The 60,948-nt window shown below is 43.7% G+C and overlaps 1 protein-coding gene and 1 pseudogene across 2 annotated transcripts; both read left to right on the forward strand.

Annotated features, from left to right (window-relative positions):
- The first annotated feature begins 15,028 nt into the window (after positions 1-15,028).
- On the forward strand, positions 15,029-23,968 carry LOC149320957 (galectin-1-like). Its single transcript, XM_089488904.1, has 4 exons — positions 15,029-15,407; positions 17,607-17,683; positions 21,274-21,445; positions 22,969-23,968. The coding sequence occupies exons 1-4, from the start codon at positions 15,399-15,401 to the stop codon at positions 23,113-23,115; spliced, it is 405 nt and encodes a 134-aa protein (XP_089345030.1). The 5' UTR covers positions 15,029-15,398; the 3' UTR covers positions 23,116-23,968.
- A 25,208-nt stretch (positions 23,969-49,176) lies between these two features.
- On the forward strand, positions 49,177-60,509 carry LOC149320958 (E3 ubiquitin-protein ligase TRIM7-like; annotated as a pseudogene). Its single transcript, XR_016282181.1, has 7 exons — positions 49,177-49,756; positions 50,493-50,588; positions 52,207-52,437; positions 53,666-53,688; positions 56,525-56,640; positions 58,335-58,367; positions 60,360-60,509. The product of XR_016282181.1 is annotated as an E3 ubiquitin-protein ligase TRIM7-like (transcript).
- Positions 60,510-60,948: the final 439 nt, after the last annotated feature.

A 60,948-nucleotide genomic window follows, 5' to 3' on the forward strand; every position in this document is an offset into this window, starting at 1 on the left:
ATCTTCACTGTAACAATTGCTGAGATCTTGCATTGTTTCTTTGTAGCTCCACTAAAACAATTTCCCACCGCCTACCTTCTTTTCACATATATGAAATAATGCTGCTGGTTGAGTCACCCTTATCTAGAATTCCAAAATTCTAAATATTCCAAAAACCAAAACTTTTTTCATGGGTGGCTAAGACTGACACCTTCACTTTCTGATGGTTCTGTGCACACACACTTTGTCGCATGCATATTATTTTACAATATTATATACAGCTTCCTTCAGGCTATGCATATAAGGTGCATATGGACCAAAAATTAATTTTATGTTTTGACTTGGGTCCCCTCTCCTAGATATCTCATTATGTTTGTTGTTGTTAACTCCCCTCCAGTCAGCCTCATCTTAATGGAGACCCTATGAATGAGATGTCTCCAAGCCCCCCATCCTCTATCTCTCTGCTCAGGTCCTGCAAGCTCAGCCCATGGTCTCCCTAAGTAAGCCCATCCATCTCTTTCTGCTTCCCTCCACCTTTCCCAGCATCATCTGTTCTAATCAGCCGTGCCTTCTCACGATGTGGCCAAAGGACAGTTTTGTCATCTTAGTTTCCAGGGAGAGATCACTCGACAGTGGAAACCACACCCTCAGATTGTGGTGGAGTCTCCTTACTTGGAGATCTTTAAACAGAGGCTTGGTGGCCATATGTCAGGGATGCTTTCAGAGTTCTTGCAATGCAGGGGTTGTACTGGGTGGCCCTTGTGGTTTCTTCCAACTCTATGATTCTATGTTCAAGAGCCCACTTGTTTGTCTTTTTGGCCATCCACGGTATCTTCAGCACTATTCTCCAGAACCACATCTCAAATGAGTTTATTTGCTTTCTATCAGCTTTCTTCACTGTCCAGCTCTTGTACCTGTACGTAGTGATGAGGAATACAATTGAGTTTTATGGTCCTCACTTCTGTTTTTGGATTTCAGAATGCCTGTTTTTGCATATACAGTTGGTCCTTCTCTTATGCAGAGATCTGTTTTGGACCCCCCACATAAGGGAAATACCATGGATGCTTGAGCCCCATTGTTTCCAATGAGATTCGTATATGTGGTGCACACACCATCACTGCTTCTGTCACACTTCAGTATAAGCTGAACGCCACATATGCTGTGCCTGCTTATGGCATAGGCGTACTGTACATACATAAAACTATTTCAGTTTCCACATGGTTTAGGTTGAATGGTTCCCAGTTGGAAAGGGGTCAGGCAAGGGTGCATTTTATCACCCTATTTGTTCAATGTGTATGTAGAAACTATCATAAGCAGAGTAGGTTTAGATGCAGAAGAAAGAGAAGTAAAGGTAGAAGGAAGAAATATTAACAATCTAAGATATGAAGACGATACCATACTACTAACAGAAAACATTTCAGACTTGGAACAATTGCTGAGGAAGGTAAAAGAAGAAAGTTTAAAGGTAGGCTTAATGCTGATCATAAAGAAAACAAAAATAATGACAAACTACATAAATTCAACCTAAACAATGAGGAAATTGAAATCAAAACTACAGGAAAAGAGATTTCACCTCAACTTCAGGAGGAACTTCCTGAGGGTAATTGCTGTTTGACAGTGGAAGACACTCCCTTGGAGAGTGGTGACGTCTCCTTGTTTGGAGGTTTTTAAACAGAGGCTGGATGGCCACCTGTTGGGGGTGCTTTGATTCTGTGTTCCTGGAGTTGGACTCCATGGCCATGGGGTGTCTTCCAACTCTATGATAAGACATAACTCTAAGAATGTCCTGTGCTGATGCAGCACACACGGTCGTGATGAAAGAAATGGTAGTAGTGTTTTCTCCCATCTGCCACCCTTCTTGTTTTTGGTTTGTTTGTTTGTTTGTTTGTTTGTGGGTCAGTAGCATCCATAGAGCCTATGTGCCACAATGGTTTCAGTTTTGCTGTTTTTGAAACCAGGATTCGCATCCCAGTTCTACTGGGGAAATGCACAGAGTGACCTTGGGGAAGTCACACACTCTCAGCTTCAGGAGAAACCCATAGTAAACCTCTTCTGACATTGCAACCATCATCCCAAGTATACTGCACTAGCGGTTACTGTCCTGGACTTGGATGGGAGAGCAGACACCGCAGAGTGAGGTTTGCCCGTCTTCTCTCAATGGTTATTACATCCAATATGACAATAGATCCAGACATTGCTGTTTTGGGGTCCACCTGTCCTCTGTCCAATGGGAAGTGCCCTCCCTCCCCCTGTTGCTGAATGGCAGAACTCATTAAAAGTTGTGCAATGTATCCACAAACTTGTCAGTAACCAAACTACTTTTACAGTATTGGACAGGTTTCTTTTTGGTTTAAAAGTCAAATGCATCCATTACTATGTAAACTCGGCAGTGTGCTTCCTCTGTCAGTTGGGAATCATGGAGGCACAGCACATAGCCTTCTGGATTGACTACTAAAGACCCAGGGAGACTAACCTGTTGTTTGATAGTCCCTCATAACAGGTGAATGCTCCCAGCGTCTGATGCAGTCTTCAAACTGGAGGAACCTACATTTTTTTTTACCCACACCTCCAGATTCCCATGCCAGCATGGGTTTTCTCAGGCAGCTAAACATTGCCGCTCCAGGTTTCAACCTCTTAAGGCCAGATTCTATGGGGCCATGGAGACCTTCCATAGGGATCCTCTGGCTGCCAACAAGCCCCCTTTCTTTGAGAAACTCCAGGAAATGTGGATCTCTGAGGGATGGCCCTCTTGGAGGGAGAGAAGATCTGCTGGCAAGTACCGTGCTTTTCTGTGGGGCTCTATAGCCATAAGTTCCTTAAGTTCTAGCCATGTGCTAAGTGCACTTTACTTTTGCTGTAACTTTTAGGTGCCAGGTGCAGGAGGAGGGAGGAAGAGTCAGCCTCCTCCTCAGAGTCACCAGAGGCAGGGGCTATAGAGGAGGAATATACTCCACGGGGAGCCCCAACACCATGGTAAGAAGCCTTGCATTTAGAATTAATGTTTGATTCCAATAAAGAGATTATTCTCCCACTCAACCCTGAAAACTACAGAGGTATGAAATTGGTAGTTTGGAAGGTGTGCACTGAAGCTGAAGAACACATCCTGGTGTGCCAGTATAGATGAATTGTGATGGGTGCTAACTGCAATAATGAATACTGGCATTGAATATAGCAGGAATCCCTTGACTCAGTGCTGTACACCACCTCAAAAGCATGAACATGAAACTAATATAGAAATCCTTATGAGTAGGATGTAGATTTAATTGTTTCATACGATGGGCATGTGGCGTGCAGCAGCAAGTATGGATTGATATGAAAACTCTTTCTGAACATTTATGTCTTCCCACAGAACAAGCTTCAGTGGAAGGCCCAGTACTGGGACCAGTGACTCCCATCCCCTCCAGTGATGTGCATGTATTATTCGGAAACTATTTCCTTGCATTTTTAGTTAATACAGCTTCCTACTATCTTGCTGCCAAATTCCCAAATACGTGTTGTATTTCTCCTCTGTTCTGTTACAGGGAATCTTATCCTTGAGAGGTTGTACCAGATGGCCATTGGCGCTGAACCAGGCTCAGAGACTGTATGCCCCCTGACAGGGCCAATGAATTTGCTGCTATGGTCTACATTATGAAAATGCCTAATTTATGTTGAAAATGTGCTCTCTTTTTTTATATTTTGAAAAAATAGTTTTACTACTGTGCCTTAAAATATAATACATTTTTAAGTATAGTGGTGTAGTATTGTTCATTTCAGTTAGCAAAACATTGCACATCACACACTGGTACAAACAAAATTCTATTTTACAACTTCAGTATAGGAAATAAGTGAGGTAAAAAACTGCATGCACAGGACAGTGAGGTAGGCAAGGCTAGGGGGGAATGAATAGTAGACACCGCCTTTGCATTCTTTTCTTTTAAGGTAATAATGGGACACGTTTCCTAATTTTCCTTGCAGGCTTGCTATTGCTGCTGGGCACCCCTCCTTTGTTTTTAGTACTGGCAGCAGTGGAGGACTGCTCCAACGCTCCTGCAACAGCAGTGGAAGCACTTGTAGAGGGGACAGCATTAGAGGTGTGTTGTGCACTTACTTTTCTCCTCTTCACTCGCCCCACTCCCCCCAGGTGACACTCTTGGGTGGTGATGAGTGCAATCATATCTTTCATGAACTGAGCGTGCTCTTTTAGATAGTTATCCATCTCATCAAATTGCCTTCTATACTTCGCGTTTTCCTCTGCCATTATTGCTAACAGTGACTCCATGATTTGACGGTCCGTTTCCAATTCACGCTCATCCAATTCCTTCAGCTTTCTTGCTTGCTCTCTTAATTGTTCCAGGAGAGTGCTCATCTGCCTAGAAGACTGGTCCATGAGCTTCTCGACAGTATCTGCAGCAGTACTCCTCTCCTTCCTTCCACAAAACATTGCAAGCTGCTCAGGCGGGGTCAGTGTAGCCCTTGGGTTTGCAAGAGTAGAAACTGCAAAATACGAAACAGAAGTGTCATGGAGAAGAAAGAGAAGTTTTGTTCTGTGATAGGGAATGGCAGCCATGCAAAAGCAATCATGATTATTTTTTTTCCCCAAAAAAAGTTACAAACTATAGTATGGGCTCTTGCAAAAGAAACTTAGGGGGGGCAATAGTGGGCCATGTGTGTCTGCTGGAGATAATGTGATGGGGAATTGATAATGTGAGGTAAGTATGTTAAAGTAAAATCTGAAACATAAGCATTAGATATTGCACAATGGCTGTTATTACAAGATGCTTCCCCAATGGGAATAGTTCTTCAGAGGCCTCCATGGAGTCTGAGGTGATGCCCATCGACGATAACTGCTGTGAAGTCCCAGGAGAAAAGTAGATCGCTCCCGTTGCCTTTATAAGCCCTTTGGCTGCCACGCTGGCATCACCAGCAAAAAATTGTTTTAGCTCATAGAAAAAGGGCATGGAGACTGCTCCACTGCCGCTTCTGGAAAGTGTTTGATTAACCTTCTTAAACTTGTAAAGATTTACTTTTCGTTCTACACTCCTCTGCAGTCCTATCATAACCTTTGGCCCTCATCTGCTCTGCTATACAGAAGGCACTCTGTATCCACAGACTTGCCACCCATGTATTCCAGCATCCATGGATGGAAAGCCCAAGGGGGGGGGCAGCCGAGGAGGAAGGAGGAGTAGGCTGTGAGGAAAAGGAAGAGAAGGAGGGAGGAGGAAGAGAGGTGATGGAGGCAAGGGAGAAGGAAGATGAGAAGGGACAGCAGCAGTGTGGGGAGAGGAGGAAAGAAGAGCGGAGGTGAGGGGGACATACATCTGTTACTGTAAAAGTACATTCATGCGCTTCTCTTGCCACTAGAGAATGATGGCAGTGGCGCCACATGTTCTGTACCACACTGAATACTGGAGGATCTGGGTGATCAATCCGCTGCTTGAGAATCCCTCGCAGCAGGTTGGTGCTCCCGAGTGCCTAATGTGGTCCTCCAGCTAGAGAAACATTTTTTAAAGTGTGCCTCCCATTTCCGACAATGGGTTTGCCTGTACAGGTGAGCAATGCCATACAAACCTTAAAACCCTTAAGGCAAAGTTTTTTGTGGCCATGAAAACATATGATGGGGAATCTCCACAACACTAGAGGCCACCCTTCTACAAATAGGTAAAGACTCTCTGGGAGATGGCAGGACATCCCTCTTGGAGGGACCGCAGACCTCCAGATAGGAATATTACTGCTGCATGTTGTTGCTTTTTTACTCACCAGCCTTAAAGAGAGTGTTCATAATGTTCCCCATTGTACTCACTATATTTGCTTCCCTTCAGGAGTTTGTTGCTGGGCATGGCAGGGAAATAACCTCAAGTCCTCCTCATCATCATCCCAGCAGGGAGAAGGTGAAGAGAAAGAGGTGAATCAAAGACTCACAGAGTTGGAAGAGACCATGAGGGCCATCCAGTACATCGCCCTGCCATGCAGGGACTCTCAATCAAAGCAGACCCAACAGATGGCCATCCAGCCTCTCTTTAAAGACTTACAAAAGAAGGAGTTTCCACAACTCTCCAAGAGAGTGTGTTCCACTGTTGAACAGCCCTTACTGTCAGGAAGCTCCTTCTAATTCTCTTTTCCTGTATCTTGCATCCATTGTTCCGTGTTCTAGTCTCTGGAGCAGCAGAAAACAAGCTTGTTACATCTTCAATGTGATACCCCTTCAAATACTTAAACAGGGCTATCATATCACCCCTTAACCATCTCTTCTCCAAGCTAAACATCCCTAAATCTTTCCTCATAGAGCATGGTTTCCAGACCCTTCACCATTTTGGTCATCCTCCTTTGGACACGCTCCAGTGTCTCAACATCCTTTTTGAATGGTGGTGCCCAGAATTGGACACAGGATTCCAGGTGGGGCCTGACCAGAGCAGAGTACAGTGGCACTATTACTTCTCTTTATCTAGACACTATACTTTTATTGATGCAGCCTAAAATTGCATTGGCCTTTTTAGCTGCTGCATCACACTGCTGACTCATGTTCAATTTGTGGTCTACTTGGACTCCTAGATCCCTTTCACATGTAGTCTCGTTCACATTTTATCACTGGTTTCTTCTCCTTTGACAGGGCATCATATAAAAGCCAATCTGCATGCCATAGAAGCGAAGGTTAGTGCCTTGGAGGAAGCTGTGGCAGCACATAATGTTTAAATTGGTTTTTGCTATCAATTCATATCGTTTATATAAAGATGAAGCTATATCTTTCTATGTGTTTGATCACTACAATTTGTTTCAAGTACTTAATTATTTTTATTTTGTGAAATCTTGTAGCACCTTTGAGACTAACTGAAAGAAAGAAGTTGGCAACATGAGCTTTCCTAAGTCTACTTCCTCAGGTGCATTTGAAGAAATGTATCTGAGGAATACATCTGAGGTAGTACACTTAAGTCTAGGAAAGCTCACGCTGCCAACTTCTTTCTTTCAGTTAGTCTCAAAGGTGCTACAAAATCTCTCTACATACTGATTCTACAGACCAACACAGCTATGCTGTATCTTTCAATTCTGTTTTTGTATTGGTATTTTTATCTTTGTACTGAAACAATCACAAAGCAACTGCACTTTTGATTAAAAACAACTTATTTGAAACAGCAGTGGTATTCTCATTTCCAAAAGGTGCTTCTTGTTAAACTGACAGAAAAGCAAAGATTGAAGTCCTTTAAACTGTCTCAATATATGTAAGTTGTTTCTAAAGAAAGGGACTTATTTTGTTGTTGAGGCAGTAAAAGGTGAAGCATCAACTTATAAGGACAGTGTTCCTCTATGTGTGCTAAACCAAAAGAAAGAAAAATAATGCTATTCTTTCATTAAAACAAAAGGAGGGGATTTGCCAATGCCAAGTGTATGGGACAACATCACTGGTTTCTTTATTTTCATTATTGACCTTATATCTGTAGTTAATGCTCTTATTCCAATGCTAAGCATTTCCTGAAGTACCTGGCATATCCACTGCCCCACTCTCTGCATTTGAAATGCAGACTAGTTACTCCTTGGAAGAATTCTTTTGGGATTCATTTGAGAGTCTTCTCTCAGGTCCCACCCCCGCCTTGGATACAATTTGAATTATGGTATTTATAAATAAAGAATAATAATAATAATAGTAGTAGTAGTAGTATAGAATCATAGAATAATAGAGTTGGAAGAGACCACAAGGAGCATCCTGTCCAATCCCCTGCCATGCAGGAAATCTCAATAAAAGCACCCCCGAGAGATGGCCATCCAGCCTCTATTTAAAGACCTCTAAGGAAGGAGACCCCACTATTGCTGCTGCATACATGTGTTTAACATTTCTAATTCCCTTCTTGATGCTTCCTCCTCCACCAATATTTTTCCTAGAATTAAATCCCCTGTTTGTTATGTTGAGAAGCTGGAACATGTCCAAAGGAGGGTCCAAAATGGTGACGAGTCTGGAAACCATGCCTTATGAGGAGAGACTTAGGGAGCTGGGTATGTTTAGCCTGGACAAGATATAGTTGAGAGGTGATATGATAGCCCTGTTTTAGTATTTGAAGGGGTGTCACATTGAGGAGGGAACAAGCTTGTTTTCTGCTGCTCCAGAGAATAGGACCCAGAGCAATGGATGCGAACCACAGGAAAAGAGATTCCAACTCAACATTAGGAGGAACTTCCTGACAGTAAGGGCTGTTCGACAGTGGAAAACACTTCCTTGGAGAGTGGTAGAATCTCCTTATTCAGAGGTTTTTAAACAGAGGCTGGATAACCATCTGCCGGGGAGGGGGGGGGGTGCTTTGATTGTGAGTTCCTGCATGGCAGAATGAGGATGGATTGGATGGCCCTTGAGGCCCCTTCCAACTCTATGATTCCAATTGGTCTTCCTATTTCCTTTCTGTTTCCTCTTGTTTTGATAGATACTAAAGTAAGGTGTTCACCTGGTTGACAGACTGCAGCATTATTTTCTTCTGTTGCATCGGAAACGCTTTTCCTTTTCCTCCTGCACCTGGTTTAACATTATGCGTTCAGCAGGGGTTAGTTGGCCTTAGGATTTGCCAAAGCAGCAAATGCAAGGGGAAACCAGTGTAGATCAATACATTAATATTGTGTGGTTTGCTGCAAAAGGTTTTCATTTTTCAAATAAGGGGAGGAGGAATATATCTGAAATAGGAAAATCCTGGAACCATGCAGCCATTCCTGCAAAACGCAGAAAAGGCAAAGTACCATATATAAAGTCTTACTGTTATAACCAACACTGGGTGGCCACAACTGCTTAGTTGTGATCTGCACATGAACATAGGGGTACCTGTTTGAAAAGGGAGATAGGTAAGGATAGACCACTTTGCTGCCACAGTTTATTCTCTTACCATTAACTTTATCAGTGTGCGCCACTGGTTGAGAACTGGAGGAACCATTTCTTTGTCCCAGACGGGCTGTATCGATTACATTAGCAGGAAATGCAAAATCAGTGTCCTGAGTGTCTTGTCCCAAAGGGCAAAAACTCAACATAAAGCTGTCTTCCCCTTCCAGATCTTCCTCTAGGTCTAGGATATGGAAAAATCAACATAGAAAAGCATTTATTTATCACAAAGTCACTGGAACATGTTAAATAATGAAATAACACTCAGTGCGCTCCACAGTGAATTATAGCGATATGAACAATTTAAAACCCATGAGGTTGACACTGATGTGCATCTTTGGTCAACTTGCATACAGTGGTATGGTATCAGTGTTACATAGGTTACATACCAACTCAGTCATTAGCATTGCATTGCATGGTGTTAGCTGTGTATCAGCTACACTTGTCCCTCCCCGCTTGCAGCTTTGATTATTCATGGATTTGATTAATATGTTCTCTCTAGGTACTGGGGGTACTCCTGAACTCAGCTTTGAACCTGGAGGCCCAGGTCTCTGCAGTAACCAGGAGTGCTTTTGCACATTAAAAACTTGCCAACTGTGCCCATTTCTTGAGACGCCATATCTGGCCATGGTGGTACAAGCCTTGGTTACATCCCATTTGGAATACCGTAATACGCTCTACTTGGGGCTGTCTTTGAAGAGTATTTGCAAATTTCAGCTGGTCCAAAGAAGTGCAGCCAGGCTGCTAACGGGGCAGTTTACAGAGATCACACAACGCCCCTTTTGAAAGAGCTCCAATGGCTGCCAGTTTGTTTCTGAGCATAATCCAAAGTGCTGGTGATGACCTATAAAGCCCTATATGGCTCAAGTCCAAGCTATTAGGCAGATTGTATCTCCCTATAAGAGCCAGCCAAGGCTCGGAGTTCCTGAGCGTTCCCACCACCATCACAAACACAGTTGGTGGGGACGCAAGGGAGGGCCTTCTCAGTGGCTGCCCCTGGACTCTGGAGCTCCCTGCCCAGGGAGGCCAGGATGGCCCCTTCCTTGATGACCTTCTGTCAACAGACAAAACCTTCCTCTTCAGACAGGCATTCAAAACAGAAAGCTTTTAAAGAATGGCCTTGGGTGCTATGCAGTGGGCCCTTATTATCCATTGGGGTTTGGTTCCAGGACACCCTCCATAACAAAATCCATGTATGCTTAAATCCCATTCAATTTAATTGTATAACAAAATGGTGTCCCTTGTATAAAATGGAAAATCAAGGTTTGCTATTTGGAATTTATGTTTTTGCAAGCTGTGGATTAAAAAAAAATCAGTGGATAAGGAGGGCCAACTATTGTTTTAATGTATTTTAAACATTTTATCTTCTTAAAGTATTTGATATTTTGGCATGTAATTTGTTCTAATTATTGTAGTAATTTAATTCTGTTTTAATGTAGTATTTTTGTATATTTTTAATTGCATTGTTTTTTAATGTTGCAAGCTGCCCAGAGTCCCAGTTCTGGGAAAAGGGCATGATAAATATAATAATAATAATAGGATTCTTTGCATCCTCCAGCATGACTCTATGGTCAACTTCTGCCAAAAGTCACACTGGAAGAACCTAGAAATTCCTAGAGACATCACTTGCCTAGGCATTCGTAGGTCCTCCAGTGCAATTCTATGGTCAATGTTTGGTAGATGTTGACCACTGAGTTGCCCTGGAGGATCTAGAGATTCATAGAGAAGTATTCTCTCAGGTTAACAAAAAATAGTATTTTTTTTATTTGTGGTTTTCCCACTTTCATAGGGGTCCTGTGCCCCTAACCCCTAACCCCAGCTAACATGGATGGTCCACTGTAATTCCGATCAATGATCAAGGTTTGATGCAAGGGTGCAATTGAGTAAAATCTACAAAGCAGCAGTGAGCATGCAGGAATGCACACATGTTGCCATGTTTACAAAACTTACCTGATGGATAAAGCTCTGGACATGAGTCTAGAAAATCAGAGGTTGAAGTGGATTGTGAAGACACGGGTGAACTTGTCTTTGGTTCAGTTGCCCCTCTATTCGCCTGGGAGGTGGGATCCCCAGAGAAGATCTGCTCCAGGCCTTTGTAAAAGGCCAGCTCCTCTGAAGATTTACTCTTGGTCCTGCGTTCTTCCACCATATTATCATGATGACCCTGGGTTCTCATCTGCTCTGCTTCTTTTCCAAATACATCTGGATTGCGGTGACTCTCATGGAGCTGCCCTTGGGCCTTCTCTTCCCCAGGCAAAGCAAGCAAAGCATCCCATTTCTGTGTGCTTTGGGAATCAGCCATCAGAAAGTATCACAGATGAGTGACCCTAAGAACAACAATTACAACAACTCCCAGGAGGAAAAGGAGAAGGAGGAGTAAGGATCTAAGCAGAGGGGGAAATGCAGTGAAACTAAAGGCCCCTAAAGCTGAGATTGCAGCTGTACAAAAAGGGAAAGAGAAAGAAATTAGGGACTACACTAGCAGCCACACACACAGAGGACCAGGCTCACTTGCAAACAAAGACTCAAAATGGAGCTGAACTGAGGAGGGACCCAGGTGGGTGGGCAGAGGGCAGGTGAGATGGTAGGGGCCACCCCTCTGCAGAAATCCCCTCCCTCTTCTGGAATAGGTGCCAGTTCGCATCCATCCGAAATGGTTCACACTGCAATCAAAGTGCATCTTTCAGGAAAACTCAGGGGGAAAAATGAAACCCCAAGATCAATTATCCCTGCTTAAGTGGGTCTTTGAGGTTGTTATCATTGTTGTTGTGTGCCTAAGGTGAACTTATCATGGGGTTTTTCTTGGCAATTTTTTTCAGAGGGGGGTTTGCCAGTGCCATCCTCTAAGGCTGAGAGAGTGTGACTTGCCACTTCCAAATGGCAGTCTTCAGAGCTTTGTTGTTGTTGTTGTGTGTCTTCAAGTCATTCCTGATTTATGGCAATCCTAAGGACATAGGAAGCCATTCAGAGGGGGGTTTGCCAGTGCCATCCTCCGAGACTAAGACTTGCCACTTCAAAATGGAACTCTTCAGAACTTTGTTGTTGTTGTTCTTGGTGCTGTGTGTCCTCAAGCCGATCCCAACTTATGGCAACCCTAATGCCATAGGAGGCCATTTGGAGGGGGCTGGTCTTTGCCATCCTCTGAGGCTGAGAGTGTGTGACTTGCCTAGAGATGTCAAAATGGTAGTCTTCAGAGCTTTGTTGTTCTTGTTGTTGTTGTGTGCCTTCAAGTTGTTTCTGACTTATGACGAACCTAACACAATAGCAGGTCAATCAGAGGGGGTTTGCCAGTGCCATCCTCTGAGGCTGAGAGAGTGTGTCTTGCCTAAGCACTGCAAAATGGCAGTCTTCAGAGCTTTGTTGTTTTTTTATGTTGTTGTTGTGCCTTCAAGTTGTTCCGGACCTACAGTGACCCTAAGGCCAGAGGAGGCCATTCAGAGGGGGTTTGCCAGTGCCATTCTCTGAGGCTGAGAGAGTGTGATGTGCCACTTCAAAATGGCAGTCTTCAGAGCTTTGTTGTTGTTGTTCTGTGCCTTCAAGTCATTCCTGATTTATGGCAATCCTAAGGACATAGGAGGCCATTCGGGGGGGGGGGGGAGGTTGCCAGTGCCATCATCTGAGGCTGAGAGAGTGTGACTTGCCCAATGTCCAGGCTCCCTCCCCCAAAAAACTTAATTGGGTGTGTTCAAAATGCATGTGAGCAATGAAGATACGACCCAGATTCATCCTTTTAAAAAAAAATCTTGAAAATCATTTCTTTTTTTAAAAAAACCTTGAAAACTTCTTAAATGCATCCAGAGATTATTTTCCCCACAGCCACCCTCCACTTTTCTTACGACTTCCTTTTGGTAGCCAGACTTATTTTGGACATGCTCTGTTGGCTGGCAAAGCAGATCTATCTGCTTTCTCCTTTCCTCTCTGTTTTGCTGTTTATGTTTATGTTCAGTAAGGGATGGGGGGGGGGGGGAGTGATGTTTACCTTGTCTGTTATGTGTAACCATACACAACTAGCTCTAGTAGAATCCCATCCTTGCCCAGCTCAAGTTTTGACCTGTTGTTTACAGCAGACATGCTGCTGCAACCTGACACTGAAAATCTGTTCTTCCAGCCTTCCTCACAGTATCAATACTGCTAAAAAACGTTCAGCTCAACAGAGGATGAGGAAAGAGTTTGTTTAAAAGGAGCTGCAGTATAAGAGGACTGGTTAGCATGCAGGGGGTAACTGTGTTGGCCATTTAGTAAATTCAAACAAAAATCCACCAAACATTGATAACTTTATTGGCTAAACAAAATGCACAATATACTTGTTGCAAGCTTTCAAAGCTCCACTGGCTTCTTCATTAGGCAAGATGTTACAAACCAAACAGGAGAAAAAATGTAGATGTTAGTAAACGCAGGCTTTGTTAACTGAGGTATACATAGTGGAGCTTAAGGAAGAACAAAATCAGATACACTCTGCAACTGCTCCAGCTTCAGTTTCTCACAGAGGCCGCCATTTTTGCCTTGGTCCCCAAAAAGTGTTGGTGATGAGATCCAGTTATTTCAGAAAGTGTTTTTGTGGTGTGTCTTCTGACTTACGGCGACCCTAAGGCAAACCTATCATGGGGTTTTCTGGGCAAGTTTCTTCAGAGGGAATCCTCTGAGGCTGAGAGAGTGTGACTTGCCCAGGATCACCCAGTTGGTTTACATGGCTGGGATGAGATTCAAACCCTGGCCTCCAGAGTCATACAGCATTATCACATTAGCGAGATCCTGCGAGAAAATGGGAGTTAAACAAGAGTTAATTTGAATTTGAATTTAAACAGAACTTGCAAATTTGGGAAGTTTATCCCAGTGAATTGCTGCTAAAACGAAATAATGCAAAGTTAATCCACAGTTAAAGCGGGAAAAACCAGCAGCTTTTTAAATTCGGTTTGTTCGGAATTTAAAAAGCTGTTGGTTTTCTCCACTTTTACTGCGGATTAACTTAGCGTTATTTCACATTAACTGCGACGTCGTGTGATAAACTTTGGGCATTTCCGGGTTATGTTCGCATTATACCGCATTTAACTTCCCGTGGGATCTTGCTAGTGTGTTAAACCTGTTCTCGCTAGTGTGGTAAGCTTCCCTGTTCAAATCATTCCACACATTATTAACCAATTTGGGAAAGTTCGTTGTTGGGCTACAACTCCAATAATCCTCAGGCAAGTTGCTGGGGGATTCTGGGAGATGTCATTCAAAAAAGTAAAGAGAGTAAAAAATTTCAGAAGAAATATATTATTGTGATATATTTGTATATATATATCTTGTATTGTATGTATGTATACATATGTATACGTATGTATGTATATCTTCTATTGCAAAGTATTTGAGGTGGCAATCAAGATCAATTGGCTTTACAAAAGACTTGCTCTTGGAAGTGAAAACTGCTAGAACTACTTGGCTGAGCTGCCTGCATTTGAGGTCTCTCCTTAAAGGCCTCTTTAGGAAAATAATCACAAGGAAAGGCTCCAAGTTGCTGCAAAAAAAATACGTATTATTCTTTTTTAAAATCTCTGGGATTTGTAGCTTGGTGAGATACTTAACCTTCCCTTATTCAGACAGCTCTGGTGCCACTGCAAACTACAAATCCCAGTATGCAAGGGGATATCTTGCAGCACCTTTGGGACTGGTTTCAAGCTCCCTTTGCATCCTGATATCCCAGACTATTATTATTATTATTATCATCATTATTATTAAGCTTTATTAATAGAGCGCCGTAAATTTACACAGCGCTGGACATACAACCAGTTTAAAATAAAATAAACCTGCCTAAGGTGTCAAGCTACTAAAACAATTTAACAAAATACATAATAATACATGTTAACATTCAATAGTAAAATATGGCACGCAAATTAAAAAAAACACCGATGATAACAATCAAGTTATCAGATCTATGATAACCATCAATTATGCCTCTGAATTCTACAAATCCTGTTATTCTGCAGGACTGAGCCTTGACACTTAAAGCTGTATCAAACTGCATTAATTCAATTATTATTATTATTATTATTATTATTCTGCAGTGTGGCAGCAACCTTAAAGGAGCCTTCTATTGATTACAATGTTATGCAACCATATGTTTGCAAATCCTGCATCCAATAGCACTCAGCTCCGCCTAAAATGAAGCCAAGCCTCTCCTGGCAGCCAATCAGAAGAAGAAAGAGGCAGCCTCAAGGCTGATGGGATTTGTAGTCCCTGGGCTTTCCATTGGTCTGGGTCCTCTGGGGGGATCAAGAGGGATTGTGGATGTTCAGAGGCATCACTGTGCAATGGATCATAGGGAGGATCTAGTGAGGACAAAGCTTGGAAGATGACTTTTTGAGAGTGCAATAACTGTAGTCTATCAATGTTACTTTCCATTGTAAAGGGTTGACATTAGGAGGAGTTGCAAAACTGCCTTTCCCTTTGGATTAATGGGAGATCAGCCTTTCACCTCCTGCCTGGCAAGGAAGAAAGAAAGACCTCTCCACCTGAAGACTATTGAATAATAAAGACTATTGAATAAGAGGAGGGGGGGAAGCAGGAGCACTTAAGAGGCTTGTGCTGGCTATTTGGGGAAGGTTTCTGAATGGCCCTGGTGAGTTTCTGCAAATCTTTGGATCTATTCCTTGTGGAGGATGACATTTGGGTCTCTTTATGGGGGGAAATTATTGCTTTTCTTTTTATCCCCTGAGGTGAAATTATTAAGTGTGAGATTTATGTCTTTTAACTTTTTAAATGTAATTTTTATACTGTTTTTAGGTTATTGTACCTGTTTTAAATTTTATTGTCATGTGGGTTTTTTAAAAAAAAGTTTTTATCAGTGAGCCGCCTTGGGTCCCTTCTGGGAGAAAGGCGGCATACAAAAGAAATAAAAATAAATATGTGTTTTGTGTATTTTTTTTAATCTGTTGCACTTTTAGCCTGTCCTGCGAGTGTAGAGTTTAAACAGCAGTGTATAGAATTTTAGAGATCTTGTAGCACCATTGAAACTAAGTGAAAGAAAGAAGTTGGCAGCATGAGCTTTCCTAGACTTCAGTCTACTTCCTCAGATGCATTTGAATTTGCATTCTTCAAATGCATCTGAGGAAGGAGATTTTAGCCTAGTGGAAGCTCTACAGTAGTCTATCCTGTTACTGGTGAGTTTAAACATCAATTTATAGAATTGGAGGAGACCCAAAGGTCATCCAGTCCAACCTTCACCACATAGGAATTTGTTGTTGTTGTTGTTGTTGTTGTTGCGTGCCTTCAGGTTGTTTCCAACTTATGGCAACCCTCAAGTGAACCTATTATAGGGTCTTCTTGACACATTTCTTCAGAGAAGGTTTGTCAATGCTATCCTCTGAGGCTGAGAGAATGTGACTTGCTCAAAGTCACTGAGTGGGTTTCATGGTCAAGCTGGGATTCAAACCCTGGTCTCCAGAGTCATAGTCCAATGTTCAAACCGCTATGCCCCACTGTCTGTCGCACAGGATTACACAATGTAAATACGGGTTGAGTGTCTTATCCGAAATGCTTTGGTCCAGAGGTCTTTTGGCTTTCAGCATTTTTTTGGATTTCAGAATTCCTTTATTTGAATATACTGGAAATAAGACCCAAGTCAAAACTCATTTTTGTTTCATATACACCACATAGACGTAGCCTGAAGGTAATTTTATGCAATATTTTAAATAATGTTTGTGCCTTAAACAATGTTTGTGTACACTGAACCATCAGGAGGCAAAGGTGTCACTCTTTCAGCCACCCATGAAAAAGGTGTTGTTTTTTGGAACATTTTGGATTTTGGGTTTTCAGATGCGGGGGACTCTACCTGTAGCATATTTAGAAATGTGGATGCCACACATCTTGCCTATATCCTTCTCTAGACGATAATGGTAACTTAATTAAATCTATGTTCATAACCAAACCCCACTGAACTTGGTGTGTGTTTTTTCCCTGTGTATTTTTTGGCTGCCCCTTGGGAGTTTCCATTGTTTGGTCCAGAAAGGATCAAGGAAGCAATGAGCTGTGTATCTTAGAAGCTAACAAATGTTATTAGGGAGCATGTACAGTATATGATAAAAGCGATGGACCAGTATTAATAAGAACCAGCATGATAAAGTCACTATAGTGCTTTGAATACTGGATTAGGGTTACTGCCACAGTGCAGAATTAATGCAGTTTGGCACCGCTTTAATTGTCATGGCTCCATCCTGTGGGATGTTGGGATTTGTAATTTGTTGCTGCACTTTAGCTCTCTGAGAGAGAAGGCTAAATATCTCCACAAAACGACACATTCTACAGTTCCATAGCACGGAGCCCTGGAGGTTATAGCAGTGTCAAACTGCATTGATGCGGCCATGTAGATACAGCCTGGGAAAACAGGATCCTAAACCTTGCTCAGCCACAGTAACCCACTGGGCGACCTTGGGTAATTTATAGTTTTTCAACCTAAGAGGCAGCCTTCCACTGAATAAACCTTGCCACGAAAACTCTCCTTGCCATATGTTGGAGTTGACTTGAAGCGATGTAACAAAAACTTGGTGATGCTAACAATTTATTATACTTCAATCCTCTCCTTTCTTTCTGGAAGCAAAATGCAGCATGCACACCTGGGCCTCCTCCCCACATTTATCCTCACAACAACCCTGTGAGGTACATTAGGCCTAGCAATAGCAACTAGTTCAAAGTCCCTCAGTAAACTTCATGGCCATGTCAAAACCCTGGTCTACTGAATATACTCGTGTTGATAGTAGTATATAAGAAATCGTGAAGCTAATGAAGTTCTTTGCTCTTGTATCTTTCCTTGCCTTTTTAGAAACTGGTTGCCCACTCCAGGATAAAGTCTGGGGAATGCATCAAAGTGAAAGGCAAAGTGTCGCCAGAGGCCACAAGGTTTGTATTCATTGTAGGTTTTTTAGTTAAAAAGAGCTTAACTGAAATGAGGATTGTCTGGTTCATTTATTCCAAAATAACTCTCAGATCCCCCTCCTCAATAACAAAACTGCTGTAGACCTTGTATAGCAAATGGACACAACTTGAAAAGGGATTTTAATGAGTTCAAACCCACATGTCTCCACTAGCACAGGCTCTGCTTCAGAAATTAATTCCCCTTTAAAAATGGTCTTTATATTACCAGATGTAGCCTTTTGTGACTCAAAACTATAGCAGAAGATTTTTTTTAACAATTTATTTTAAATCTGTTTCCCCCCCTTTAAGCACTTACAACAAACTTTGTATTTCTTGGGGCATATATTTCATAAGTTGCTTACAATCAAATGTGGGAGTGTTGTTTTTGCCATAGCCTTAGGTCAGATACACAGATACAGCTTATGGATCCAGTCTCCATTGCCTCTTTCTGTTTAAATCTCCCTTTAGAGTTCAGGCTGGTTGCTTTGTTTTGAGGGCTTTAAAGTACAAGGTATTGTCTTCTGATTAAAGGTCAGGTTTTATTTCTACTTCCTTTATTGTTATTGTGTGACCTCAAGTCATTGCCAACTTGTGGCAACCTTAAGGCTTTCATAGCAAGATTTGTACAAAAAATGGGGAGGAAGTATCTGTATTCTTGGCCTTCTTCCTCCCACTAATCGTATGTCACCTCCAGACTGATGCAACATATTTAATAAACCTATTCCTGTTACTGTTTTAAATCTGTCTCTGACTATCCTTCAAGCCTGAATTGGAGTCAGGCTACACATACCAAGTGACATATCCACACAAGAACACAACAACAAGTCCCCGTTTATAGGGGGGCACACCGAGGTCCTGTAACCCAATCCAGAAAGGAATTAATTGGGGGAACAAACAAGGTCAATGGCAGAATTCCCTAGGAGTTGGAACTGCAGGACCAACCTGGGAAAAGCTTTCTGGCACATATATTTATGGCCTAAGATGTTTTGCCACCAAAATTTGATAAATGTTCTAAATTTGAAATCCCCTTTTCAGGGTATATAGTTATTTAAAAAAGGCATTTGACAGTTACACACTGGGATGTGGTTCCACAACCCCCGGTGAATAACAAAAGCCATACACTAACAGTAATAAGTCTCATTAAATACAATGGATAGTAAAATGGTGACCTTTATATAAAATGGCAAAATCAGTTCCAAAATTGCTTTTTGGAATTTATATATTTTAAAAATATTTGCAAGCTGTGGATGCTTGAATCTGTGGATACAGAATCTGTGGATATGGAGGGCTACTTTAGCTGGCTGTACAACAGTTTAATGGGGCACGTGTGCAGTAATTTTACTCTTATTTAATTCCGCTGAGCTTCCTTTATTATTATTCAGGAACTATAGTCAAAGTGTTAAAGTGCTTTGACAATATGCTTAAAATAGTTAAACATTAGGATCCTTTTGTTTTGGTGCAAACATTCCTCTTTCCTTGCTTGATCTCTGTTGAATCTAAGGAGTTTATCACACGAAGAAGATTGGGAGTTTATCCCATGAATATCCTGGAAAAATCACATAATTATGCTAAACAATTTTACACGACGTCGCACAAAACCCACCATTAAAGTGGTCACAAAGAAGCATTAACGCCTGTCTTTGTACTTTCAGGATTTCAGTGACAGTGCATTTCTGATATAACTTTATTTGCGCAATTGCTTGTGATAATCATTTGCGCAGTTACTTGCCATTTTCGCTTTACTTACGGGATGTGCCTTAATTGTGCTTTAATCTCTCTTTAGTGCTGCAATTAGGCCCAGTGTGATAAACTCCTAAACCCTAGAAACAATAACTGGGCCTTAGCAAATTCAGGTGTCTAATCATTGGATGATTTGAACAGATGGACTTAAATATTAACCAAATAATCTTACTGACATAGTATTTAGACATAATATTAAGATGCTAGTATTATTTAAAGCTAATATTTTCTTAATAATTCTTGCCAAGAAAAACCCAGGAAGGGCCATCATAAATCAGAAATGACTTGAAGGCGAATGGGTCTACTCTAGTTGGGACTAACCAAATGGATTCCAGACCTATCTGATCATTTCTAGTAGGAGTAGGCAGCAGTGGCCCTCCAGATGATTTTAAACTGAACCTCTCACCATCCTTCTCTCCTGTCTAGGAGACTGATGAGAACTGGGACATGTGGGTTAAGATTGATGGGAGCTGTAGTCCAAAAACACTGGAGCGTCTCAGTGGCCCACCTTTCCTTTATAATTTGTATAAATGCATTCCAGTTTACCTGAACCAAACAGAGGAGGTCAGATCTATAAGCCTAGACCTCTGAGGGGAAACTCACATTTAAAACTTTATGCAATTTCAAATGCTGCTACTAGTTTCAAAAATAATATAATTCCATCGGTAGGATAAAAAAAAAAAACCTATGCCTACATATGAAAGGAGAGACAGAAGGCCACCAGATGTTTTGGACTACAAAGTACATAATCTTTGGCCATTGGCTGTTCTTTTCTTTATCTCCTCAGAGTCACATTTAGTGGGAACATAGGGCCTTCTTGGTGACTTTTCGCAGGCACTATCTTCAGAGAATAGCATCATTTTGTTATCTTTCCCTAGACAGGTGAAAACCCTTGTTTTGGCAGGCCTTTGAGGTCTGATTGCTCATGGGAGTATTGTTTTTCTTTTCATGGCCATGCTTTTAATTCTATGAGCAGTTTATTTATATTCTTATTTATGATGTGTACCTTTAGCTATACCTCTTTTAACTTTAGCTATACCTCTACGCAGGGAAAAGGTGGGTATAAATAAATAATAGCTGGAGCATATGGAAGGTGTAGTCAACACCTCTATATGGCAGGTTTAGGATGACTGAGGCTCCTGAGATCCCAGTTGGGCAGCAAGACGTCAGATCTGGCTATGGTAGTACATACCTTAGTTACATCCCATTGGACTACTGTAATGCACTGTACAAAGGCTGTCCTTTGAAGAGTGTTTGGAAATTGAAGGCTTTCACGGCCAGCATCCATATTTTTCTGTGGGTTTTTTTGGGCTGTGTGGTTGCAGCCCAAAAAACCCACAGAAAACTACAGTGTTCAGAAACTTCAGCCGGTCGAAAGAACTACAGCCAGGCTGTTAACTGGGGCAGATTATAGAGACCACACAATACTCCTGTTGAAATAGCTCTACCTAAGCTACCAGTTTGCTTCTGGACACAATTCAAAGTGCTGGTTATGACCTATAAAGCCCTATATGGCTGAAGTCCAGGCTGTTTGGCAGACCGTATCTCCCTGGATGAGCTAGTCTGGGCTCTAAGTTCATCAGGAGATGCCCTTCTCTCAGTCCCACCATCATCACAAGCACAGTTGGTGAGAACAAGAGAGAGGCCCTTCTCAGTGGCTGCCCCTAAACTCTGGAACTATGGTTTTTGGGGGTATGTTTCTCATTGCATTGTTTAAATAGTGAGCTGCTTTGAGTCCCAATTTTGGGGGGAAGCTGGATATAAATAAATGTTGTTGTTGTTGTTCTTATTGATGGGTGCTAGGAGAGCCCTCTAATAAGCCCTCTTTGTTTTAGCTTTTCCCTCAACCTGGGCTGGGATGAGACAAACCTGATCCTTCACTTCAACCCTCGATTTGATTTTCATGGGGACATCAGGACCATTGTTTGCAACTCTAAGAGCGCAGGAGAGTGGGGTGATGAACTGCGAGAATCAGAATTCCCCTTCCATCAGGGAGAAGAGACCAAAGTGAGTAAGAAACTCCCTCTGGGAATAATCAAGGGATTGGCCTGAGCTGATGAGAATGAAACGACCCAAGATGGCTTTTCACCAAAACTTGGTAAATGACACTCTCTCTAGAGCTGATCATTAAACAGAAAGGAATGCAGGGATTACTAAAAGTCAGCATAGGTTTTTCAAAAAAACAAGTCATGCCAGACTAATCTCCTTTTTTTGATAGCCACAAGCTTGGTAGATGTGATTTCAGTAAGGCCTCTGACAAGGTCTCCATTATATCCTTGGAAAAAAGATAGTACAGTGGGCCTTTGCTGTTCGCTGGGGTTTGGTTCCAGGACCCCCCATGGATAACAAAATCTGTGGATGCTCATGTCCCATTAAATATAATGAAAAAGGAAAATGGTGTCTCTAATATAAAATGAAAAATCAAGGTTTCCTATTTGGAATGTATACTTTTAAAAAAATATTTTCAAGCCGTGGATGCTTGAATCCATGGATAAAAATCCATGGATAAGGAAGGCCGACTGTAAAATGTAGGCTAGACTATCTGATCAGTAAGTGGAATTGTAATTGACTGACTGACCAAACCCAAAGGGAAATCGACAAGGCTCATTCTGGAGAGAGGTGACTAGTGGGGTGCCACAGGATTCTGTCCTAGGCCCAATGCTATTCAATATCTTTACCAGTAACTTGGATGAAGGAATAGAGGGCATGTTTGTCAAAGGTGCAGATGGCACCAAATTAGGAGGGGTAGCTGATATCCCAGAGGAGAGGATCAAAATTCAAAATGACCTGAATAGATCAGAAAGCTGGGCCAAAACTAACAAAATGAATTTCATCACTAGATGGCCAATACAAAAACCAAATAGACTACATGATAGGAAGCAGAAGATGGAGGAGTTCTGTTAGGCCAAAACTAGATCAAGTGCTGGGTGTGGCACAGATCATGAGCTACTTCTATCAAATATTGGAGTAACCTGAAGAAGAAAGTGGGGGGGAGTTCATCATACCAAAATGCAACCTAATCAAAGGACACCAGACAGATGGCCTTCCAGCCTCTGTTTAAAAACCTCCACAGGAGACTCCATCACATTCTGAGACACCATATTATGGAAGCTGTAGTATTTGTGCAAGTCAAGGTGACAAAACTCAAATTATATATATAGGTAGAACCTTCCTTATCCAGAATTCTGAAATCCAAATTATTCCAAAAACGAAAAGCTTTTTTCATGGGTAGTTCAGATATTGACACCTTTGCTTTCTGATGATTCAGTGTACACAAGCTTTGTTTCATGCACACAATTATTTAAAATACTGTATAAAATTATCTTTAGGCTATGTGTGTAAGGGGTACATTTGAATTTAAACTTGTCCTCCATCTCCAAGAGATCTCATTATTTATGTATATGCAAATGCAGATATTCCAAAATCCAAAAATATCCAAATCTCAAAACACCTTTGGTCCCAAGTAGATAAGGGCGAGTCGACCTGTACGCCTTCTTGGGAATGGTTCTAATTTTTGCTCTCTTTTCCAGATCTGTGTCTCCTTTGATGCTGAAGAAGTGACTGTGAAGCTGCCTGAAGGGCAGGAACTTAAGTTCCCAAACAGGTTGAGACTGGAAACTGCAGAGTACTTCTCTGTTGCTGGCGATCTTGATATTAAATCTGTTAAGTTTGACTGACCTTCCTTGGACCTATCTTTTGCCTTGCATCCTGAAGGATACTTGGCATGAGTCAAATGAGAATATGATTCGGTTCTTTCAATTTTTCTTGATTACAAATTGTTCAAACTCTATAGATTCCGCTTCCTGTCTTTTTACCTTGTGTCACATCTCATTCCCCTTCCAAATAACATTTCCTGTGACATATAGTTTAGAGCAGTGATGAAGAAAGGCATATCCTCATGTCACACAAGAAAACCAGGACACATGTGGGCAAGCAGTGTCAGATTGTGGTCAAGAGGGTAAAAGTTTTAATGATGAAAAACACACAACCTTGGAGAGGCTGCAGCAGTTCGTTTTTGCCTGAGCTGCTTGGAAAGGGAAGACTTCACCTTCCTCTCTTCTCCCCCTGCTGAGTTTATGGAGAAAAAAACACTTTTGTATTTTAAACTCAGTTTGCAGCCATTGAAGTAAGTTGAAGATAAAGGGGGGAAAGTGAGAAGCGGAGGGAGAAACCAGGACACTTTAAAAGCAGCTGAAAAAGTGGGATCACAGAGAACAAGTTGGGACAGTTGGAGGGTAAGGAAACATGTTTGACCTAGGACTGATTTCTAATTTGGGATGTGTTGGTGAAAGATTTAATCTAGCACAGTGTGGGCTAACCCTTGGAGTGGCACTAAATCAAAGTAAGCAGGAGCAGAAATAGCTGTTAGCAATTTGGATTTTCTCCCAAATTTTCTGTTCATGGCTACTCCAGAGTAAGCCCATTCAGTAACTTTCTGAACTACAAAAAGGAGCTCATTTTCCATGAAATGAGAGGAGGAAGAGAAGATTGTGTGTCAGATAGAGAACCCTTCTGAGCCACAACTGAAAGGTTGCCTTAGATGCTTCTGGTGATGAAGTACAGAGAAATAAATCTAGAAGGATTGTGTCTAAAAAGTTTAAAGACAATGCTAGAGGTAGAAGAATGGGGTTGGAAAGTGCCTCAGAGGTCATCTAGGATGGTGTAACTCAAAGTCCTGTTCCTTGATCCATTGGCTGCTGATCCTTAGAGGGCTCCTAGGATAGAAAGACATAATTGAAACCAATGGCCATAATAGTTTGATATAGCAAACTTGAAGGTTTTTCTTCTTTTTTTTAATCTGCTAGGGACTGGTAACGTATTTGTGTCGATTGGCCACAACAGTTTCTTTCCCTTTTGGAAACTTGCTATGGACCAGCAACCAATGGCTCATGGACCAGCACTGCTTTGGCCACACATGCCCCTTCGCCAGTATAGGGGATCTATGTGTCCATGATTGCTGGTCATCCGCCTCTGCTGTGAATGTTTCAATAAAGAAGAGTTCCAAAACTTCTGAGGCAATCTTTTCTGTTGATAGAGTAGTTTATACCATTACATGGTTGTTCTATAAAATTTGGTTTGCATCTTTCTTGTACCATGAGAAGCAGAGCTAGAGAACCCATGGTTTTCCCAGTGTGGTTGAACCCCTGATGATCAGTTAGGCTGCTGCCTTTACGTACACAGCAACCCTGACTTGGTGTAAAAGAAAGGTAAAGCTAGTTCCTTGACATAAATATCTAATTGTAATCTACTGTAGGGGGTGGTGCTCATCTCTGTTACTAAGCGAAAGACCCAGCGTTGTCAGGACTACTCTGGTGGTCATGCAGCCAGCATAACTGCACAGATCGTTGTTACCTCTCTACTGTTTATCTATCCTTTTATCTACTTGACCTTGCATGCTTTCGAATGGCATTGACTACCCCTTTTACTCACTCAGTAGTCTCCTACCTATTGAGTGAGCCAGAAAGGAGAAGTATCTACCACACATATGGTATGCTAATGTTGAGGTAGAATAGATGCAAACTGCAGGAAAAGAGATTCCACCTCAACATTAGGAGGAACTTCCTACAGTAAGGCAGTTGGACAGTGGAACATACTCCCTCAGAGTGTAGTGGAGTCTACTTCCTTGGAGGTCTTTAAACAGAGGGTGGATGGCCATCTGTCAGTGGGGATGCTTTGACTAAAAATTCCTGCATGATGGGGTCGGACTGGATGGCCCTTGTGGTCTCTTCCAACTCTATGATTCTATTCTATGTACTGGCTGTCCAAGAACCTTGGCCATACTCCCAGGCTTTACAAACTGGAAAAAAAATATTATAATTGAACAAGAAGGTTCTGAAGTTACTTTCCACAGGTCTGTTGGCAACTATAGTGTCCAAGTCAGAACAGGTCCAAGCAGTTCTATCTTCCAGTTGTATCCCATTGGCAGGTTATACATTGTCTTGATGATGCCTGTAAAGTGCCATGCACATTTATGGTGCTTTATAAATAAACAAAAAGAATAATGATAAGGACAGGCAAATTGTTCAGTGGGGGCTGTGAAGAGGTCTAAATTAACTTTTCATAGACTAGGATGTCAAAGACCTCCTAGAACTTGAAACAGTTCCATTGGATGGCTCTTTCCAAATACAATGATAGTACAGAAAATTGTTTCCCTCCTCTTCCTCTTAATGTCATGGAGGAGGCTTTGAAATTGGTTCTATCTAGCCTGTTTGGTTGATTTTCTGTTAATGTTACCAGAGTTGAATTCTCGCTCCTTTCATTGCTGTCAGTTCCATAAAAACAACAGTGGTTTAGTTGGGGTTCCACTCTGTGCAAAGGATTTTCCTACTGAGGAGAGAGCAAGCTTGTTTTCTGCTACCCCAGAGAATAGGACCTGAAGCAATGAATTCAATCTACAAGAAAAGAGATTCCACTTAAACATTAGGAAGGAAGTTCCTAATGAAAAGAGCCGTGGGACAGTGGAATATGCTGCCTCCGAAAGTGGTGGAGCCTCCTCCTTTGGAGGTCTTTAAACAGGGGCCGAATGGCCATCTGATGGGAATGCTTTGATTGAGAGTTCTTGCAGGGCAGGGGTTGGACTGGAAGGCCCTTGTGGTCTCTTCCAACTCTATGATTCTCTAAAAGCCCAGGAGACATCATGCCTACCATCCTGGTCATTTTTTCCATTTCACAGCTCAACTGGCCTTTTACAGAACTGTGTGCTGAGGAAACAGGAAAAAACCCTGTGAACCATCAGATGATCATCCAGCTCTACCAGCCTCTGGGGTCAAGGAGCAATATATATTGGTCCGCTAACCCTCTAAGGGCTACACATTCCAGCGGATGCAAACTACAGACGGATTAGTGGATTAACAGCTTCCCTGCACGTGTCCAGCAGCCCACTACAGTAGGCCCTCCACATTCGCTGCGGTTAGGGGCACAGGACCCCCATGAAAGTGAAAAAAACTGCAATTACAAAAACACTACTATTTTACCTAAAGAGACCACCTCTCTAGGAAACTCTAGGTCCTCCAGCACAACCCTATGGTCAACATATGGCAAACGTTGGCCACAGAATCATGCTGGAGGACCTACAAATGCCCAGAGAAGTGTTTTCTTTAGTCATCTCTAGATTCTCCAGCGCAGCTCTATGGTCAGTTTCCAGCAGAATTTTCCTGGAGGACCTAGGGATTTCTAGAGAGAACATATTAATCAAATCCGCAAATAATCAAAACCGCAAATGTGAAAGGCCCACTGTACTTGCCTAAGGTTACTATGGCAAGTTAGAAGCATTCTAGTCTCTGAGAATTCAGGACTAACACGAGATGGAGACCTGTTGAGGTTACAAGCATCAATCATTTGGTCAAAGTATGTCGTTCATATAAAAAAACAAAAATGTAAAATGGGGAAATAAGTTTGTAGTTGGAAATTATGTTCTCCAAGCCCCGCACTGAACAGAAAAGAGCCAAACTTTTCCCAACTCTCATTTTCTCAAACACAGCTTTTAGGGACACAAGGTTGTTGTAGTCTAACCCACCACAAAAGTTTTACTGAGGTACTTCAGCACCGGCTGGGAAGGGGTTAATATATTGCAATATATGATCTTACAGTATTTTGGTTGTTAAAATATATAATTTAAATGTAGCTGGAAGCCCTACTTGAGGAAAAAAAGACATCCCAAGTCAGTTGCTCACATCGCCTCCTGAGGGCAAGACAGCTCCCTGCTTAATACAACTGAAAGCCAATGCCATGTGTTCATTTCACTCAAACTTCACCTTGTTCTCTTTTTTAAATGTTTATCCAACTTTATTTAATTTTTCTTGTTGCATCGTCGAATGTATATCAAAGGTGACATTTTAAGGTCCTTGGGGCAAACTTTTGTCATACTGAAGATGAAGCAATTTTGTTTTTTGCTGCTCAAAAGAACAGGGCCTGAGCAATTATTATTATTATTATTATTATTATTATTAACCTTTATTTATAAAGCGCTGTAAATTTACACAGCACTGTACATACAATCTGGATTCAAACTACAGGAAAGGAGATTCCACCTCAACATTAGGAAGAGCTTCCTTACAGTAAGAACTGTTTAATGGTGAAATACGCTGATTTGAAGTGTGGTGGAGTCTCCTTCTTTGGAGGACTTTAAACAGAGGCTGGATGGCCATCTCTCAGGGGTGTTTTGATGGCGTCTTTCTGCATGGCAGAATGGGATTGGATTGGATGGTCCTTGGGGATTTCTTCCAGCTCTATCATTCTATGAATCCCTTCTGCTCTGTATAAACTATGCATAGACCAATGCAAATAATGATGGTGATTGTGGACAATTTTAAAAAATCTTTTTCCAAAACATTTTTATTGGTTTTTGAAAGTAGATTTTACAAGTAAATATCCAGACAAGTATCATCCACAGGTTCACCATGGGTTGAAATCGACTTGAAGGTGGTTAATCACAACAACAATCCAGACAATAGAAAACGACTGGCTTTGCTTCAGGAAGATGGCTGAATCACAGAGTTCTCACACCACAACTGGAGAGAAAGCTTCTCATTCCTGCAAGACAAGAATGCAAGAGGTAAGAGGGATGGGCTCTGCCTTCCGCCAGCTTCAACCCAGACACATCCCCGGCTTCTGTCTGGCGACTTCATCCCTGACTTCCACCAGCTTCCACCCATGAAGATCCACTGGTTCATCACATTCACTCAGACAGACACAAAGACAGACTCTCCGCCTCACTCACAAACACCCTAACACACACACACACCACACACATTCAATGTTAGAATCCAGAGGTATATGCATCTGTCATGATGGGATATATGAGGGGATATAGTAATATGTTGATATAGTGATGTGGTAATATTTTGATATGGCAAAATCGGAGTACTGGCTAATGGTAAAACAGTGCTATGGTTAACCAAAGGGAAGCGAAAGAAGGAAGGCAAGCAGCAGAGGGGGCCTGTAATCTGATTGAAATGCAAAATGGGAACAGATGGTCAATTACTGGAGAAGTTTGAGTATATAGCCCTGTTGGTTCCTGAGGAAAGACATTGATGGTAAACAAAGGAATGCCTTCCTGGGAAAGATGGATTGAGAGGAGATAAAGAGTTGGAGGGTAAATTTAAAGAATTCTTTGTTAAGCTAGAAAGTGCACAGACTGGAGGCTGGACAAAGGACGGCTTGGGACTGACAAGGGTGAATGTCAGGCTGCCATCCCATCCGTGAGACTCCAGAGAGTCGGGGTCCGATTAGGGCGAATGTGAGGCTGCAAGCCAATCCGCATGACTCTGGAACGTCATAAATATCAAAATCGGGCACGTATCCAATTGGTATGACCCAGGAGAGTCAGGGACTGTAGAGGGACGATGTCAGGCTGCCATTCAGTCGGTATGACTCCAGAGAGTCAGAGACCGATGAGGGCGAATGTGAGGCTGCAAGCCAATCGGCATGAATCTGGAACGTCATGAATATCGAAATCGGGCACCTATCCAATTGGTATGACCCAGGAGAGTCAGGGACCGACGAGGGTCGATGTCAGGCTGCATTCAGTTGGTTTGACTCCAGAGAGTCAGGGACCGACGAGGGTGAATGTCAGGCTGCCATCCCATCCGTGAGACTCCGGAGAGTCAGGGAATGATGAGGGCGAATGTGAGGCTGCAAGCCAATCGGCATGACTCTAGAACGTCAGGAATATCGAAATCGGGCACCTATCCAATTGATATGACCCAGGAGAGTCAGGTAGCGACGAGGGTCGATGTCACACTGACATTCAATCGTTATGACTCCAGAGAGTCAGGGACCGATGAGGGTGAATGTCAGGCTGCAAGCCAATCGGCATCACTCTGGAACGTCATGAATATCGAAATCGAGCACCTATCCAATTAGTATGACCCAGGAGAGTCAGGGACCGATGAGGGCGAAGGTGAGGTTGCAAGCCTATCGGCGTGACTCTGGAACGTCATGAATATCGAAATCGGGCACCTATCCAATTGATATGACCTAGGAGAGTCAGGGAGCGACGAGGGTCGATGTCACACTGCCATTCAATCGTTATGACTCCAGAGAGTCAGGGACCGATGAGGGTGAATGTCAGGCTGCAAGCCAGTCGGCATCACTCTGCAATGTCATGAATATCCAAATCGAGCACCTATCCTATTAGTATGACCCAGGAGAGTCAGGGACTGACAAGTGTGAATGTCAGGCTGCCATCCCATCCGTGAGACTCCAGAGAGTCGGGGTCCGATTAGGGCGAATGTGAGGCTGCAAGCCAATCCGCATGACTCTGGAACGTCATAAATATCAAAATCTGGCACGTATCCAATTGGTATGACCCAGGAGAGTCAGGGACCGACGAGGGTCGATGTCAGGCTGCATTCAGTTGGTTTGACTCCAGAGAGTCAGGGACTGATGAGGGTGAATGTCAGGCTGCAAGCCAATCGGCATCACTCTGGAACGTCATGAATATCGAAATCGAGCACCTATCCAATTATTATGACCCAGGAGAGTCAGGGACCGACGAGGGTGAATGTCAGGCTGCCATCCCATCCATGAGACTCCAGAGAGTCAGGGACCGATGAGGGCAAAGGTGAGGCTGTAAGCCTATCGGCGTGACTTTGGAACGTCATGAATATCGAAATCGGGCACCTATCCAATTGGTATGACCCAGGAGAGTCAGGGACCGACGAGGGTCGATGTCAGGCTGCATTCAGTTGGTTTGACTCCAGAGAGTCAGGGACCGATGAGGGTGAATGTCAGGCTGCAAGCCAATCGGCATCACTCTGGAACGTCATGAATATCGAAATCGAGCACCTATCCAATTAGTATGACCCAGGAGAGTCAGGGACCGACGAGGGTGAATGTCAGGCTGCCATCCCATCCGTGAGACTCCGGAGAGTCAGGGAATGATGAGGGCGAATGTGAGGCTGCAAGCCAATCGGCATGACTCTGGAACGTCAGGAATATCGAAATCGGGCACCTATCCAATTGATATGACCCAGGAGAGTCAGGAGCGACGAGGGTCGATGTCACACTGCCATTCAATCTTTATGACTCCAGAGAGTCAGGGACCGATGAGGGTGAATGTCAGGCTGCAAGCCAGTTGGCATCACTCTGGAACGTCATGAATATCCAAATCGAGCACCTATCCAATTAGTATGACCCAGGAGAGTCAGGGACTGACGAGGGTGAATGTCAGGCTGCAAGCCAACCGGCATGACTCTGGATCGTCATAAATATCGAAATTGGGCACGGAACCAATTGGTATGACCGAGGAGAGTCAGGGACCGACGAGGGTGAATGTCAGGCTGCCATCCCATCCGTGAGACTCCAGAGAGTCAGGGACCGATGAAGGCGAAGGTGAACCTGCAAGCCTATCGGCGTGACTCTGGAACGTCATGAATATCGAAATCGGGCACCTATCCAATTGGTATGACCCAGGAGAGTCAGGGACCGAGGAGGGTCGATGTCAGGGTGCATTCAGTTGGTTTGACTCCAGAGAGTCAGGGACCGATGAGGGTGAATGTCAGGCTGCAAGCCAATCGGCATCACTCTGAAACGTCATGAATATCGAAATCGAGCACCTATCCAATTAGTATGACCCAGGAGAGTCAGGGACCGACGAGGGTGAATGTCAGGCTGCCATCCCATCCGTGAGAATCCGGAGAGTCAGGGAATGATGAGGGCGAATGTGAGGCTGCAAGCCAATCGGCATGACTCTGGAACGTCATGAATATCGAAATCGGGCACCTATCCAATTGGTATGACCCAGGAGAGTCAGGGACCGACGAGGGTCGATGTCAGGCTGCATTCAGTTGGTTTGACTCCAGAGAGTCAGGGACCGATGAGGGTGAATGTCAGGCTGCAAGCCAATCGGCATCACTCTGGAACGTCATGAATATCCAAATCGAGCACCTATCCAATTAGTATGACCCAGGAGAGTCAGGGACCGACGAGGGTGAATGTCAGGCTGCCATCCCATCCGTGAGACTCCGGAGAGTCAGGGAATGATGAGGGCGAATGTGAGGCTGCAAGCCAATCGGCATGACTCTGGAACGTCAGGAATATCGAAATCGGGCACCTATCCAATTGATATGACCCAGGAGAGTCAGGGAGCGACGAGGGTCGATGTCACACTGCCATTCAATTGTTATGACTCCAGAGAGTCAGGGACCGATGAGGGTGAATGTCAGGCTGCAAGCCAGTCGGCATCACTCTGGAACGTCATGAATATCCAAATCGAGCACCTATCCAATTAGTATGACCCAGGAGAGTCAGGGACTGACGAGGGTGAATGTCAGGCTGGAAGCCAACCGGCATGACTCTGGAATGTCATAAATATCGAAATCGGGCACGGAACCAATTGGTATGACCGAGGAGAGTCAGGGACCGACGAGGGTGAATGTCAGGCTGCCATCCCATCCGTGAGACTCCAGAGAGTCAGGGACCGATGAAGGCGAAGGTGAAGCTGCAAGCCTATCGGCGTGACTCTGGAACGTCATGAATATCGAAATCGGGCACCTATCCAATTGGTATGACCCAGGAGAGTCAGGGACCGACGAGGGTCGATGTCAGGGTGCATTCAGTTGGTTTGACTCCAGAGAGTCAGGGACCGATGAGGGTGAATGTCAGGCTGCAAGCCAATCGGCATCACTCTGGAACATCATGAATATCGAAATCGAGCACCTATCCAATTAGTATGACCCAGGAGAGTCAGGGACCGACGAGGGTGAATGTCAGGCTGCCATCCCATCCGTGAGAATCCGGAGAGTCAGGGAATGCTGAGGGCGAATGTGAGGCTGCAAGCCAATCGGCATCACTCTGGAACGTCATAAATATCAAAATCGGGCACGGAACCAATTGGTATGACCGAGGAGAGTCAGGGACCGACGAGGGTCGAGTTCAGGCTGTCATGCAATCCGTCAGACTCCAGAGAGTTAGGGACCGATGAGGGTGAGTGTCAGGCTGCAAGCCAATCGGTAGGACTATGGAACGTCATGGACAGATGTATATCGAAATTGGGCACCTATCTAATTCATGTGACCCAGGAGAGTGAGGGACCGACGAGGGTCGAAGTCAAACTGCCGTGCAATCCGCAAAACTCTGGAACGTCATGAACAGATTAATATCGAAAACTCGCACGTATCCAATTGGTATGACCCAGGAGAGTCAGGGACCGTAGAGGGACGATGTCAGGCTGCCATTGAGTCGGTATGACTGCAGAGAGTCAGGGACCGATGAGGGTGAATGTGAGGCTGCAAGCCAATCGGCATGAATCTGGAACGTCATGAATATCGAAATCGGGCACCTATCTAATTGGTATGAGCCAGGAGAGTCAGGGACCGACGAGGGTGAATGTCAGGCTGCCATCCCATCCATGAGACTCCAGAGAGTCAGGGACCGATGAGGGCAAAGGTGAGGCTGTAAGCCTATCGGCGTGACTTTGGAACGTCATGAATATCGAAATCGGGCACCTATCCAATTGGTATGACCCAGGAGAGTCAGGGACCGAGGAGGGTCGATGTCAGGGTGCATTCAGTTGGTTTGACTCCAGAGAGTCAGGGACCGATGAGGGTGAATGTCAGGCTGCAAGCCAATCGGCATCACTCTGGAACGTCATGAATATCGAAATCGAGCACCTATCCAATTAGTATGACCCAGGAGAGTCAGGGACCGACGAGGGTGAATGTCAGGCTGCCATCCCATCCGTGAGACTCCGGAGAGTCAGGGAATGATGAGGGCGAATGTGAGGCTGCAAGCCAATCGGCATGACTCTGGAACGTCAGGAATATCGAAATCGGGCACCTATCCAATTGATATGACCCAGGAGAGTCAGGGAGCGACGAGGGTCGATGTCACACTGACATTCAATCGTTATGACTCCAGAGAGTCAGGGACCGATGAGGTTGAATGTCAGGCTGCAAGCCAGTCGGCATCACTCTGGAACGTCATGAATATCGAAATCGAGCACCTATCCAATTAGTATGACCCAGGAGAGTCAGGGACCGATGAGGGCGAAGGTGAGGCTGCAAGCCTATCAGCGTGACTCTGGAACGTCATGAATATCGAAATCGGGCACCTATCCAATTGATATGACCCAGGAGAGTCAGGGAGCGACGAGGGTCGATGTCACACTGCCATTCAATCGTTATGACTCCAGAGAGTCAGGGACCGATGAGGGTGAATGTCAGGCTGCAAGCCAGTCGGCATCACTCTGCAATGTCATGAATATCCAAATCGAGCACCTATCCTATTAGTATGACCCAGGAGAGTCAGGGACTGACAAGGGTGAATGTCAGGCTGCCATCCCATCCGTGAGACTCCAGAGAGTCGGGGTCCGATTAGGGCGAATGTGAGGCTGCAAGCCAATCCGCATGACTCTGGAACGTCATAAATATCAAAATCTGGCACGTATCCAATTGGTATGACCCAGGAGAGTCAGGGACCGTAGAGGGACGATGTCAGGCTGCCATTGAGTCGGTATGACTGCAGAGAGTCAGGGACCGATGAGGGTGAATGTGAGGCTGCAAGCCAATCGGCATGAATCTGGAAAGTTATGAATATCGAAATCTGGCACCTATCTAATTGGTATGACCCAGGAGAGTCAGGGACCGACGAGGGTCGATGTCAGGCTGCATTCAGTTGGTTTGACTCCAGAGAGTCAGGGACCGATGAGGGTGAATGTCAGGCTGCAAGCCAATCGGCATCACTCTGGAACGTCATGAATATCGAAATCGAGCACCTATCCAATTATTATGACCCAGGAGAGTCAGGGACCGACGAGGGTGAATGTCAGGCTGCCATCCCATCCATGAGACTCCAGAGAGTCAGGGACCGATGAGGGCAAAGGTGAGGCTGTAAGCCTATCGGCGTGACTTTGGAACGTCATGAATATCGAAATCGGGCACCTATCCAATTGGTATGACCCAGGAGAGTCAGGGACCGACGAGGGTCGATGTCAGGCTGCATTCAGTTGGTTTGACTCCAGAGAGTCAGGGACCGATGAGGGTGAATGTCAGGCTGCAAGCCAATCGGCATCACTATGGAACGTCATGAATATCGAAATCGAGCACCTATCCAATTAGTATGACCCAGGAGAGTCAGGGACCGACGAGGGTGAATGTCAGGCTGCCATCCCATCCGTGAGACTCCGGAGAGTCAGGGAATGATGAGGGCGAATGTGAGGCTGCAAGCCAATCGGCATGACTCTGGAACGTCAGGAATATCGAAATCGGGCACCTATCCAATTGATATGACCCAGGAGAGTCAGGGAGCGACGAGGGTCGATGTCAGGCTGCATTCAGTTGGTTTGACTCCAGAGAGTCAGGGACCGATGAGGGTGAATGTCAGGCTGCAAGCCAATCGGCATCACTCTGGAACGTCATGAATATCGAAATCGAGCACCTATCCAATTAGTATGACCCAGGAGAGTCAGGGACCGACGAGGGTGAATGTCAGGCTGCCATCCCATCCGTGAGACTCCGGAGAGTCAGGGAATGATGAGGGCGAATGTGAGGCTGCAAGCCAATCGGCATGACTCTGGAACGTCAGCAATATCGAAATCGGGCACCTATCCAATTGATATGACCCAGGAGAGTCAGGGAGCGACGAGGGTTGATGTCACACTGCCATTCAATCTTTATGACTCCAGAGAGTCAGGGACCGATGAGGGTGAATGTCAGGCTGCAAGCCAGTTGGCATCACTCTGGAACGTCATGAATATCCAAATCGAGCACCTATCCAATTAGTATGACCCAGGAGAGTCAGGGACTGACGAGGGTGAATGTCAGGCTGCAAGCCAACCGGCATGACTCTGGAACGTCATAAATATCGAAATTGGGCACGGAACCAATTGGTATGACCGAGGAGAGTCAGGGACCGACGAGGGTGAATGTCAGGCTGCCATCCCATCCGTGAGACTCCAGAGAGTCAGGGACCGATGAAGGCGAAGTTGAAGCTGCAAGCCTATCGGCGTGACTCTGGAACGTCATGAATATCGAAATCGGGCACCTATCCAATTGGTATGACCCAGGAGAGTCAGGGACCGATGAGGGTGAATGTCAGGCTGCAAGCCAATCGGCATCACTCTGGAACATCATGAATATCAAAATCGGGCACCTATCCAATTGGTATGACCCAGGAGAGTCAGGGACCGACAAGGGTGAATGTCAGGCTGCCATCCCATCCGTGAGACTCCAGAGAGTCAGGGTCCGATGTGGGCGAATGTGAGGCTGCAAGCCAATCGGCATGACTCTGGAACGTCATGGACAGATGTATATCGAAATCGGGCACCTATCTGATTCGTGTGACCCAGGAGAGTCAGGGACCGACGAGGGTCGAGGTCAAACTGCCGTGCAATCTGCAAAACTCTGGAACGTCATGAACAGATTAATATCGAAATCGGGCACCTATCCAATTGGTATGACCCAGGCGTGTCAGGGACAAACGAGGGTCGATGTCAGGCTGCCATTCAGTCGGTATTACTGCACAGAGTCATGGACTGATGAAGATGAATGTCACACTGCAAGCCAATCGGCATGACTCTGGAACATCATGAATATTGAATTCGATGACCTATCCAATTAGTATGACCTAGGAAAGTCAGGGACTGATGAGGGTGAATGTCAGGCTGCCATCCCATCCGTGAGACTCCAGAAAGTCAGGGTCCGATGTGGGCGAATGTGAGGCTGCAAGCCAATCGGCATGAATCTGGAACGTCATGAATATGAAAATCGGGCACGTATCCAATTCGTTTGACCCAGGAGAGTCAGGGAGCGACGAGGGTCGATGTCACGCTGCCATTCTATCGGTATGACTCCAGAGAGTCAGGGACCGATGAGGTTGAATGTGAGGCTGCAAGCCAATCGGCATGACTCTGGAACGTCATGAATATTGAAATCGGGCACCTATCCAATCGGTATGACCCAGGAGAGTCAGGGACCGATGAGGGTCGATGTCAGGCTGCCATTCAGTCGGTATTACTGCACAGAGTCATGGACTGATGAAGGTGAATGTCACGCTGCAAGGCAATCGGCATCACTCTGGAACATCATGAATGTCAAAATCGGGCACCTATCCAATTGGTATGACCCAGGAGAGTCAGGGACCGACAAGGGTCGATGTCAGGCTGCCATTCAGTCGGTATGACTGCAGAAAGTCAGGGAACGATGAGGGCAAATTTGAGGCTGAAAGCCAATCGGCATCACTCTGCAACGTCATGAATATTCAAATCAGGCACGTATCCAATTGGTATGACCCAGGAGAGTCAGGTAGCGACGAGGGTCGATGTCACGCTGCCATTCATTCGTTATGACTCCAGAGAGTCAGGGACCGATGAAGGCGAATGTCAGGCTGCAAGTCTATCGGCATCACTCTGGAACATCATGAATATCCAAATCGGGCACCTATCCAATTAGTATGACCCAGGAGAGTCACGAACCGACGAGGGTTGAGTTCAGGCTGCCATGCAATCCGTCAGACTCCAGAGAGTCAGGGACCGATGAGGGTGAGTGTCAGGCTGCAAGCCAATCGGTACAACTATGGAACGTCATGGACAGATGTATATCAATATTGGGCACCTATCTAATTTCTGTGACCCAGGAGAGTCAGGGACCGACGAGGGTCGAGGTCAAACTGCTGTGCAATCCGCAAAACTCTGGAACGTCATGAACAGATTAATATCGAAATCGGGCACGTATCCAATTGGTATGACCCAGGCGCGTCAGGGAGTGACGAGGGTCGATGTTACGTTGCCATTGGTTCGTTATGACTCCAGAGAGTCAGGGTCCGATGAAGGTGAATGTCAGGCTGCAAGCCTATCGGCATCACTCTGGAACATCATGAATATCAAAATCGGGCACCTATCCAATTGGTATGACCCAGGAGAGTCAGGGACCGATGAGGGTGAATGTCAGGCTGCAAGCCAATTGGCATCATTCTGGAACTTGATGAATATTGAATTCGATCATCTATCCAACTAGTATGACCTAGGAGAGTCAGGGACCGATGAGGGTGAAAGTCAGGCTGCCATCCCATCCGTGAGACTCCAGAGAGTCAGGGTCCGATGTGGGTGAATGTGAGGCTGGAAGCCAATCGGCATGACTCTGGCACGTCATGAATATGAAAATCGGGCACGTATCCAATTGGTTTGACCCAGGAGAGTCAGGGACCGACGAGGATGAATGTCAGGCTACCATCCCATCCGTGAGACTCCAGAGAGTCAGGGACCGATGAAGGTGAATGTCAGGCTGCAAGTCTATCGGCATCACTCTGGAACATCATGAATATCAAAATCGGGCACCTATCCAATTAGTTTGACCCAGGAGAGTCACGAACCGACGAGGGTCGAGTTCAGGCTGCCATGCAATCCGTCAGACTCCAGGGAGTCAGGGACCGATGAGGGTGAGTGTCAGGCTGCAAGTCTATCCGCATGACTCTGGAATGTCATGAATATCAAAATCGGGCACCTATCCAATTAGTATGACCCAGGAGAGTCACGAAATGACGAGGGTTGAGTTCAGGCTGCAATCCAATCCGTCAGACTCTAGAGAGTCAGGGACCGATGAGGGTGAGTGTCAGGCTGCAAGCCAATCGGTACGACTTTGGAACGTCATGGACAGATGTAAACCGAAATTGGGCACCTATCTAATTGGTGTGACCCAGGAGAGTCAGGGACCGAAGAGGGTCGAGGTCAAACTGCCGTTCAATCCGCAAAACTCTGGAACGTCATGAACAGATTAATATCGAAATCGGGCACCTATCCAATTGGTATGACCCAGGAGAGTCAGGGACAAACGAGGGTTAATGTCAGGCTGCCATTCAGTCGGTATGACTGCAGAGAGTCAGGGACCGATGAGCACGAATGTGAGGCTGCAAGCCAATCAGCATGACTCTGGAACGTCATGAATATCGAAATCAGGCATGTATCCAATTGGTATGACCCAGGAGAGTCTGGGACCGACGAGGGTGAATGTCAGGCTGCCATCCCATCCGTGAGACTCCAGAGAGTCATGGTCCGATGAGGGTGAATGTGAGGCTGCAAGCCAATCCGCATGACTCTGGAACGTCATGAATATGAAAATCGGGCACGTACCCAATTGGTTTGACCCAGGAGAGTCAGGGAGCGACGAGGGTCGATGTCACGCTGCCATTCTATCGGTATGACTCCAGAGAGTCAGGGACCGATGAGGTTGAATGTGAGGCTGCAAGCCAATCGGCATGACTCTGGAACGTCATGAATATCGAAATCGGGCACGTATCCAATTGGTGTGACCAAGGAGAGTCAGCGACCGACAAGGGACGATGTCAGGCTGCCATTCAGACAGTTTGACTCCAGAGAGTCAGGGACCGATGAGGGTGAATGTCAGGCTGCAAGCCAATCGGCATCACTCTGGAACGTCATGAATATCGAAATCGAGCACCTATCCAATTAGTATGACCCAGGAGCGTCAGGGACCGACGAGGGTGAATGTCAGGCTGCCATCCCATCCGTGAGACTCCAGAGAGTCAGGGTCCGATGAGGGCGAATGTGAGGCTGTAAGCCAATCCGCATGACTCTGGAACGTCATAAATATCAAAATCGGGCACGTATCCAATTGATATGACCCAGGAGAGTCAGGGAGCGACGAGGGTGAATGTCAGGCTGCCATCCCATCCGTGAGACTCCAGAGAGTCAGGGTCCAATTAGGGCGAATGTGAGGCTGCAAGCCAATCCGCATGACTCTGGAACGTCAAAAATATCAAAATCGGGCACGTATCCAATTGATATGACCCAGGAGAATCAGGGACCGAAGAGGGATGATGTCAGGCTGCCATTGAGTCGGTATGACTGCAGAGAGTCAGGGACCGATGAGGGCGAATGTGAGGCTGCAAGCCAATCGGCATGAATCTGGAACGTCATGAATATCGAAATCGGGCACCTATCCAATTGGTATGACCCAGGAGAGTCAGGGACCGACGAGGGTAGATGTCAGGCTGCATTCAGTTGGTTTGACTCCAGAGAGTCAGGGACCGACGAGGGTGAATGTCAGGCTGCCATCCCATCCGTGAGACTCCAGAGAGTCAGGGACCGATGAGGGCGAAGGTGAGACTGCAAGCCTATCGGCGTGACTCTGGAACGTCATGAATATCGAAATCGGGCACCTATCCAATTGGTATGACCCAGGAGAGTCAGGGACCGATGAGGGTCGATGTCACTCTACCATTCAATCGGTATGACTCCAGAGAGTCAGGGACCAATGAGGGTGAATGTCAGGCTGCAAACCAATCGGCATGACTCTGGAATGTCATGGACAGATGAATATCTAAATCAGACGGGTTCACCTCGCTGAGTCAGGGACCAAGTCGGATAGGACTGATGAGAATCGAAGTCGGGATGCAAGACCTTTGGTATGATTCCGGAGTGTCAGGGACCAACAAGGGTTGGTGTCAGACTGCTATCCAATTGGTATGACTCCAGAGAGTCAGCGACTGATGAGAGTCGACATTGGGCTGCCATCCAGTCAGCATGACTCCGGAGAGTCAGGGACCGATGAGGATCGATATCAGGCTGCCATCCAATCGGTATGACTCTAGAGAGTCAGGGACCAAAGAAGGTGAATGTCGAGCTGCAAGCCAGTATGACCCCAGACAGTCAGGGACCAAAGAGGATCGACAGAAGCCTGGGAGCTAATTGCATTGAATCTGGAGAGTCAGGAACAGACGAGGATCGGTGTCAAGCTGCCATCCAATCGGTATGACTCCAGAGAGTCTGGGACGTATGAGGATTGATGTCAAGCTGCCATCCAATCCATATGACTAAGGAGAGTCGGGGTGGACGAAGGTCCTGCAAGCGAATTGGTATGACTCCAGAGAGCCAGGGACCGATGAGGATCAACGTTGGGCTGCCATCCAATTAGTTTGACCCTTGACGGTCATGGACCAATAATGAGTGAAGATGGGCTGCCATCCAATTGGTTTAACCCCAGAGAGTCAGCAACCAATGAGGACTTAAGTCAGGAGCAATCAATAATAACTCCTCCTCAGAGGTACGATGGCCCTTAGCCAGGCACAAAAGTAAGGCGAGTGGCTATGAAGCAGATTCTCTTCAGCAAAAAGAGCAGCTCTAGCCAAGCAAGGAGCAAGACAAGTGTCCATTTAAAAATGTTTACTCAGAGATAGGTGGTGCAAAGTGCATCAGCAAGGCAGGCATCATTTTACAGTTTCTCCTCAGGAGGTCAAAGGGGCTTTACCAAGTGCACCAGCGAAAGCAATTATTGGAGAAGTTAGAGTACAGTCGCCCCTCCGTTTTTTGGGGGGATCTGTTCCAGCCCCCATCCCCCGAAATGGAAATGCACCCCATTGGCTTGAATGTGGGCACACTCCTGTGGGTGGCTGCGAGCGTGGATCATGGGCACATGGCCCATTATTTCCCCCTCATGTATATGCAAGGGACGTGGATTTCAAGTCCGTGGAAACAGAGGGGTGACTTTATATGACGTTGTTGTTTCCTGAGGAAAGACTTTGATGGTAAACAAAGCAATGCCTTTTTTCCTTGGAGAAGTGGATTGATAGGTGATAGAGAGTTGGAGCAGCAAGTTTAAAGAGTTCTTTGTTAGGATAGAAAGAGGGCAGGCTGGGGTTGGACAAGTGGGAGCTTGGGAAGAGAATCCTTAAAGATGGGATGGTTGTGGACATAAACCAGATTTGACACTAACTCGTCTGGGAGTGAGGCTCTCTTTGGAATTCAAATAAACTGTCAATCAATTTCACTGCAATGTTTTCCTGGCTTTTCAAATCTTGAATCTTTGGTCCTGACATACACTCACTCACTCCCACAATCATTCACACACTCATACACTCACACAGAGGGCAAGATCCTCCAAGAGGATCCTTCGCCAGAGACATCCACTCTCCTTCCACACACAGACATGCTCCAGTTTCAGTCCACAGATATCTACTGGCTTCCATCAGCTGGCTTCTGATGGAAGACTTTCACCCGCTTATGTCTGCAAACCTCCGCTAGTTTCTGCCTTATGACATCCACCAGCTTCCGAATACAAACTACCAGTTTCTGTCCCCCAACAGCCAGCTTCAGGGTCTGGATCTCCACTGGCCTCGGGCTGCAAACATGCCTCCCTCTTAGCAAGTCCACAAAAACAGTGAACTTGCCTTCTCTTTTGGTCCCAGAGGCGGCCAGCTTCACTTTCATGGAGTGCCTTTATCCACTGGCTCACTTGGCTCTTCCACCTGGCATCCACCATGGTCTGTCTGAGCGTCCATCTCCCTTGAGTCCTGGGCTGAGAAGGGTCTGTGAGATCAAAATGACCCAGGAGCATCATGGGTTGCCATGGTGGCATGAGCCACACTGAGACTGTTGACATCGCCATGGCACTGAGCTATTCTGATGTCAACATTCCTTCAACATCAGAATCTTGCTTCTTCTTCCCCATTTGGCCTTGCAATATGGCTCCAGACAATAAATATGAAACTCTATCCAAAATAACTATACACCAAACAGTAGCACACAATCTTAGCTTTTGAATTAGAGTTAGGATGTAAGGCTTCCTCATTTGGGAGCCATTTCTGGCCACCACAATGTAGGCTTTTGACCAGGGTTAGGTCATTGGGGACCTTAGAGGTCTTGTTGAACTCCAGTTCTCAAACCAAACCAAAATTCTTTGGAAGCCCAGGACTGTGGAAGATATAAATCAATCTAATTACAGTATAGTTACAAATATAGAATTCTAGTACAAGGAATAGAGTAAATAGAGTCCATGTAAAGGTGTGCTTGCATACAAAACATAGAGGTGCATTCAAAACATAGAAGATATAAGGTGTAAACATCAATTATTATACCAACAGAGTAAGGAGTAATAAGTGCATTGCAAAAAGATTGATTGGAATGATCAGCTAAAGAAACTGTGAGCATTAAGCATCAAATGTCTACAAAACAGAAATAAGAAATATGGGACCAAGGCAGTAAAACATCAACACACAACAATGAAATGTATCTATAAAGGAGTTCTATCTATTTATTTATTAAAATATTTATATCCTGATTTTGATGCAAAGATCCCAGGGTGGCTTGCAATAAAATAAAACAAGAAATAATTACAAATGTTTTAAAAATATACCAGTAGTGTAGGGGACTAGTGGGCTGTAGGGACATACAAATGGATCTTTTGGATTAAGAGGGATGTTGTTATGTGCAGTCACTGGTGGATCCTTGTTCTAAGTTTAATAGCAATTCTCACAGTAGCTGAAATGGAAAGGTTTTTCCAAGCGACAACTTATCATCATCATCATTATTATCATTATCATTGTAAAGTCGAAGGCTTTCATGGCTGGCATCCATAGTTTTTTGTGGGTTTTTCGGGTTATGTGGCCATGTTCTAGAAGAGTTTCTAAAGAAAGAAACTCTGCTAGAACTTGGCCACATAGCCTGAAAAATCCACACAAATAATAATAATAATAAAGGTTTATTTATATACCGCCCTTCGAAACATCAGGGCGGTGTACAACAGTGAAAATAAAACAATGCATATCTCAATACAAAACATATTAATACATATCTCAATACATAACAATAGCATTTAACAATACATATCTCAATACAGCCAGCGACAAACAGCTCAAACAATAAAAATACAACATCAATTCACAACTCGCTAGCCGGGGCACAACTCAGTGCCTGCCCCCCCCCACAGGACAAAATGGCTGCTTAACTGCGCAACTGCGCAGTTGTGAAGATGGTCCAGTCCGAAGGCGTCCTCCCTGTGGCGGTGCGCAACTGCGCGGGTGTCCTCTCCGCCCAGGGAGGCGCCCGGCAGCAACAGCGGCAGCAGCAACAGCAGCACACACAGTTCCCCCGAGGCAGGCACAGGGGTGGGATGGGGAAGGAAGCCAGGCAGGCCGGCTATATGCGTGCCGCTCCCACCAGCACGCCCCTTTCCCCGCCTTCCCCCAGGTGTTACTCATCCCTCGGTGGTTCTGGCTCGCTGCTGAGGTGCCAAAGATGGTCCAGTCTGAAGGCGTCCTCCCTGTGGCGGTGCGCAACTGCGCGGGTGTCCTCTCCGCCCAGGGAGGTGCCCGGCAGCAACAGCGGCAGCAGCAACACTGTTGAACAGCCCTTACTCTCAGGAAGTTCCTCTGAATGTTGAGGTGGAATCTCTTCTCCTGCAGCTTGCATCCATTGTTCCGGGTTCTGTTCTCTGGAGCAGCAGAAAACAAGCTTGCTCCCTCCTCAATATGACACCCCTTCAAATATTTAAGCAGGGCTATCATATCACCTCTTAACCTTCTCTTGTCCAGGCTAAACATCCCCAGCTCCCTGAGTCTTTCCTCATAGGACATTGTTTCCATACCCTTCACCATTTTAGTCGCCCTCCTTTGGACACGCTCCAGTTTCTCAATGTCCATTTTTAATTGTGGCGCCCAGAACGACACAATATTCCAGGTGGGGCCTGACCAAAGCAGAATACAGTGGCACAATTACTTCCCTTGATCTAGACACTGCAATTCTATAGATGCAGCCTAAAATTGCATTGGCCTTTTTAGTATATATAATAGTATAGCATTTTATAGTATTATTTTTATATAGTACTGTATTTCTTATAGTATCATATCTTAACTGCTGGCTTTATGTGTGTTTTTTTTACTTGTGATTATTATTATTATTATGTTTACTTATATCCTGCCTTCCTCCCAGTATGGAGACTGAAGGGAGAAGCGAGAAAGAAATATAATAATAATAATAATAATAATAATAATAGGAGGTGGGAGGGACTAAACTAGGAGGCTGGTGATTTATAGTTTTCTGTGAAAAGGTCAATCATAATCAGAGTGGAGAGTACAGTCAAGAAATCAGGAGACTAAGGTCCAAAAGAGACTGCAGAAATAATCTAGTTTGAGATCACTTTTAACTGCCCTGCCTCAGTGCTCGGGAATCTTGGAAATTGTAGTTTACTGTGGCACTAGAGCTCTCTGACAGAGAAGGCCAGATGTCTCACCAAAACTAGCATTTAGCCATGGCAGTTAAAGCCATCTCAAACTGGATTATTTCTGCAATGTGCTTTGGACCTCAGGTTGCAGTATTGGTGGAGACTGCAGTCAAGACACGAGAAGGAGACTAAAGGTGCATCTACACTTTAGAAATAATAATAGTGATGATGATAATAATAATAATTTCTTTATTATAGAAAGAGGAAAGGGAGGATGGATTATGCTAGGAGAAGGCTGGTGATTTATAGTTTTCTGTGGAAAGGTCATTCATTAGTCAAAGTGGAGACTGCAGCTCATCTGCACTGTAGAAATAATTATAATTATAATAAAGAATTATCATTATTATTATTATTATTATTATGTCTTTCTCATAATTATAACAATTATTATTATTTCCACAGTGCAGATGCCCCTTGACTGCAGTCGCCACACTGATTAATGAATGACCTTCCCACAGAAAACTATAAATCCCCAGCCTCGTCCTGGCATAGCCCCCCTCCCCTCCCTCTTTCTCTCCTCAGGCGCCATTTTCTGCCTTCTTTCTCCCCCAAAAGGGCGGGAAAGTTCCAAAGGTAAAACTGAAGAGAAAGTAAGGCGAGCGCCCATTGGACACAGCTGTCTCCAGCCTCCACCAATCAGAGCGGCGGGACTAGGGAATCCCCTACGACTATAGGAGGAGCCCTTCTCGCATTAGGGAGAAAGAAGCACAGCCTGGCTTGCAAGAAGACTACAGTTCCCAGGGGGCCGTTCGGCAAGAATAGAACCAAGAAGGTACTCAGGGGCGGCGCGTTGCCCTTCGGGAAGTGTAGTCCATTGCCTGGCAAAGGTGTGACTTTATAAGGAGCCTGGCTGGAACTTCCATCCACAGTCCCAGGTGGCTTGTGTTTGTTCTGTGGCTGCCCCTCCCCAGGTAAGAGAAGGCTCTCGCAGGGAAGCCAGTGCATTGGACTCCATTGGATTCAATGCACTTAAAATGAATCGTTTGCAAAATGATGCACAGTTCAATGCAAACTCTGCTTCAGTGTTTGGAAATGCAACTCAGTGGAAGTTATTTAAAAAGAATAGGCACTTCCATTTAAAGTTTAATTGCAGCTCCATTTAAATGGGGAGGGGGTTCAGGTCCATTTACTCCTTTTAAACTTTAAATGCAGCTCCATTTAAATTAGTTTGAATCCAGTTCCATTTAAATTGTTTTGTTTTTAATGCAGTTCCATTTAAATGGGACGTTTTTTAAGGCAGTTCTATTTAAAAATTTAATGCAATTCCGTTTAAAAGAGTGTTTAATGTAGTTCCGTTTAAATTTTGAATCCAGTTTCATTTGAATTGTGCCTTTTAATGCAATTCCATTTAAATTGTTCATTTTTAATGCAATTCTATTTAAATTTTTGATGCAATTCCATTAAAATTATTCGGTTTTAATGTAGTTCCATTTAAATAGTTAGTTTTTAATGCTGTTCCATTTAAATTTTTGATGCAGTTGCATTTAAATTGTTCGTTTTTAATGCAATTCTGTTTAAATAATTAGTTTTTTTAATAGAGTTCTATTTAAATTTTGAATCCATTTCCATTTAAACTCTTACTTTTTAATGCAATTCCATTCAAATGGTTCGATTTCAATGCGGTTCTATTTAAATTCTGAGCGCAATTTGACTTAAATTGCTCGGTTTGAATGAAGTTCCATTTAAATTCTTCATTTTAAATGCAATTCCATTTAAATTGTTCCGAATGCAGCTCCACTAAAATTGTTCCTTTTAAACGCAGTTCCATTCAGTTTCTTTAAAACACCACTTCCATCGGAATAGTTGGCAATTCCAATTGAATTGTTCGTTTTTCATCCAATGCCACTTAAATTGTTCATTTTCAATGCAATTCCAGGACATTTGCGGAGGGCTGCAGATCATTTCATCCAGGTAGGTCTCCAGTGATACAAGGATTCCTGTACATCACTTGCAGCAGGCATCAAAGTATGGACAACAGTTGTGTAACACAAACACACATCCATAGTTTTTTTGTGGGTTTTTCGGGCTATGTGGCCGTGTTCTAGAAGAGTTTCCTGACATTTTGCCAGCATCTATGGCTGGCATCTTCAGAGAAAACCCACAAAAAACTAAACACACAACTGCATGTGCCTAAAGTTGTCTCCAGCTCCCCCTCAGTGTTTAAAGCTCTTTGTGCATTTAACAGAGTTTTGCCCTAAAGAGCCTCTTAATTCGTTTTAATTTGCTGTAAGCTTCCTTCATTCCCTTGATCAGAGACAACTGGCATATAAATTAAATTAGCAATGTGACTTGGGCTAGGTGGCTCACCTCCTCCCAAATTCAGACTGCTTCTCACCTGTCCTATTCCAAAGCCAAATATTCAGGGATGGAAAAGTAACTCCCCTTTTGTGTAGGATTCAAAGATTCAGCCCAGTTAGTCTGTAGAATCAGTATGTAGAGAGATCCTGTAGCATCTTTGAGACTCGCTGAAAGAAAGAAGTTGGCAGCATGAGCTTTCCTAGACTTCAGCCTACTTCCTCAGATGCATTTGGCTGAATGGCATGAAAAAAATACAGGATTAACACCTAGACTTCTGTCTACTTCCTCAGATGCGTTTGGCTGAGTGACATGAAAAAAATACTGGGTTAACACCACAGCCATTTGGAAGCAGTATGTAGAGAGATCTTGTAGCACCTTTGAGACTCGCTGAAAGAAAGAAGTTGGCAGCATGAGCTTAAGTTTACTTCCAAATACATCTGAGGAGGTAGACTTAAGTCTTGGAAAGCTGATGCTGCCAACTTCTTTCTTTTCAGTGAGTCTCAAAGGTGCTACAAGATCTCCCTGCATCTCATTTTGTGTGGCAGCCTAAAAAATCAAAATACGGTGTCCTTTCTGTCCCAAGACTAGATTAAGGGCGTCCAGGGCAAGGTTGGCTGGTTTAAACCAAATTGTTGTTATGTACCTTCAAGGCATTTCTGACCTATGGCAAGCCTAAGGCAAACCTATCACAGAGCTTGCTTGCCAAGTTTCCTCAGAGGGGGTTTGCCATTGCTATCCCCTGAGGCTGAAAGAGTATGCTTTGCCCAAGGTCATCCAGTGGGTTTCCATGGCTGGGCCAGGATTTGAACCCTGCTCTCCAGAGTCCAGTACTCAAACCATTACACCATGCTGGCTCTCGGCAACCAGGATAAAATCCCCACTCAATCATGGAAACCCACTGGGTGACCTTGGTCAAGTCACACACTCTCAGCCTCAGAGGAAGGCAAAGGCAAAGTCCCTCAGAACAAATCTTTCCAATAAAACCCTGTGGTAGGGTCACCATAGTTTAAAAATGACTTGAAGGCAAACAAAAGCAACAACAAAAATATTTCCCATTTCTCCCCATGGATCCAGGACTGACAATAATAACAAGTGGTATCCCAGTGTAAGAAGAGTGTATGTGAACTCAGTCACCTACAATAGCAGCATGGAGTCTTTCTGGCCCTAAAGGTGTGGCACATTTACTCCATTTGCCCCATTGATCCTTTGGCCTGGACCTCACCCTACTTAGCTTTCCTTCCTAGAGTGGTTGCATGCCAAGGGTTTCCAAAGCCTCAATTGTTGTGCAAAACAGGACAATTGTTTTAAGGACTGATGCCTTACCTTGCAGCCAAAAGGTCTTCCGGATTGGTTTACAACTAGTGGATGTGATGCAATCTGGATAAGAACACACAATGAAAAGAGATAGCAGGGGGAGAGGGGATTAGATTTGATCAGATGCTGGCTTATCTTCTCTCCCTAAAAGGCCAGAGCAAAGGCATTGGAATGTGGAGGGAGGGGCTATCACTAGCCCCTGGGGCTAGCCACAAATGGGGCTTTACCTGGCTGCTCTTCCTTCAAGGTTCAGCAGATGTGGCTTGAATGGCAAAGTGTGTGTCGTCAAGATTCCTGTTGACTAGTTGCAACACCATGAAATTAATAGGTTATCTTGGGCTAGGAACCCTCAGAGGTGGTTTTGCCAGTTCCTTCTTCTGAAATGGAGCTTACAGCACCTGGGATTCATTGGTCTCCCATCCAAGTACTAACCCTGCTTAGCTGCCAGGATCAAACAGGATAGTCTACACAAAGTCTTACATGATGGAGTCCTGTCCTCCTTTGCATGCCCTTCAAATTGGTGTGTACATGCACACACACACACATACACACACACACACATTGCCTTCATGTTTTGATATTTACAAGGACTTAGAAGGGCCTAGAATAAAATAAAACAAAAGGGAAGGACCTAGATAAAAAATATCTAAAGCTCTTTAACCAGCTTTAAAACTGAGTTAAAGGCAATACTATTCACCCAGTGGGTTTTAATGATTAAGCGGGGATTTGAACTCTGTATCAGTTGTGGATGAAACAAATGCATTTTGTGTTTACAGTTGGATCCCATCTCCCAAGGTATCTCATTATGTATATGCAAATATTCCAAAATCCAAAACACTTATGATCCCAAGCATTTTGGATAAAGGAAAGTCAACCTGTATTGCCTTAGTAAATAATCAATGCACAACTAAATTGCTTCCCGGTTGCTACTTGACAAGGAATACTTTCACTCCCCCTTTAACTTTGATTAAAGTTAAATAAAGACGCCAGTATGGTGAGTGGTTTCAGTGCTGGGTTATGACTCTGGAGACTGGGGTTCAATTCCCAGTTTGGCCATAAAACCCATTGGGTGACCTACTCTCAGCCTCAGAGGAAAACAAACAAAAATGGGTTTTTTTGGTTGTTTGTCTTTTAGCACGCACAGATACACACCTGCCCTGCTGGAAATGCAAAATGGTAGCCTTCATCCCCATTGTTTCTCTTTTCTCTTCACCCAGATTGAAAGTCATTCCTTTACAGCGCTCTCTGAAACAGCAGTTGGTTGGATTTCTTTTATATGATGGCTTGGCCCACTCTGGTAACAAAGAGAATGCAAAATCCATTCCATTTTGAGAACCCAAAGGGTGAGCTCATTGGGAAGAATGTTTGGTTCGAAGCGACATGCTACCTGTGCCTTGAGCTTTTCGTAGATCCCGTCTCGCTAGACTGCGGGCATGACTTCTGTCGAGGCTGCATTTTGCACTCCTGGAGGGAGTGTAAGATGGATACTGTGTGCCCTCGGTGCAAGCAGCCGGTTCTTCGGACGAGCCTCAAGCCACATAGTCACCTGGCTAAAGCTGTGAGGATGATCCAGTGGATGTGTCACGACAGAACGCAACTAGTCGAAGGGGGGAAACTCTGCAATGAACACCGGCAGGCCGTGAAATACTTCTGCAAGGACCATCTTCTGTCCTTCTGCTATGAGTGTGAGGAATCCAAGGAGCACCTGGCTCACAATGTCCTCCCTGCATCGAAAGCTGATGGAGAATACAAGGTGAGGACTCGTAGTTTATGTCATGGAGGGGAAGAGAGGTACATCTTCTTCCTCCTTTGCCCACACCAAAGAATGATGGGGCTGGGGAAATGGGATGATTGAGAGAAAGGGCATGCATGCTCAGGTGGTGCTGGCCCTACTGTTTGGTGGAGGGAGGCAACCACATCAGACATTAAGTCTCCAGAGTGTCCCATGTGAGTTCTCCAGATCTTTGGGAGTGTGATAGTGTTTGTGTGCCCACCCTCCAAGCCATCTGTCCTGGTGCCCTCTCAACTAGCCACCTTCAGGTGCCATGGACACTGCATATCCCATTGCTGTGATGTTGAGAGTCCCATATCAATCCAGCCCCTTCTTGTGCCAGGACTGAAGGAGGAACTACCTTGTCCAATCCCTCAGACAGCCAAATGGCTTTGGACAGCCCAATACTCAGGGGTTCTTTGCAGGAGACTGCAGATGTAGGCAGCTCCTACCTCAGCTAAACTGGGGTCTGGCTACACAAAATATTAAATGCATCCCTTGCCTCAGGATGAGGAAACACAGGAGGCTGGAGAGGTAAGTAAGGGGGCTGAACAAAGTGTGCTGTGTACACAGAACCTGGAAGAGGAAGGAGGCATGAGGAAAATGTGGAAGCTGAGAACTGATGGAGAGTTTGCAGATTGGCCTGAATTTGCCATTTAGTTTTACTCATGCAGATCTCTGGTATTTTAACAACAATTTCATATGCTTTTCTTTTCAGGATCAGATTGTTGAACGTGTTCAGGTTCTGTTGAAACAGCAGAACGACATTGATATATACAAGTCAGATATGGAAGCAGAATGGCAAGAGATTTTTGTAGGTATCACTGTTAATAGGATATTAATATTTTTCACTCCCATTTTATAACATGTTTTAGGGGGGAAATTAAGAACTAACTTCAAACATATGGTAAGGATGATTCTTCTTGACATCTCTTTGAAATATTGCTTGTAATGAATGCTAGATGTTCTCCAGGTAAAGATCAAGCAAAGTTGGATTTCCTGTAGGTTGGCAGTGATTTCAGTTTAGGCTTTTTCTATAGAAAAAGCTATAGCTCCCATTGAGCAAAGGCTTACAGTTCCCCAACCTAGCAAGCTGGAGTTCGTTTGGGTTTTTCAAAGTGATGCTCCAATGGCTCTGTGGGGTGGGAGCTTCTGGGAGTGGTAATCTCAAAAATGTAACTTTCTCAAAGGCTACATCTGCACTGTAGAAATAATGTAATTTGACAACACTTTTAACTGCCCTGGCACTTGTCCTGCAGAATCCTGGGATTTGTAGTATTGTGAAGCACCAGCACTCTTTGGCAGAGAAGCTTAAAAGACCTAGTAAAACTACAAATCGCAGTATTCCATAGGATGGCGCTGTAGCACTTAAAGAATAACTGCATTATTTCTACAGTGTAGATACACCCAAAGTCTGAAATGTATGGAGGCTTCATATGACAGTGTCCTCCATTTGTTACTATCCTTTCTTTTTTCACTGGTGAATTTTTTTGCTGGGAATGATCTTCTAAGAAGACAGTGTATTATTAGCACGAGAAGTCCACTGTCAAAATACCCTGAGAAGACAAAATAAGAACAAGAACAAGGAGAATAGGAGGAAAATTGCATGTAGAAAAAGCAAGTCAGTAAATCATGGCAATTCCACATTTCATTTCTAGTGTGGAAAAAACTTCATTGAGCAATAGGCAGGCAGTCAGGCAAGATAAGCTACTATTTCAAAGCAATTAGTCTTGTATTGCAACATCGAAATGAAAAGCCTCACTTAACTTACTATAATAATGTTATATAAAAACAGATTAGTAGTTAAAAAGCATATTTGTTGCTCTGTGCTTTCAAGCCGTTTCTGATTTACAGCAACTCTAAGACTATCATGAGGTTTTCTTGGCAAGATTTGTTCAGAGGGGGTTTGCTTTTGCCATCCTCTGCAGCTGAGAGAGTGTGATTTGCCAAAGGTCACCCAGTGAGTTTCCCTGGGCATTCGAACTCTGTTCTCCAGAATTGCATTGTGTAGTCCAACACTCAAACCACTATGCTACACTGGTTGTCACGTAATAAACATATAAATATTATGAAATGCCCCTTCCCCTGCTTAGGAAAGCTGCCTTATACAGAGTCAAACCATTGATCCAACTATTCCAATATTTTTGTTCTAACTGACCACAAGTACTGCTTTATAGTTTCAAGCATTTTTTTGCTTAGCCCTACCTTGATGGCCTCCTATCTAGGATTCATTCCACATTTAAAACTGGAATCATGGTGCTATAATTGTGTAGTGTGAAAGGGCCCCAAATATTAACCAGGCCTAACCTGGCTTAGTTTCCAAATTCATGTGGGCCCTTAGTGTTCAGGATGGTCATCTACCTGATCCTCCTGTGACTGATGCTGTTCCTGAAAAGGCATTAACTTGGCATTTCCTTACTTACTCATTGCAGAGACAAATGGAGGTAGAGAAGCAAAGAATAATAGATGGGTTTGAAGAAATACACCAGCATATAACAAAAGAATGCAACCGATGGATTTCTAGAATAGAAGATGATGTGAAAGAGATGCAGTTGAAGAAGAGTGCACACATGGCTGAGATCGCCAAGGAACGTGCTGACCATAAAGAGTTTATGTCGAAGTTGCTGAAGATGCGTCAGCAGAGGACACTTGACTTTTTGAAGGCAAGAAATTGTTGAGACGGAAATCTCCCAAAATGTTTTGCCTATAAGTGTCTAAACCTTCATGCATCTGCTGCTGTTGTTGTTAACTGCTTTTGAATTGACCTTATTTAAGCTACCATGAAATTATAAAACAAGGCAAAGGGCTAGCTTAAAAGGTGGCAGAGAATGGTTATTTGTCTTGATGGTTCATGTCCCAACATGCACCATTGGGATCAGCCCTGGATTAAGACCTTTAGGGGCCCTAAGCACTTAAAAGATTTGGTGCCCCATATATATCTAATTCAAAATATACGCAATAACAAATCTTAAAATGACATCTTAGAATTGGCTCTAAATAAAATGAAGCTCTAGGACAGAGGTCCCAAAACTGTGCCCTTTAAAAGATTTTGGACTTCAGCTCCCAGATGTCTCACCCATGTTGTCCAATAGTCTGGGATGCTGGGAGCTGAAGTCCAAAATCCCTTAAAGAGCACAGTTTGGGGACCACTGCTCTGGGGTGATTCCCTTATCAGTTATCACAGACAACATAGCATTTAGTATCCAAATGGTATTCTAGGGGGTCATGTGACAAGTTCATGGTGATACACATATAATTTAATTGAGAGTTGACACATAGATTGTCTGCAGAATCTATGTGGGGATTAAAATTTTGCCCCCGGCCCTCCCACAAGGAAAGGTTATCCAAAATTCTCATCAAAGCTTGTAAAAATTTCCAAATTTAGAGCAGAACCCCCATTTGGCAACACTGTACTGTACTCCCTTTCAATGGACGACTGAACAGAACAACTTGATGGATTCTAATTTTATTGTATCATTAACCTCTAATTTACTATTTTATTATTTTTATTATTATGTATATATGTAACTTTTTCATTTTTATTGTGGGAGCTTTCTGTGTGTGCGTGTGTGTGGAACCTGGTTCATTTGCAGTTTTGCACCATATGGTCTATCGTAAATCCGGCAATGGAAAATTTCTGTGGTGGCCCTTGATGCTCTAAGCATGTGCTTATTTTGCTTAATGGTAAATCCAGCCCTCGTTTGGGTAACACTTCGTCCCATTTTTGAAGATACAGCCTCAGTCCACCTTTTAGGTATAATATGTGCGAAGTAGCTCATAATGAACTGGGCATGAGAGGCCTTGGGGTGGGCATCCCTATTTGGGATTTATGGGGTACCTTAATGGTTCTGCCACATAATTAAGTTCCTCCTTTCTCTCTTTTTTTTCTAGACCGTTGAAAGCACCATGGAAGCGTAAGTACACTACAAGTTAATACAACCCTGAACAGCAAACTTGGTATAAAAGCCATATGGTCAGTGTAAAGGGGATTAGGGAAGACCCTAAGATCTTCACTGTAACATCCCCGAGACTAAATTGTACTGGCACATACCAAAAAAGATTTAGAGAGAGCCAGCATGGTATAGTGATTTGAATGTTGGAATAGGACTTTGGAAGTTGTTGTTATCTGCCTTCAGGCGACCTCAGTTCATGGCATCCCCATGAATGAGACACCTCCAAGTTCCCTGTCCTCAGGTGCTCTGTTCAGGTCCTGCAGGATCAGGGTCATGCCCTCCTTGATTGAATCTAGCTGTCTGGTATGTGGTCTTCCTCTCTTTCTGTTTGTTACCCTTTACTTTTCCAAGCATTACTCTTTTCTAAGGAGAGAATTCAAAGATATTACCATGTTAGTCTGTAGAATCAGTATATAGTAATTTAGTCTCAAAGGTGCTACAAGATCTCTCTACATACTCTTTTCTAGAGAGCCATGTCTTCTTATGATGTGTCTGAGGTATGATAGCCTCTATTTATTTATTCAAAGTCACAGACTTTGGGAGACCAGGGTTCAAATCTCTGCTCTGTCATGGAAATCTACTGAGTGACCTTGGGCAAGTCATAGTCTCTAACCCAAAAGAAGGCAATGGCAATTCCTCTTTGCGCAAATCTTGTCAAGAAAAATCCCATTATAGGTTTGCCTTAGGGTTGACAAACTGTAAATTGGAAACAATTTGAAGGGAAAAAATAACAGATGTGAAGTTGCACCCAGGACATGTATTGCAAACTGCCTTGGGAATTACGTGGCTGAAATGTTTTTGAATTTATTACTATTCTTCTCAAATGTGTGACTCAGAATTACATGGAAGAGATTCTGGTACAGATTCTCTTAATTGACTCATTAAATCTCCAGGCCCTAAATCATTAGTTATTAACAGCAGTAAGATATAAATAGCAATATGAAGAATTCATGCATTTTGGAGGGAGGGTAGGAGTCTTCTCTAACTCTCAGTTTAAGAGCACCCTGTTTCTAATCCAAGACATCTCTGTCTTTTCCTGTTTCTCCACTTTTCAGCGACATGAGACTTTCTGTTGCTTTAGAACTATGCTAATCCCTCCATATTTGCGGCTTTGATTATTCACGGATTTGATTACTATGTTCTCTTTAGGAATATCTAGGTCCTCCAGTGCAACTCAATGGTCAACTTTAACCAAAAATCTCACTGAAGGACCTAGGGATTCCTAGAGAGAACACTCCACCAGGTATTTGTAGCTCCTCCAGTTCAGTTCTATGGTCAGTGTCTGTTGGACATTGACCGCAGAGTTGTACTGGAGGACCTAGAGATTCCTAGACAGGTGTCATCTCAGGTAAAAACATGGTGGTTTTGTTATTTGTGGTTTTTCCATATTCACGGGTCTTGTGCCCCTAACCCTAACGAATATGGAGGGACAAATGTAGTTACAGTTGCAAGGCCTAAAAAGTAGATCGTTACAGTTACAGTTGTATTTTAACTCACTGCATTCCTGTTACTCAGAACGAAAAATAAGCATGAGTTTTATTTTAAAAAATGCAAACGCTGCAAGCCCAAGCCAGTGGTACTTAATATGCTCTCCTTGCATTCGCTTAGAAACCTACAGCAGAGTAGAATGAAAGCTATCTGTTCCTGCTGCCTCGACAAAATTGTGCTACCATGTTTGCATTTTTCAAACAAGGCTTCTTTTTTCTACCAAGTGTTACAACAATCCTGGAATGATTTTTCAAGCTTCTACATGATTCTTATGTTAAAACGATTTCTTACTGTATATGCTCATGTATACCATAAGTAGAAATTCTAGACAAAAAATTGACCCAGAATCATAAAGATTCTACCTCAACATTAGGTTGAACCTCCTGACGGTAAGAGCTGTTGTGACAGTGGGACACACTCCCTCAGGGAGTAGTGCAGTATCCTTCTTTAGAGGTTTTTAAACAGAGGCTGGATGGCCATCTCTTGGGAGTGCTCTGATTGTGTCTTCCTGCATGGCAGAATTGGGTTGGATTAGATGACCCTTGGGGTCTCTTCCAATTCTATGATTCTATCCATGGGTCAGTATAAATATTGTATCTTAAATCTAATCAAAACAGAGACCATCCTCTTCTCTGAGTAGAGTGGCGAAAGGTGAGAGCTGCCATACTCCATCCCAGGAGAATTTAAAAGAAGCACCAACCCCCTCTGGTCTTTTTGAATGTCTGGGTGAGAAAATAGTGGTGTGCTTTGGCATCATTTCCCTTTCCTTCATCCTTTACATCCTTTGTTACATGCCTCTAAGTTTTACCCTTGACTTATACCCTGGTTATATCAAAATCCACAATTTTGGCCCCAGACCCTACCCTTGACATGAGGTTGACATGAAGTTGGGTGTATACGGTAATAAGCATCTAACTGTTTTTTCTAACTTCTGATCTACCAGTTATCCAGTTACTTAATTCTCTAACTACTAGCTAAAAACACTTTATCTAAAGGCAAAACACTGTCATAGCCTCCATCCGAATTTGGGAGGATAGGATTCGGGCCAGGTCCTCACTTTCCTAGTTCCTTTCTCCTTTCTCTTAAATGTTCTTACTAATAAAACGGGAATTGGGATATGATAGGGATAAAACCATGCGTAGGTGGGGGAACGATTCTTCATGAAATAATCTGTTGGTTAAGAGTATCTCAGCCATGTTTTTTGTCTCTGGTGCATCTGGGTTGGATTGTTTTTGTGCTTTCTAGCTTTCTTTGAATGGTACTGGGAGTTCTACACTGCAAGAATGGCTAAATTAATGTTCCTCTGCAGGTGTAAGGAGGAAAAACATGTAAAGCTGATGCCTCTTCCAACATCGCCGAAAGAGTATATCATAAAGCTGCGAGATTTTCACTCCCTTATGATGATTTCCATGAAGGAATTTGAAGGTAATTAAAGGACTTCTGTCATCAGGGTTGGTTGATTTAAACCAAATGATGTTATTTAAAAAATCTGGCTATTATTACTATTTTTCAACTCTCTTTCTGGAACAATAATGGTTGAATTTATAAACAGTTTAACTTTTAACAGTTTATTGGCAGTTATTTACTGTAAGGCCTGTATCTAGTGCAGTTGCTTTTTTCTTCTTTTAGTCAATTTATTTTATAGTGGAAGAAATGCTATTCAGAAATAAATCCTTCAGTTAACATAAGTCCAACCAAAATAATTTTCTTTAAAAGAGCATCTTTGTAAAGAACAATTATTATTTAAACTAGTGGCTCTAACATCTGAATGGCATTTTACTACTGAATTTTCTAATTTAGTCCTATAATGGTGTAGCCATATATATTAATGCATAAACCCCCCAAATAACCTGGTTTAAACATGTTTTTTTTTAAACCCGTTTTTCCCCCAACACTGGTAATGCCCTAAAATGGATTCTTGCCCTTCATAAGTGGAGTGGCACCTACTTGGTCTTTCAAAATGCCACCTGTGCCAGGGAAATGGGCAAATTTGAGTGGCACTTGAGAAGGTCAGTTCTAGTTCAGTGAGGCAAACACTTCACGACTGCCAACTATGTTGATCATGCAACAATTTTGAATTGCATTTCCTAGAGTTTTCCCTTACTTCTGGTCTGGAACTTTGAAAAGTTTGCATTTGGGGGTAATTAAAATTTTATTAATACATTGTAAAACAAAACATGACAACAAACAGTACACCAAATCAACAATAAATACAGGCAATAACCCAGGTAAGGCCCTGAAAGTTATAGATAAAAGGTATGTTCAGGGATCCTGAAAGACATCTTTCCATAAAAATTTAGCTAAAATTGGGAGAGTCTCTGATTTGAAGGGGACTTTCAAGCCCCCAGGATGCCTAACTGTAGAATTAATGGAGTTTAACACCACTTTAACTGCAATGACTCTTTGCTATGGAATACTAGAATTTGTACCTTTCTGAGCTATTTAGCCATCTCTGTCAGAGCTCTGGTTCCGCAACAACTACAGATCCCAGGATTCCATAGGATGGAGCCATGACAGTTAAAGTAATGTTGAACTGCATTATTTCTGCAGTACAGATACAGCCAAAGTTGACAATACTAGGCTAGCTAGATGGACAAACAGACTGACTAAGTAAAAAGAAGCATCTATGTGATTAGAAACTGGAACCCAGTGGAGCCATTTGAGATTATAGAATCATAGAGTTGGAAGCGACCCCAAGGGCCATCCAGTCAAACCCCCTGCTATGCAGGAACTCACAGTCAAAGCACCCGTGACAGATGGTTATCCATCCTCTGCTGAAAAACATCCAAGGAGGAGACTCCACCACTCTCCAGTGGAATCCATGAATAATCCATGAATAATCAAATCGTCAAAAATCAAAGGCGCAAATGTAGAGAGGGCTGAGTGTATTCTCAATCCACCTGTAAATGGAATTACTAGATGAAATTTCATGCTAGGATTTTTAAAAGTGATGTGGAGGAGGAATTTGCTTGAGAATATTTCATTACAAATCTTCTTGGATTTCACTTAAATCATTCATTTCATAGGAGATGGGGGGGGGGGGAAATGGAATAATGAAAGGAAGTTAATGTTTATAAATAATGTTGTGTTGCTTAATTGTTCTTGCTCTGTACCTGCAGATTTTCTTGAATCTGGAAGATGGAAGGATAGAGGTAAATTTCTGAGACTATTCGTGGTGTGTGTGTGTGTATGTTTTTTTTTAATTGAATAGGTTAATGTCTGGAAGTGTTGGCCTGACTTTCTCAGTTGGATTTCAGCAGTGCTGTCTTAAAATGAGTTAATGCTGGGATCTCTGTGAGAATTAGGAAACAGAGATTAAGATGTTTTGCAGCTGCTGGGATCCTCAGAAAACAGTCGTAAACATGACTGCCTTTAAAGCATAAAATAGTTAGTAAGGAAATTTTTGTAGTGTAGATAATTTTGATGATGTGATATGTTAGTGTATTGAGAACCCCCCCTTATTTGTCAAGATTTAAAAATTGCAGTGAAGGCAAAACATAGATTGCTGTCAGGTAAAACTTCCAAGACCAAATGTACTACATACAGCAGTGGCTCAGAGGGCCCTCAGTTCAAATACTATCTTAGGTCTGAAACACACTGCAGAAATAATCCAGTTTGATACTGCTTTAACTGCCTGGCCTCAATGCTAGGGGATTCTGGAAACTAGTTTTGTGAGACATTTAGCCTTCACTGTCAGAGAGCTCTAGTGCCACAATAAACTGCAATTTCCAGGATTCCCTAGCACTGAGCCAGAGCAGTTAAAGCAGTGTCAAACTGGATTATTTCTGCAGTGTATTTTCAACCTAAATCACTTGATAGAGAGCTCTGCTCACTTTCTTCCCTGTTTCTTCCCGTTGCAATATGTGGATGATAATAGTCTTACTTTATATGGTGGTATGGAAAGATTATCAAGGTACTAAGCACATTGAAATGCTATAATAAACCAGTGTTCTGGCTTAATATGAGTGAGTTTTGCACTGCTGCAGGGTGTGTTTTAATGCAAGTGTGGGTCCCCAGGAAGGGCCTTTTTCACATGTCCCAGGCTCCTTCTCAAACCTCACCAAAATTAAACAGTGAAAGTTTAGTTATTTCTGGCCTTGGGAGTCTCCGGGAGGGATGACTTTACCTTAGAGAAAATGCCAGGCTTGTTTTGGTTCACCACAAAACCTGAAGAGGTTATACAAAATGAGTTCAGTTTGGTTTTGAAGTGGTGAATGGCTTTTGGAGGGTTGAAAATAGACTTATGGAACTGCCAGGGTTTATCCAACCTGGTTTAGCCTTTTGTGCAAGGCTGGAAGTCTGGCCTGCTCCATTCCTAACAAGTTGGAATCATAAACCAAACAAATCCTTTACAGACCATGCTGTCTGAAGTGGGATTGTCTTTGATGGGTTTGTGTCAAAACATTATCAATGACAATTTATTGATGCACATTTGTGAACCAGAAACTTAAAACCTTTGGTTCTTCAGCTGCTTTGGGGCTACAGTTCCCATAATCATACAGCGCTGTGTATAATTACAGCGCTCTAGAAATAAAGTTTAATAATAATAATAATAATAATAATAATAATAATCCATTATCCATTGGTCATGTACGCTGGATTTCAGAGAGTTGGAGTCCATAGCCAACAGTTCTCCGTGGGCTCGGCTGCTGTTAAGGACTTTCCCATACAGATTAATTCTCCCTTATCCGGGATTCCAAAATATTCCAAAATCCAAAATTGTCTACACAGGTAGCTGTGAGACCTGTGCTTTCTGATGGTTCAATGTACACAAAGTTTGTTTCATGCAGAAAGATACTTTAAAAATATTGTGTATGAAATACCTTCAGTCTGTGTTTATCAGGTGTATACAAACATTCTTGTTTAGGACATAAAATGAATTTCATAGTTCCCATCTCCAAAATAACTCATTATGTATGTGCAAGTATTCCAGAATCCAGAACACTTCTGGTCCCAAGCGTTTCCGCTAAGGGAGACTTAAACCTATATTGGTTTCTAAAGTGTCTTTATGATACTGATTGTCAGTGGCCTTGAGAATCTTTGTTCTGAGAATTGGCATATACCTTTTTGCAGTAATAAATCTCCTGTCCTTGCGGTTATGATTAACATTATTTCTTTTCTCTCTTCCTCCCTGCCATCAAAAGTGATTTTTGATCCAGGTGCAGATTTTCCCACCTATCTGAAAAAACAAGATGCCTGTCTGGCTTATCAAGAAATGGGATGTTTCTTTTCCTCATCTACTGCGGTGCAAGGAATTTACGACTGATAAAATGTTCCAGGGAAACTGGCAAGGAATGAGGGTTGGGTGGGTGGGTGGGTGGGACCAAGAAGCCCCACCAAGTATCCCATGAGGAGAAAGGCAATGGTCTTCACTGCTTTCAGAAAGGGATCTGGGCTATGGGCACATAGGAAAAACAGATATGTAGCTTTCACTTACACTAGACTCTAAATCTTTTTGGAGGTGGGGGCTCAGGGAAACCTGATTTATATGGGATAAGTAGTCTTTTAAAGATGATAGAACAAACTTGCTATTCACATTTTCTGCAGAGAGTCTTCTGGATTCTGAGAAAAGCCCAGTTTAGTTGCTGAGGCACTAACTAATCTACTTTACCGGCCTTACTTTAGTTGTGCATCTCCACACAGTGATTCTTGGACCTGATTTCAGGTTTCCTTCAAGAGCTGAGAGAAGTTACTTTTTGGACTACAGCTTCCAATGTCTCCAGCGCCACAGCC

This window comes from Sceloporus occidentalis, unplaced genomic scaffold (assembly GCF_023333645.1).
Source record: "Sceloporus occidentalis isolate IW3139 unplaced genomic scaffold, rSceOcc1.0.p SCAF_1, whole genome shotgun sequence".
NCBI lineage: Eukaryota > Metazoa > Chordata > Lepidosauria > Squamata > Phrynosomatidae > Sceloporus > Sceloporus occidentalis.

Bases quoted from the DNA above. Each gene is read 5' to 3' on its own strand.
- LOC149320957 (XM_089488904.1), top strand. The intron at 17,684-21,273 runs GTTTGTATTCAT...TCTTTGTTTTAG, and splicing joins GTGTCGCCAGAGGCCACAAG to CTTTTCCCTCAACCTGGGCT. The intron at 21,446-22,968 runs GTGAGTAAGAAA...TCTCTTTTCCAG, and splicing joins ATCAGGGAGAAGAGACCAAA to ATCTGTGTCTCCTTTGATGC.